This window comes from Rana temporaria, chromosome 11 (genome assembly GCF_905171775.1).
Source record: "Rana temporaria chromosome 11, aRanTem1.1, whole genome shotgun sequence".
Lineage (NCBI taxonomy): Eukaryota > Metazoa > Chordata > Amphibia > Anura > Ranidae > Rana > Rana temporaria.
Genome location: NC_053499.1, coordinates 113022815 through 113094903, shown reverse-complemented (window position 1 = coordinate 113094903; position 72089 = coordinate 113022815). Strand labels below are relative to the sequence as shown.

At 43.9% G+C, this 72089-nt stretch overlaps 1 protein-coding gene across 1 annotated transcript; it reads left to right on the top strand.

Annotated features, from left to right (window-relative positions):
* The first annotated feature begins 13483 nt into the window (after positions 1 to 13483).
* Positions 13484 to 31966, top strand: ZDHHC24 (zinc finger DHHC-type containing 24). The gene is made up of 5 exons (XM_040328841.1): positions 13484 to 13595; positions 13679 to 13920; positions 22130 to 22407; positions 24336 to 24692; positions 30401 to 31966. The coding sequence occupies exons 2-4, from the start codon at positions 13679 to 13681 to the stop codon at positions 24647 to 24649; spliced, it is 834 nt and encodes a 277-aa protein (XP_040184775.1). The 5' UTR covers positions 13484 to 13595; the 3' UTR covers positions 24650 to 24692; positions 30401 to 31966.
* Positions 31967 to 72089: the final 40123 nt, after the last annotated feature.

Genomic DNA, 72089 nt, shown 5'->3' with positions numbered 1-72089 from the left:
AATTTATTCACTATTGAGAAGAGGAGAATAAGGGGGGATATAATCAACATGTACAAATATATAAGGGGTCCATATAGTGAACTTGGTGTTGAGTTATTCACTTTACGGTCAACCCTTAGGACAAGGGGGCACTCTTTACATCTAGAGGAAAAGAGATTTCATCTCCAAATACGGAAAGGTTTCTTCACAGTAAGATCTGTGAAAATGTGGACCAGACTCCCTCCAGAGGTGGTTCTGGCCAACTCAGTAGATTGCTTTAGGAAAGGCCTGGATTCTTTCCTAAATGTACAGAATATAACTGAGTACAGTTGATCCAGGGTAAATCTGATTGCCTCTCGGGGGATCAGTAAGGAATTTTTTCCCCTGCTGTAGCAAATTGGATCATGCTCTGCTGTGTTTTTTTTTGCCTTCCTCTGGATCAACTGTGGGTATGGAGTTGGGTGTATGGGATTGTACTGTGTTTTTTATTTTGTTTGTTTATTTTTTTGTGGTTGAACTGGATGGACTTGTGTCTTTTTTCAACCTGACTAACTATGTAACTATGTATCGGCCTAAACTGAGGAAAAAAAATGTTTTATATGTTTTTTGGGGATATTTATTATAGCAAAAAGTAAAAAATATAGCATTTTTTTCAAAATTGTCGCTCTATTTTTGTTTATAGTGCAAAAAATAAAAATCGCAGAGGTGATCAAATACCACTAAAAGAAAGCTCAATTTGTGGGGAAAAAAGGACGTCAATTTTGTTTGGGAGCCACGTCGCACGACCGTGCAATTGTCAGTTAAAACGACGCAGTGCTGAATGGCAAAAAGTGGCCTGGTCTTTGGCCAGCAAAATGGTCCGGGGCTTAAGTGGTTAAAGACACTATAGAAAAAATGTACCCAAACTTAAAGTACATAAACCATAGTCATGAGGTTCACACTACAGTTTGTCTCCTAAAAGCTCATCTTGTTTCAGCTGTCAGTTTGTAGAAATTGTTGCTGCAACCTAAATACGTGTAATGTTCAGTAGTGTTGGTCATCTCCATCTAGCAGCGAAAGGCACAATACTTAGTTCAATGTTACCCACTAGAGCGCGTGAAAGAAAAACTTCCAGAAACCTACGAGGGGGACCCATTATTTCGACACTCTAGGGGCCTCTACAGCGTTTATTCCAGCACTGCTTGCTGCTCCTGTTTTTTTTAAACAGAATACAAGTGCAATTTGGAAGTCCTCCACATCAGATATTTCCTGCTTCATCTCTTGAATTTGTTAGTTCAAAGAACTGTAAAGTTGGCTACTGCAAATCATGTGAAAGAGGCATTTTAAGGAGTCAAACAGTTTTTGTAATAGAGCAAAGTCTATTGTGTGGTGCCACCTAGCTATTAAAGTAAGGTACCACAGTTGGTGTTTTACAACACAATGAAAACTATGCTGAGGAGCAGGATACCAATAAGTAACAGTCCATTTCTTGCATGCAATCTGTACATTTTTGCTGAAAATAAGGTCAGAAGCCCAATTACGCAAGCTTGAAAACACACTTGTTGCTTTGTTCAAGCTTCAAGCGGCAAAAAAGCATTAGAGAAATGCTTACTTACAAATATCTTTAATCATTTTATAACTATATGCTCTTGTTTTTTTTTTTTCTTAAAGCGGGGGTTCACCCTTAGAGGGCACTTTTTCCCCTTAGATTCCTGCTCGTTTTCTCTAGGGGAATCGGCTATTTGTTTTAAAATATGTGCAGTACTTACCCGTTTACGAGATGCATCCTCTCCGTCGCTTCCGGGTATGGGCTGCGGGAATGGGCGTTCCTTCTTGATTGACAGTCTTCCAAAAGGCTTCCGACGGTCGCATCCATCGCGTCACGATTTTCCGAAAGAAGCCGAACGTCGGTGCGCAGGCGCAGTATAGAGCCGCACCGACGTTCGGCTTCTTTCGGCTACGAGTGACGCGATGGATGCGACCGTCGGAAGCCTCTCGGAAGACTGTCAATCAAGAAGGAACGCCCGCTCCCGAAGACCCATACCCGGAAGCGACGGAAGAAGATGCATCTCGAAAACGGGTAAGTACTGCTCATATTTTAATACAAATAGCCGATTCCCCTAGACCGAACGAGCAGGAATCTAAGGGGAGAAAAAAAAAAAATTATAAATGGGTGAACTCCCGCTTTAAGGACCTTGCCTGTTTTTCAGACTCTGTGTTTACAAGTTTAAAACATTATTTTTTTGCTATAAAATTATTTAGAACCCCTAAACATTATATTTTTTTTTCTAACACCCTAGAGAATAAAATGGCGGTCATTGCAATACTTTTTGTAACATCGTATTTGTGCAGCGGTCTTACAAGCGCACTTTTTTTGGAAAAAAAAACACTTTTTTAATAAAAAAATAAGACACCAGTAATTTTTATTTTTTTATATTGTGAAAGATAAGGTTACGCCGAGTAAAATGATACCCAACATGTCACGCTTCAAAATTGTGCACGCTCGTGGAATGGCGTCAAACTTTTAGCCTTAAAAATCTCCATAGGCGACGTTTAAAAAATTCTATAGGTTGCATCTTTTGAGTTACAGAGGAGGTCTAGGGCTAGAATTATTGCTCTCGCTCTAACGATTGTGGTGATATCTCACTTGTGTGGTTTAACATATGCAGGCTCAACTGCGTTTGCTTCTGTGCGCGAGCTCATCGGGACGGGGTGCTTTAAAAAAAAAATGTTGTTTTCTTATTTATTTTAATTGATTTTATTAATTTTTACACGGTTTTAAAAAAAAAAATAGGTCACTTTTATTCCTAATACAGTACAAGGAATGTAAACATCCCTTGTAATAGAAAAAAGCATGACAGGTCCTCTTAAATATGAGATCTGGGGTCAAAAAGACCTCAGATCTCATATTTAGACTAAAATGCAATAAAAAAAAATAAAAAAAAAAATTGTCATTTGAAAAAATGACAACAGAAAAATGTGCCTTTAAGAAGCATGGGCGGAAGTGACGTTTTGATGTTGTGTCCGCCCTGCTATGCTATGCTTGCCCTCACTCGTATCCCAGCCAAGCTCCGGCAAGCGGCGGAGGGCGTGGGAGAGCCTGCGGATAACGGTGATCTTGCAGTGAATCTGCCGCAGAGACCACCGTTATCGTTTACAGGACCGATCACTGAAAAGATGGATATCTCGGTTGTGGCAGCAGCTGCTGCCGTTACAGAGATATCCATCTTTAAAGTGCCAACGTATATGTACATGAGCGGGTCCTTAAGTGGTTAAAATACTTGTTTTCAGCATTTTCCTTTACTGTTGCATTTCAGAGCTGCTGATCCCCTGCATCCTCTTTGAAACAAAATCTTGTCAACAGGTCTGCATTCCAGCAATGCCTGCAGAGCATTTCTCAGGGTGGGTTTCCTACAGTGACAACAGTGGCCCAAGTCCAGCATATTGTATGTTGAAATAGCTGCATATAATCTTCATTGGAGGCACCTATGACAGGGTGACCAGTTGCATAGCTCCCAACTGTCCCTGATTTGGAGCAAATTCCCTCTGTTCCTCTTCCCTCCTCATTTGTCCCTCGTTTTGGTCTGATCTATATAGATGTATAGAAAATTCACTTTTTATCTTTCAAAAAGTGTTCCCCAGGGCTGAACTTTTCATCCACATTCTAAATTGCTGCATTTGTAAATTTTAAAATCCAATATAAAGGAATAGTAGTGGTGAAAAAAAGCCCTTGTGGATTTAATTAACCTTTTTTTTGTTAATTCTCCTTTAAGGGGGTGTGGCAATGGGGCGTGTCCTATGCCTACATGCATTTGCTAGTAGGCGTCCCTCATTCCCATCTCAAAATGTTGGGAGGTATGCAGTTGTGTGCTTTCCAGTTTTAGTCAACCCAACTGTGTTGCTTCTTAAAGGAGTTGTAAAAGCAGGTTTTTTATCTATTCTTTATGCATTCTATGTATTAAAGCAGTTTCCCCCATTAGCACCCCCCCCCCCCCCCTACAAAAAACACTAAACGGTTATTACATTTGTGAAATTCATTACCAATGAAGAGAAAAGTCTAATTGGATTTTCAGGAAGTCAGCTCTGTAGTTCAAATAATCAGGGCCGGACTTACCATTGGCCTTGACTGGGCTCAAGCCCAGGGGCCCCACCCAATAGGGGGCCCCCTTTAAAAAAAAAAAAAAAAAAAAAAAAATTTTTTTTTTTTTTTTTTTTTTTTAGGGGTCCGGAAGGTCCCCAGGGGCCCGGAGGCCCCCAGGGCCCCGGACGGCAACCCCCCCCTTTTTTTATTTATTTTTTGTAAAAAAATGTTTTTTTTTATATATTTTTTATTTTTATATATATAATATATATATATATATATATATATATATATATATATATATTTTTTTTATTATTATTATTAAAGGGCCCAGGGGTCTCCAGGGCCCTGGACGGCAGCCCCCCCCTTTTTTTATTTATTTTTTTGTAAAAAAATGTTTTTTTTATATATTTTTTATTTATATATATATGTATATATATATATATATATATATATATATATATATATATATATATATATATATTTTTATTATTATTATTAAAGGGCCCAGGGGTCTCCAGGGCCCCCGGATGGCAACCCACCTTTTTTATTTTTTTTTTAAAAAAATTACATTTTTTTTTTATATATATATATATATTTTTTTATTAAAGGGCTCAGAGGTCCCCAGGGCCCCATGTGGCAACCATCTCTTTTTTTATTTTTTTTATAAATGTTTATTTTTTTATTTTTGTTTATTTTTTATTAAAAGGCCCAGAGGTCCCCAGGGCCCCCGGGTTTGGCAACCTCCCTTTTTTTATGTATTTTTTATAAATGTTTTTTTTTTTATTATTAAAGGGCCCAGAGGTTTATTTTTTATTTTTATTAAAAGGCCCAGAGGTCCCCAGGGCCCCGGATGCCTACATATATTTATATATATTTGTTTTCTTCTTTATTTCTTCTTTTTTTTGTAAAGGCCCCCCCGCTTCTCAATTTGTGGCAGCCCCCATGCTTCTCAATTTCAGGCGGCAGCACCCCCACCCCCCTAGGTTCTCTGCTTCAGGGGGGCCATGCCTTAAGCTGTGCAAGGGGCCCCAAAATTCCTGATGGCGGCCCTGCGCATACCTCCCAACACGCACAGATTCTGTGACTTTCCCGCACAGACAGCTTCTTCCCGCAGTCCCGCAAAAGGGTTAATTTTCCCGCACTGCAAGAGGAGGCAGCACGGAAGCAGGAGGAACCGGAGTGGTGTGTGGAGGACTGTGGCCGCTGAAGGGAAGAAAGCCGACAGCCGGGCTAATGACAGTCTGTGGCCCCGGCTGTTGGCACAGGTGAGAGGCACTCCCCCCCTCAACAACTGCAAAATCCCCCCCCCGCTCAACAACTTTAATGCGCTCCCCCCCGCTCAACAACTTCAATTCGCCCCCCCCCGCTCAACAACTTCGATCCCCCCCAATTCTCGGCTCCAGGGGGCCCCTTCAACACTCAAGCCCAGGGGCCCCCACCACCCTAAGTCCTGCCCTGCAAATAATGCATCATGTATTCTGCCAAGGAGGAGCTGTTAGAACAGTCAGTGATTACATCATTGTAGTGAAGTCATATGTAGTGGAGTCCGGTTAGATAATTGATATTTAGGTATTAGTATGATGACTATAAGTTATGTTGTTCTGCAGCAACCTCAAATTCTCCAGAGAGTGCATTTATTTGACTTCCGATACGAAATAAAGTCCAAATTCCACAGATGATACAAAGTCCCATTTGACTAGATCAGTTCTAGACCTGTGCCATATTCAGAGAATATACAGAGAATATTCTGAGTAAGAAGATTGACCTCCAGAATTATATTCCCAATCCACTGAATAGCTGAGCAATTTGATTGGCCGTCTTTGATCTACATCCTGTCTTTCAGAGTGACAGATAATGACCCCAGCCGGAGACGGCTTCAATCATCACATATTCCTAATTTTGCATTCTTGCATACTAACAAGCTTCCTCTGACATGTGTAATTAGATTACAGATACAAAGGTGGCCTGAGCACATCCGAGTCATTATCTGTCCCATTTGATATGCGTAGTAAATCTTGTTTGGCCCCTAACTCCTTTTGATATGTGTAATATGTGACCTGAGTACAGGTTTGATGTGTAAAATAGACTCATCGGCCCGGATTTACATACCTCGGCACATATTTATGCCGACGTAGCGTATCGAATATACACTATGCCGACGCAGCGCACAGAGGCAAGCACAGTATTCACAAAGCACTCACCCCCAAACGCTGGGTTTCCTCGGCATAAGCCAGCGTAGGTGGAAGTGGGCGTGAGCCATGCTAATGAGGCGTGACCCCATGTAAATGATGGACTGAGCGTCATAAAGATACGAATAACGTACGGCGCATCCCAGTGCGCATGCGCAGAATCATGTCGGAACTACTCCCAAATATACGACGGATCACTGCCTACGACGTGAACGTAACCTACACCCAGCCCTATTCACGTACTACATAAACGACGTTAAATACGACGGTTGTGTTCCCTGGTCCATACCTTTGCATGAGTTGCGCCTCCTATATGTGGAATAACTTTACGCCGGACGTACACCTTACGCAAACCGCGTATATTATGCGCCGGGCGCAACTACGTTCGTGAATCGGTGTATCTCCCTCATTTGCATATGTGCATAGAAAATCAATGGGAGCGCCCCTTGCGGCCAGCGTAAATATGCGCCCACGATACGCCGGCGTAGGAAAGTTACGTCGGTCGTATGCAGCCTATTTTCAGGCGTATCTCGGATTGTGGGCACGGCGCACAGATACGACGGCGCATAGATAGACTTACGCGGCGTATCTTGAGATACGTCGGCGTAAGTGCTTTGTGAATCCGGGCCATCCTGTCTCTTTGCCTATTGACAATCGACAAGCGTCTTTTTTTCAAAGTGTAACATGTAATTACAGGTTTGATGTGTAAAATAGACTTATCCTGGACCTTTGCATATTGACAATCGACAAGCCTCTTTTGATGTGTAACATGTAATTATTTTAACAGGTACCAAATGTCAACTGAAATCTGGCCTGGTCAATTTTGGACTTATACATAATAATACAATATATATATATAATATCCCACATAAATCGGCCAACATATTACAACAATCATATCCTCTTCTCTCTCTCTATAAGGTTCAGCCTCATCAGTGCTAAAATGTGTGGTCTCATCAGTGGCCATAAGTGCGATCTCATCATTGCCCAAATGTGCGATCTCATCAGAGCCCAAATGTGCGGTCTCATCAGAGCCCAAATGTGCGATCTCATCAGAGCCCAAATGTGCGATCTCATCAGAGCCCAAATGTGCGATCTCCTCAGAGCCCAAATGTGCGGTCTCATCAGAGCCCAAATATGCGATCTCATCAGAGCCCAAATGTGCGATCTCATCAGAGCCCAAATGTGCGATCTCATCAGAGCCCAAATGTGCGGTCTCATCAGAGCCCAAATGTGCGATCTCATCAGAGCCCAAATGTGCGATCTCATCAGAGCCCAAATGTGCGATCTCCTCAGAGCCCAAATGTGCGGTCTCATCAGAGCCCAAATATGCGATCTCATCAGAGCCCAAATGTGCGGTCTCATCAGAGCCCAAATGTGCAATCTCATCAGAGCCAAAATGTGCGATCTCATCAGAGCCCAAATGTGCGATCTCATCAGAGCCCAAATGTGCAATCTCATCAGAGCCCAAATGTGCGATCTCATCAGAGCCCAAATGTGCAATCTCATCAGAGACCAAATATTCGGTCTCACCAGTGCTCAAATGTGTGATCTCATCATTGCCCAAATGTGTGGTCTCATCAGAGCCCAAATATGCGGCCTCATTAGAGTCCAAATGTGCAGTCTCATCAGAGCCCAAATGTGCAATCTCATCAGAGCCTTAGGCCGGGTTCACACTGGTGCGACAAACCCCAATTACTGACCTGAGCCCCATCCCTCTCCAGCGATGTCCATGAATGTCCAAGCCATCCGTGACACTCCTCCTGATCCAGTGGCTGTCAATCAAAGTCAATCAGGGGAGAGAGGGGGTTGGGCTGGGTTGGGTCTCTGTGTCTGAATGGACACATGGAGCTGTGACTTGGCTTGGGTGCCCCCATAAGAAGTTGCTCGCTGTGGGGGCACTTGATAGGAGGGAGGGGCCAGGAGCAGCGATGAGGGGACCTGAGAAGAGGAGGATCTGGGCTGCTCTGTGCAAAACCAACTGCACAAAGGAAGTGAGTATAACATGATTATTTAACCACTTTAGCCCCGGGCCTGTTTTTCAGAGTCGGTGTTTACGAGACAAAACCATTATCTTTTGCTAGAAAATTACTTAAAACCCCCAAACATTATATATATATTTTTTTCTAACACCCTAGAGAATAAAATGGCAGTCATTGTAATACTTTTTGTCACACCGTATTTGCGCAGCGGTCTTACAAGCGCACTTTTTTGGGAAAAAAATCACTTTTTTAAATAAAAAAATAAGACAACAATAAATTTGGCCCAATTTTTTTATATATTGTGAAAGATAATGTTACGCCGAGTAAAATGATACCCAACATGTCACGCTTAAAAATTGCGCCCGCTCGTGGCATGGCGTCAAACTTTTACCCTTAAAAATCTTGATAGGCGACGTTTAAAAAATTCTACAGGTTGCATTTTTTGAGTTACAGAGTAGGCCTAATGCTAAAATTATTGCTCTCGCTCTAACGATCGCGGCGATACCTCACTTGTGTGGTTTGAATACCGTTTTCATATGCGGGCGCTACTCGCGTATACGTTCGCTTCTACGCGCGAGCTCGTCGGGACGGGGCGCTTTAAAATTTTTTTTTTGGGGTTTTCGCATTTATTTTTATTTATTTTACAATTTTTAACACTGAAAAAAAAAAATTATCACTTTTATTCCTATTACAAGGAATGTAAACATCCCTTGTAATAGAAAAAAGCATGACAGGTCCTCTTAAATATGAGATCTGGGGTCAAAAAGACCTCAGATCTCATATTTAGGCTTAAATGCAAAAAAAATGAAAAAATTTGGAAATGTCATTTTTTCAAATGACAAAAAAAAAAAATGTTTCTTTAACCACTTAAGCCCCGGACCAATATGCAGCCTAAAGACCCAAGGTGTTTTTACAGTTCGGGACTGCGTCGCTTTAACAGACAATTGCGCGGTCGTGCGACGTGGCTCCCAAACAAAATTGGCGTCCTTTTTTCCCCACAAATAGAGCTTTCTTTTGGTGGTATTTGATCACATCTGCGGTTTTTAGTTTTTGCGCTATAAACAAAAATAGAGCGACAATTTTGAAAAAAAAGCAATATTTTTTACTTTTTGCTGTAATAAATATCCCCCAAAAACATATATAAAAACATTTTTTTTCCTCAGTTTAGGCCGATACGTATTCTTCTACCTATTTTTAGTAAAAAAAATCGCAATAAGCGTTTATCGATTGGTTTGCGCAAAATTTATAGTGTTTACAAAATAGGGGATAGTTTTATTGCATTTTTTTTTTTTTTTTTTTTTTTTTACTACTAATGGCGGCGATCAGCAATTTTTTTCGTGACTGCGACATTATGGCGGACACTTCGGACAATTTTGACACATTTTTGGGACCATTGTCATTTTCACAGCAAAAAATGCATTTAAATTGCATTCTTTATTGTGAAAATGACAGTTGCAGTTTGGGAGTTAACCACAGGTGGCGCTGTAGGAGTTAGGGTGCACCTAGTATGTGTTTACAACTGTTTGGGGGTGTGGCTGTAGGAATGACGTCATCGATCGTGTCTTCCCTATAAAGGGAATGACGCGATCGATGCGCCGCCATAGTGAAGGACGGGGAAGCCGTGTTTACACACGGCTCTCCTCGTTCTTCAGCTCCGGGGAGCGATCGCGACGGAGCGGCTATAAACAAATAGCCGCGCCGTGGTCCCGGATCGCTCCCCGAGCGGACCCGACCTCCGCATGTAGCGGGGGGGGTCCCGATCGGACCCCCCACCCGCTAATAGGCGAGGACGTACCTATACGCCCATGTGCCTGTACGTGCCATATTGTGGACGTATATGTACATGCGGTGGTCGGGAACTGGTTAAGAGGCTGGGCGGGACTGACGTTTTGACGTCACTTCCGCCCAGCAGAGCTATGGGGACGGGCGAAGGAGATTTTTCCTTCAGTCTCGTCCCCGCTCAGCTAGCGAACGGTCGCGATCTCCTCCGCTGCTACCGACGGCTACGGTAAGCGGCGGAGGGCGCGGGAGAGCGGCGGGAGGGGGGGCCCTCTCCCGCCACCGATAACGGCGATCTTGCGGCGAATCCGCCGCGGAGACCGCCATTATCGTTTACACAGCCGCCCACAGAAGAGATGAATATCTCGATTGTGGCAGCAGCTGCTGCCGTTACCGAGATATTCATCTTTAAAGTATAACGACGGTGGGCGGTCGGCAAGTAGTTAAAAAAAATAAAAAAGAACAATACTTTACAATGACTTTAATAAGCAGATACATGCAGTGGGAATAGAAAAGAACCCCCACCCCCCATTTTGTTGCTTTGCAGCCTGAAATGAAGACAGAGACAGACACAGTTTTTGTTTTATCCAACTGTATTTACTAGTGCAATGTATAACATCCAAGATATAAAACCAACATGTCAGGAAAAAAAAAAAAAATAGAGTTGGAAAAAGGATCACCCCCTTATGTCAGTATATTGTTGGACCACATTTTGCTTTAACCACTTGCCCACAGGGCACTTTCACCCCCCTCCTGCCCAAGCCATTTTCAGCTTTCAGCGCTGTCAGACTTTGAATGACAATTGCACGGTCATGCAACGCTGTACCCAAATTAAATATTAATAATTTTATTCCTCAGAAATAGAGCTTTCTTTTGGTGGTATTTGATCACCTCTGCGGTTTTTATTTATTGTGCTATAAACAAAAGAAGAGAGACAAGTTTGAAAAAAACACAATCTTTTTTACTTTTTGCTATAATAAATGTCCAATTTTTTTTTTTTTTTAACGAATTTTTTTCCTCAGTTTAGGCCAATACGTATTCTTCTACATATTGATTGGTTTGTGCAAAAGTTATAGCGGCTACAAAAAAGGGAATAGATTTATAGCATTTCTATTATTTATTTAATTTTTACTAGTAATGGCGGCGATCTGCGAATTTTCATCGGGACTGCGATATTGCGGCGTACACATCGGACACTTTTGGGACCATTCACATTTATACAGTGATCCGTGCTATAAAAATGCATTGATTGCTGTATAAATATGACTGTCAGGGAAGGGGTTAACACTAGGGGGCGAATGGGGGGTTAATGTGTTCCCTAGGGAGCGATTCTTACTGTGGGAGGAGGGGACTGACTGGGGGAGGTGACCGATCAGTGTTCCTATGTACAAGGGACACACCTTCGGTCTCCTCTCCCTGACAGATCCACGGTCTTGCTCAGTTACTGGGCAATCGCAGGTGCCCGGCGGACATCGCGGCCGCCGGGCATGAGCATCGGGTTCCCAGTGCCGCGGCGGGCGCGCCCCCTAGTGGCTCGGGACATTATATGACGTCCTCCCAGAACGAGAGGGTCTTTGTCTCGCCGTCATATGACGGATGGCGGTAGACAAGTGGTTAAGGACCGAAAGGATTTGCCTCCTTAATGACCAGGCCATTTTTTGTGATACAGCACTGCGTTGCTTTATCTGACAATTGCGCGGTCGTCGATGCTGTACCCAAACAAAATTGACGTCCTTTTTTTTCCCACAAATAGAGCTTTTTGTTGGTGGTATTTGATCACCTCTGCGGTTTTTATTTTTTTGCACAATAAACAAAGAGCGACAATTTTTAAAAACAAAACAAAAACTTTTTGCTATAAAACATATCACATATAATGACGGCGGGCAGTGGCAGTTCGTCCATAGAGGGCGCTGGAACGCCGCCCCCTCAGGCTCCGCACCGCCACTGACTAGTAACATAGATTCATTGCATTGCATGAATCTATGTTATTGTCACTGCTGCCGCTGGTCTATTCAGATGGCCAGACATAGAGCGCCGCCCACCTGAATAACGGCAGCTGGTTGACTGTACGGAAGTGCCTATCAGAGCCAGCGGCTCTGATAGGCTTTCCGAGTACAGCCCTCAGGCTGTAGTCGGCTTCCGAATGCTTATCCTCGGGACGTACCGGCGGTGCGTTCCTTGGATTAGACTGACGGCCGTCTCAGCCAATCAGGTTCACCGGTTCTGGCTATCGGTAACCTGATTGGCTGAAGCGTCATCGAGGGCGGGAGAAGACATCGAGGGACGTGAATGGCTGACTCCAGTAAAGGTAAGTGCCGGGCGGGGGGGGAGGGGAATTTTACAGGGCACAGCAGCGACGAAGGGCACAGTGACATCAATGGGCACAGTGGCGACAATGGGGACAATTGGCACAGCGGCATGAAGGGGCACAGTGGCGACAATTTGGCACAGTGGGGAGAATTTTGCACAGTGGGGACAATGTGGCACAGTGGGGACAATTTGGCACAGTGACGACAATTAAAGGGCACAGTGACATCAATGGGCACAGTGGCAACAATTAAAGGGCACAGTGGTGACAATTAAAGGGCACATTGGTGACAATTGGCACAGGGGTGACAATTGATGGCACAGTGGCTGCGTTTGATGGCACGGCACAGTGGTGACAATTGATGGCACAGTGGCTGTGTTTGATGGCATGGCACAGTGGTGACAATTGATGGCACAGTGGCTGCGTTTGATGGCATGGCACAGGGGTGACAATTGATGGCACAGTGGCTGCGTTTGATGGCATGGCACAGTGGTGACAATTTATGGCACAGTGGCTGCGTTTGATGGCATGGCACAGTGGCTGCGTTTGATGGCATGGCATAGTGGCTGCGTTTGATGGCATGGCACAGTGATGACAATTGATAGCACAGTGGCTGCGTTTGATGGCATGGCACAGTGGTGCGAATTGATGGCACAGTGGCTGCGTTTGATGGCATGGCACAGTGGTGCGAATTGATGGCACAGTGGCTGCGTTTGATGGCATGGCACATAGACTGCATTTGATGGCATGGCACAGTGGTGATAATTGATGGCACAGTGAGGCTGCAATTGTTTTCTTTTTTGTTTGCGCCTGTTAGTCTGTTGGGGTGTGTCTCTACTAATGTTGCACATCTCGACCTTACAATATTTGCCCACTCTTCCATGCTTTGTTTTCTTCTGCCATAAACAGACATTCACCACAGCTGCTTTCTAATACAAGACTCCGCGTCTATGAACAATTACAGGGGTTGCAGCACCAGCAGGTTACCATGGCTAGGCATGTTACAAATCATGGAAACGCCCCAACTTGTACCGCCCATTCCCAGCATCCGCTCTCCCTGTGATTGGCTGAGGCGCACTGTTTCTGCACATGCAGGGCGGGCTAAAAGAGTTGACAACTAACGATTGGTTAGCTATACCGTGCATCGGCGAAAGAGTGGTGTTATTGTCCAATGGAGGGAGAGTAGGCGTGGTCACGTTTGTATTTCCTAATAATGACTTCCTGCTTTGTTAGGCTGCCTCCTGACAGACTTGTATCGTGCTTCCTTGCATACAATCACAGTGGGGTTTGTAAAGGTAACTGTGTACGCTCCGTCACATTGTACGGTGTCCTGAGAGGAGCGATTATTATTATTAATGATAATGACTGTGTTTTACAGATGAGCCGCTGGGACCCGGCCGTGGTGGTCCCTGTGTGTGGGACGGGGGTCCTCGTGACCTCTGTGGCGCTGGAAGTGTTGTATGTCCTCCTGTCCAATCCGAGCGCCGCTCAGCTCCCTCTGCTGCTCTTCGCCTCCTATCTCCTCTTCAATGTGCTGGGGAACATGCTGAAGTTTGTCCAGACCAATTCCACCATCGCAGGGGTCTTCCTAGAGCATGACAATGTGGGCCAAGGATGGCTGTGAGTATCACCTTTGCTGTCTCATATTTGCAGCATGCTAAATCCACTTCACACAGTCTCGTCTTCATTACTAACCTCTACCTCAGGGATCTCCAAAGGGCCAGTTCACTGTTCTTTAGACTTTGGGGGGAATGTCAGACTGTGGCCAGTGGGAGTAGAAAATGTCAGTGGGAAGAGGAGTGTCCCCATCGCTGGTGTCAGCGGGAGGCGTAGCATCCCCCCATCGCTGGTGTCAGCGAGAGGCGTAGCGTCCCCCCATCGCTGGTGTCAGCGAGAGGCGTAGCGTCCCCCCATCGCTGGTGTCGGCGGGAGGCGTAGCGTCCCCATCGCTGGTGTCAGCGGGAGGCGTAGCGTCCCCCCATCGCTGGTGTCGGCGGGAGGCGTAGCGTCCCCCCATCGCTGGTGTCAGCGGGAGGCTGGAGGTCAATTGATGTCCAGGAAGTGGTTGTGAAATCCTGACTGGACGTCTATTGACGTCCTGCAGGATTTCATGCCGGCACGCGCCCATCGGTGATGCGGGGTGTCAGTCTGACACCCTGCATCTCCAATCTTGGTAAAGAGCCTCCGGCGGAGGCTCGTTACCACGTGCTCAGCCGTGTCCAATCACGGCTGATCACGATGTAAACAGGAAGAGCCGTTGACCGGCTCTTCCTCACTCGCGTCTGACAGACACGAGTAGAGGAGAGCCGATCGGCAGATCTCTTGACAGGGGGTGTTGGCGCTGATTATCAGCGCAGCCCCCCCTCGGATCCCCACACCAGGGAGCAAAAATAGCAAAATAGATTTAAAAAAAAAATAGTTTTTTTTAATACAATCGATGCCAATCAGTGCCCACAAATGGGCACTGACTGGCAACATGGGCACTGACTAATGATGCCCAGCAATGCCATCAGTGCCACCCCTCAGTGTCACCCAGTGTCCATCAGTGCCACCCGGTGTCCATTAGTGCCCATCTATGCCCAGTGCCCACCTATGAGTGCCCATCAGTGCCGCCTATCGGTACCCATCAGTGCCACCTCATCGGTGCCCATAATTGAAGAAAACGTACTTATTTACAAAAAAAATTAACAGAAAAAAAATAATTTTTTTTCAAAAATTTCTGTCTTTTTAGTTGCTGTGCAAAAAAAAAAACCGCAGAGGTGATCAAATACCACCAAAAGAAAGCTCTATTTGTGGGAACAAAATGAAAACATTTTAATTTGTGTACAGTGTAGCATGACCGCGCAATTGTCATTCAAATTGCGACAGTGCTGAAAATTGGCTTGGGAAGGTGCGTAAGTGCCTGGTATGGAAGTTGTTAAAGCGGCGGTCCACCCGATTTTTTTTTTTTTTTTTTTTTTTTTTTTTAAAGCCAGCAGCTACAAATATTGCAGCTGCTGACTTTTAAAAAATGGACCCTTACCTGTCCAGCGCACCCGCAATGTCAGCAGACGAGGCTGAGCAATCACTCGGTCCTCGGCTGCTTCCGCCATCATCCTCGGTGAGGGAATCAGGAAGTGAAACCTTGCGGCTTCGCTGCCCGATTCCCTACTGCGCATGCGCGAGGATCGCGGCGCGCTGTCACTGGTCCCCGCTCTCTCCTGGGAACAGTGTTTCCCAGAAGACAGCGGGCGGGTTAACGACACGAGGCTGGACTCCCGCGGGAGTCAGAACCCGGAAGTGGTGCAAATACCTGTCTCAGACAGGTATCTGCACCCCCCTCCCCCTGAAAGGTGCCAAATGTGACACCGGAGGGGGGGAGGGTTCACTTTTTGTGTGAACCTCCGCTTTAATTGGACAAGCTGAAGTTAGAAGCTGATTGGCACCCATGAACAGCTGCTCCAAATTTGGCACTCTCCAGTTTTAGTAAATCAACACCGCTGTTCTTTTCCCAAGGGCTGTACTCTCTCTTCTATCGGCTTGGATTAGCTCAGCAGCTATGACGGGGAAGTGCACTATAGGGGTTGATTTTCTGAAACTGGAGTGTGCAAAATCTGGTGCATTGTGCATAGAAACCAATCACCTTCCAGGTTGTATTGTCAAGTTTAATTGAACAAGCTGAAGTTAGAATCTGGCTACCACGCACAGCATCACCAGTTTTAGTAAGGCTGGGTTCACACTGGTGCGACACAACACTAGTACTACTTTGGATCCGACTTTGCCCTGTGACTTGAAGTCAGAGACGCGTCCAACTTCAATGAACGGGGATCCGACTTGGATCTTGAGGGGGAACTCCATGCCAAATTCCAAATAAAAACCGGCATGGGTTCCCCCTTCAAGAGCATACCAGGCCCTTGGGTCTAGTATAGATTTTAAGGTGAACCCCCTACGCCGAAAAAAACGGTGTGGGGGACCCCCTAAAATCAATACCAGACCCTTATCCGAGCATGCAGCCTTGTCGGTCAGGAAAGGGGGTGGGGACGAGTGAGCGCCCCCTGCCCCCTCCTGAACCATACCAGGCCACATGCCCTCAACATGGGGGGGTGGGTGCTTCGGGCAGGGGGGCACCCTGCGGCCCCTCCACCCCAAAGCACGCTGCCCCCATGTTAATGAGGACAAGGGACTCTTCCCGACAACCCTGGCCGTTGGTTGTAGGGGTCTGCGGGCGGGGGGCTTATCGGAATCTGGGAGCCCCCTTTAATAAGGGGCCCCCAGGATCCCATCCCCCCATTCTATGTGAATGAGTATGGGGTACATCGTACCCCTACCCATTCACCTGGGGGGGGGGGGGAGTGTCAATAAAAAAAAACACACTAGACAGGTTTTTTTTTTTTTTTTTTTTGAAAATCTTTTTTATTTTATATGCAACTGCACATAGACATACAAAACGTACAACAGCACCGCCAACAGCAGGCGTAGAACCCAACAAGGACCCGCGCAGGGGTCAAAAGGTAGCAGTACAGATCCAAGGCATGTTAGCGAATTAGTGACCACCCCAACAAACCAACATCAATAAGGCGGTCCAGCTCATGCTCCAGGGGCAGGATGCTAGTGGACAGGCTCACCTCAGTCGTTATGCCACCAGGGGACGGCTCAGCAAGGCCTCAAGCATCGCTACCAGAAAGCATAGGAGTCACCTAATCTGCTGCCGCAGTGGAGGGCTCAGCCAACCATTTAGACCAGACTCTGTCATGTTTTTTCGGACAACCTCTGTGTGCATAGGTATCTCTGTATAACGGGATCACATTATTAACCAGTGTTTTCCATAGACCCAATGAGGGAGGGGCCCTACTTTTCCAGCACAGGACGATGGACTTCCTGGCATAGAACAGCAAGAGACCCAATAGGGTTCTCTCAGCCACCCTGGGCACCAGGTCCTCCACCAGTCCCAGCAGGCATATTTGTGGGGATGGAACAATAGAGATGCTTAGCAATTCATTCACCTCTAGAACGATTTGTGACCAAAAGGCTGTTATGACCGGGCAGGACCAGAAGATATGGATGTAGTCCCCTTGAGCATGGTCACAACGCCAGCACTCCGGGGAGAGGGAAGACCTCATCCGGTGCACCCGGGCGGGAGTGAGGTATGCTCTATGGACGATCTTATATTGAATGAGGCGATCTCTCAGGGAGACCAGTATTTTAAACGGGAAGTCCCATATATCCACCCAGTCCTCAGAGTCTAACTCCGGAACATCCTGGCTCCATTGCTGACGGAGCCTGGACAACTCAGGTGAAGAGACCCGGAGGAGATGAGCATATAACACAGAGGCGGGTTTGTTAGCACAGTCGAAGCGTAAAATCCGCTCCAAGTCAGACTGCACCAACTGCTTCCCGCCTGGTGGAAACTGGGCCTTGAAAGCATGGGACAACTGAAGATATCTGAATCCATGTGAGGGCGGAGCATTATTTTTTGCCATTATCTGATCAAACGAGAAAATCGAGAGGTCAGAGGTGATATCTGAGAGAATTTTAATATGGTACTTGGTCCATACCACCGGGTCTGGGATTTTTAAAAAATGGTTCAAAGTGGGGTTGTTCCAAAGTGGGGCGTTCGGGGATACTGCCGTCGAGGGATACGCCTCGCAGGCCAGGCCCTCCCTCCAGGCCCTAAGGGTGGTGCACATAGAGGGGGTCAGGTTGTACGGAGCCTTCGGACCCCGCAATAGGAGGTTTGATAAGGCCTCCGCAGACCCCAACACCGCCGCCTCAGTGGCCCAGGCCGGGTTGGATTTATCTGGGACAAGCCACCAGGATGCCGTGACTAATTGAGTCGCAAGAAAATATTTGTGGCAGTCCGGGAATGCTAGTCCCCCCTGCGAACAAGGTCGCATGAGAGTAGTTAACTTGAAGCGGGGAGGGCGTGGGCCCCATAAAAAGGAGGAGAAAAGTTGGTTTAGGTGAGAAAAAAACGACTTGGGGATCCATTGAGGGGAGTTACGAAACAGATACGTAAACTTGGGAAGGATTTTCATCTTGATCAGATTGATGCGCCCCAACAAGGATAGAGGAAGGTTCTCCCATGCTTTCAGCTTGATCCGGACTGAGTCGACTACGGGGGTCAAGTTCAGCGGAAGGAAATCAGCCACATTCCTCGAGACCCGTATCCCCAGGTATGTAAATTCGTCCACCCACTGTAGCTGAAGAGAAGCCGAGGCCCCTCCCCTAGCATTATCATCAACAGCCAGCAATTGTGACTTCGACCAATTGACTCTAAGTCCTGTCACCCCTGAAAAGCGTTCTAGGACCTGCAATGCCCCCTGTAAAGAAGGGCCGGCATCATTTAGAAAGAGGAGGAGGTCATCTGCGTACAGGGCCACCCTCTCCTCCAGCCAGGCCAGACGAAGCCCTTTAATGTGTCGCGAAACACGCAGTGCCTCAGCCACTGGTTCCATGGCAATGGCAAACAGGGCCGGAGAGAGAGGACAGCCCTGCCGAGTACCCCTAGCAAGCCTAAACACAGGAGATAGCCGACCCCCCAAACGAACGGCAGCTGTCGGCGAACGATAAATAGTCTGCAACCATTGTATAAACACTAGGGGGAAACCCATCCGCCGCAGAGTCTCCCACAGGAAAGGCCACTCTATGGAGTCGAATGCCTTCTCAATATCGAGAGAGGCAACTACTCTGGTACCCCGGTTGTCATGCTGTGCATGAAGATTAGTGAACAGTCTGCGCAAGTTGATATCTGTGGATTTGTGGGCCATGAAACCGGTCTGATCCGAGTCTATGAGGGAGGGAAGTAAAGTGCCAAGTCTAGCAGTGAGGAGCTTAGTTAGAATTTTAAGGTCGTTATTAAGAAGCGCTATGGGTCTATAGGAGGCACACATCTTTGGATCTTTACCCGACTTGGGAATGAGAATAACATGCGCGTGCGCCATGGAGGCCGGGAGAGAACCCTGCTCCAGGCAGTGAGAAAACAAGGCGGCCAGTCGGGGGGCCAACATGCCTGCATGCGCCACATAAAAATCAACCGGGAGACCATCAGGACCAGGAGCCTTGCCAGTGGACAGGGAATTAATCACAGCAAGAACCTCCTCGGCAGTTATTGGGGCAACTAGATGCGACCTCTCCGCGTCGGAGAGCCAACCAAGGGCTATGGGATCTAGGAGGAGTTTCATCTCCTCTGGGTCTAAACCCGTGGGCAAGGTGGTGTTGTATAAGGTTTGATAAAAGTCCCGGAATGCCAACAAAATGGCCTCAGGAGAAGAGATGGTCTCACCCGTGGGAGAGGTGAGCTCAGGAATCACTGTACTCGGGGTGTCATGGTGGGACATCATCGCCAGCAGTCTGCCATTCCTGTCCCCCTGTTCAAAAAATGTTTGCTTCGTACGAAACAATTCCAGTCTAGTGACCTCCGTTACATGAAGGTGAAGGCTGCGCTTAGATGCCTGCAGCGCATCGAAGTTTGAGGCGGAGGGATCCGATCCAAAGCGGGCGGAAGCCAACTCCACCCCATCCTCCAAGGCCACTGTGGCAGCAGTTTGCTGTACTCTCACCGCCTTGATGGCCGAGATGTAATGGCCCCTAGTAAATGCCTTGAAAGCATCCCAGACTATCTCAGGAGAGGATGACCCTTCATTAGAGTCCCAGTAAGCACGCAGGGCCGGAGGGGCCTGTTCTGCTATATCAGGTTGAGAAAGCCACTGCGCACCGAGCCGCCACATAGAGCTACTCCGGGAGGAGGAGGTGCGCAGGGTGATCTGCAGGGGGCTGTGGTCCGAGAGGCCGCTGGACAGATAAGAGGCGTCCAGAACGTCCGACAGGAGGGAGGGGTTAGCAAAAGCATAATCAATCCTGGAGGCGGTTTTGTAGGAGGTAGAAAAACATGAAAAGGTTTTAGTGGAGGGGAATTTCCACCTCCAGACCTCCGTCACACCCGCAGATTGTGCCCAGCTGGACAATTCCCCGGTGAAGGACTTGGGTGGCGCGGGTCTATCCAAATCAGGGGACAGGATGGCATTAAAGTCACCCAGCATTAAAATTTTTGCAGGACAATAGGGGGTGATCCTCTCCAGTATAGCATACAGAACCTCAGGCTTAAAGGGCGGTGGCACATATATACCAGCCATAACATATCTCTGCTGCCAGAGCGTGAGCACCAAAATCACAAATCTACCCAGCGGATCCGTGTGAACCGCGTCTATGACACATGGGAGAGACTTATTTATCAAGATGGAAACTCCCCTCGCATATGTGGAATAGGAGGCATGAAAGGCCTTCTGTACCCAGGGTCTTTTTAAAGCCATGATCTTGCTGCCCACCAGGTGTGTTTCCTGCAGGACCAGGACAGCTGGATTGTATTGTTTGATATATTGAAAAAGAAGCGCCCTCTTAAACTTAGAGTTGAGGCCACGCACGTTCCAGGAGACCACGGAAAATGATTCCTGATCACGTGACGCCATAGGGGCTTCGGCCAAAATAATTAGAGGAGAATAGTAGTCGTTGAGCAGGTGACACCCGGTGAGCAGCGGTGGAACATGAGCCATTGTACGTGCAACATAAAACACACAAAGTAACAAAACCATAACCTCCCGAGCACCAGGTGCTCATCCTACCGATCCCCCCTACCCCCCAGAACATCATGGAGGACAGGAAGCGGTCTTTACCCCAAAACAAAAAAACACAGAGCCTATATAGTTAACCCTAAAAATTAGGCCACAATACAGACTTCAGCAGTTCTAAACTATTCCACTGGTTCAACCCTACGAGAGGGTGTCTTCGACACTAGACAGGTTTTTAAAGTAATTTATTAGGCCGCTTCGGGGGTCTCCAGGGTGTCTTTTCCCGCTCTCTCCAGGGTGTCTTTTCCTGCTCTCTCCAGGGTGTCTTTTCCCGCTCTCTCCAGGGTGTCTTTTCCCGCTCTCTCCAGGGTGTCTTTTCCCGCTCTCTCCAGGGTGTCTTTTCCCGCTCTCTCCAGGGTGCCTTTTCCCGCTCTCTCCAGGGTGCCTTTTCCCGCTCTCTCCAGGGTGCCTTTTCCCGCTCTCTCCAGGGTGCCTTTTCCCGCTCTCTCCAGGGTGCCTTTTCCCGCTCTCTCCAGGGTGCCTTTTCCCGCTCTCTCCAGGGTGCCTTTTCCCGCTCTCTCCAGGGTGCCTTCTCCTGGGCTCCTCTGCTATCTTCTGCCTGCTCTGTTACTAGCGGTGGCCCGTTCTTCTCCGTTGTCTTCTTCCGATGTTGACACAACGCTCTCTCCCGCTGTAATGTTGTGTGCGCTATGCTAAACGACTTATATAGGCATGGGGTGTGGTCACCGGGTGATGTGACCCCGCCCTTTATGACATCACTGTGCCGTCATGGCACGCTCGCTCGTCCCCACCCCCTTTGCTGACCGGCCAGGCTGCATGCTTGGATAAGGGTCTGGTATGGATTTTGGGTGGACCCCCACGCTGTTTTTTCAGCGTAGGGTGTTCCCCTTAAAATCCATACCAAACCCAAGGGCCTGGTATGCTCTTCGAGGAAGAACCCATGCTGTTTTTTTTATTTAAAATTTGCCGTGGCTTTACCCCTCAAGATCATAAGAGCACAAGTCGCATGCCAAAGTCGGAGCATGCAAAACGATGTTACGACTTTGATCCTACTTCAGCCCATTGAATATAACTGAAGTCGGATCAAAGTCGGACCAAAGTAGTACAGGGAGCATTTTCAAAGTTGGACCTTTTTTTATTTTATTTTTTTCAGGTTTTAATAGAACCAACTACAAAAGAAGAAATTTATTTATTTATTTATTAAACTGTTGTTTGTGCACATATCAGTCATTTTTCTGACTTGTTTGTATCATTATTTATTTTAGATACTGCTATACCTGCCAGACACACATTCCCCCGAGATGTCATCACTGCTATACCTGCAATGTGTGTGTCCTTCGGCGTGATCACCATTGTACATTACTTGGAAAGTGTGTTGGCTTCTCCAGCTATAGATATTTCCTCTGTACTCTGTTCCATGGGTGGTTGGCACTACTTCTTGCCACCATACTTAATGCGGATATATTTATAGGTCTTCTTCATGAGGGATTAAGCATCCACAGCTTCCTTCTCCTTTTTATGCCTTGGATGATGTTGGTTTTGGGTAAATATGACCATTTTCTTTCTTTATAATCCATTATAGGGCCGAAACAACTAATCGATTAATCGACAACTAATCGATTACAATTTTCATAATCGATTAATCGGCCAGTAACATAATGGGGTTAAAAAAAATAAAATTAGCCATTTTATAGTACAAAAAAGCAAATCGCTACTGTAAATATTATTTTCACTGTCCCACGGTAAAAAAAATTAACCCCTTACAGTAGTGATTGTACTTTTTTTTTGTTTTTTTAACCCCATTATGTTACTAAACATCTCAGGCTGGGTTCACACCTCTGTTTTTTTGCAGAAACACACTACAGTTCATTTACATGTTTCCCTATGGGACACATTCACGATTTTTTTTTTTTGCAGCTGCTGCGTATTTGGAAAGGGCAAGGACTTTTTAACGCAAAACTGTGCTTTTTTTTGGGTTCAATGTACTTCAATAGAGAAGCTGCAGAAAAGCATGTAATTTGTTTTTGCGGCAATTTGTGTTTTGTAATCTGCCCAACAACAAATTGGCTGAAAAAAATCAAAAAATTCAATTTTTTTATTTTTTTTAAGGCTATTATCCGATTAATCGAAACAATAATCGGCCAACTAATCGATTATGAAAATAATCGTTAGTTGCAGCCCTAATCCATTATAACTGAAGAGTAAACATTTTGGCTAAAACCCATAGGCCTCATTCACACGGGAGGGGGGGAGGGAAAAAAAGGCAGCAGTTTTACTTCCTACCTAAAAGTTTACATACAGCCACTCAGGTCTTGCATATTGTCAGGGCTTTGCTTTTATAGCGGTGTTCAGTGGGCAGTACAGTCGCCAAAGGCAACTTCTATTTAGAATTGGGCTGTACTGCAGCTGAGAGCCATCTAGGTCATATTCAGAGGTAGCTATCAACCAGAGAGGGCATACTGACTCAGTACCATTGAACTACAGCTATATGAGCAGTATTCCATATGCTTACTCAAAAGAAAGGACATGGGTACTTTTAGCCTACCGAAAAATAAGATTTTTTTCTCAAACCTATTAAAGGCATGCCTGTAATGGTCTATCACCTAAAAGTGATTCTAAAAGTGCTAAAAAGCTATTTTTAGCACTGTCGCTAACGGTGCGGTATTAACCCCCGCTAGCGGCCGATAAAGGGTTAATACCACCCGCAATGCGCCTCTGAAGAGGCGCATTGCGGGTGGTATTGCCGCGGTTTTCAATGGGAAGGAGCGGTATACACGCCGCTCCTCTCACCGCTTTAAAGATGCTGCTGACAGGAGATTTTTTTGTCTCCCGCCAGCGCATCACCTCAGTGCACCTTTCACATTGAGGTAGCTGGGCAGGAGTTTTTCAGGCGGTATAGCAGCGCTATTTTTAGCGATGTACCGCCTGAAAAACTCCTCAATGTGAAAGGGGTCTAAGGTAAAAAATATATTTGCCACTTGCTGTGCACCAAGGTCTCAGTATCTGCTCTGGCTTGGAACTATGACCTGTCCCCACAATTCATTAAACTAATGCTGCCTGCACTACTGTACCTCTGTTGGCTGCTTACATTTTTAAATTTAATTACTGAATAGTAGGGAGGAGAGCACCGCTTGGATATAGGTAAAAAATGGAAGCTTGCATTTAGCATAAGTTTCCGGTGCACACTGAAAATCATTTTTTGTATACACATGTGATGACTGCACCTAGGAGACACCCTTGGCTCATTCTTAAATACATTTTGTAGCAAATCAGGGGTGGAATGTCTGCTACGGGATTGGGGAACTGGAGTGTTCTATCTTTTGTGGAATTGCCATTGCAGTTTTGTGATGTCTGTGTTACTGCATTGACTCAAGACTTAGAGATTTTCTTTTCAGGAGTTTATTGTCTATGATGTCCATAATATACTGGTGTTATGCAGTCGTATTTTCAAATGGCTCTTCTTTTCCGCAGGTCAAGTCAAAGCGTCCACCTTTATATTTGCCTTTGTGGCTGACACTTGTATTGTGGGATTCCTATTCTGCTTTGCATTCCTTACTTTTCACCTCATTCTTCTAAGCCGTGGAACTACTACGAAAGAGTGGTTTGGTGGTCACGCAACAGAATATGATAATGGCTGGAAGAAAAATGTTAAGAACTTCTTAGGAGAGCGATGGTACCTTGTATGGTTATCACCTTGGATACAATCAAGATTGCCTGGAGATGGTATCAATTTTGAACTTGGGCATCTCTCTACTACTGTACCAACCACGAAGTCCACCCAATAGCTTGTGTGAAGTATTTGTGAACCCCCAGCTCTGCCATCGTTGGGTATGTGATTAATTCAAGCCTTATAACCTTTTAAATCTCAATTTTCCACAGGGCATATTTATTATATGAAATGAGACCCCCTTTTTTTTTTTTCTTCAAAACCATAGATGAAGTGCAGAGTAGAAATTATTAAAGCTAAGTTCACCTTTAGTAAAAAAAATAATAATAAATGTACTGCAGGTAAAAATTTGCCCTTATTTACTTATTATTTTTTTACACCAGGACCTTGTAAAGCATGGGTGCTCAACCTGTGTCCCTCCAGCTGTTGCTGAACTACAAGTCCCATGAGGCATTGCAAGGCTGACAGTTATCCCAAAGACTCCCAAAGGCAGAGGCATGATGGGACTTGTAGTTCCGCAACAGCTGGAGGGCCACAGGTTTAGCACCATTGCTGTAAAGCATTGCACCCGCAATCAGTGGATCGTGGGTACAATGTCATGCTCCTTCAAACCTTGCCTAAAGCTCTCTAGTCCATTGAGAACTACAAGTAAGTCAGCTGCCATTGGCTTTTTTGATTTACAGATTCTCTCACAGCCATGCTGCTTTCAAAATGTACCAGCTGGTGTAGGGAAAGACTCCCAAGCCTGCTGTTAAATGGGAAAGGCAGGATTATGTGATTACCAACGTTACATGTTGCATCATAAATACGGGTGTTGGTAAAGATAAACCTATCCTTTTATTGACCATGCAGCCAAAAAGGTGATGGCATATGGCCACTATTATATCTCGGATAATTTTGCAGGGGCAGAGCAAAGACAAAGAAAAGCAAGCAGACAGTAACCTTACACTGTCTTTATAGTACCCTTCTGTACTATACTACACACGGTCCGTATTCATCCGATTCCCCATAGGGGAGAGCGGAGGAGAGACAGGGCGGTCTCTGCACTGTGTGCGGGGACTGCCCTGTCCGCCGACAGCTCAGCGGGGATTTACGGAGGAATCCCCGCTGAGCCAAACGGGCTAACGGAGCGGATCAATACGGATCCGCTCCGTGTGAAAGAGCCCTAAACCTTTTTCTGACATTTGTTGGTTTCAAGTTAAAATAAAAAAAAAATGTTGCTAGAAAATTACTTGGAACCCCCAAACATTATATATATTTTAGTAGAGACCCTAGAGAATAAAATGGTGGTTGTTGCAATATTTTATGTCGCACTGTATTTGCGCAGCGGTATTTCAAATGCAATTTTTTTTGAAAAAACTAACCGGTAAAGTTAGTCCAATTTATTTTTATTTTTTTTGGGATAATGTGAAAGATTTTATGGTGCGAGAATCGTGATCTTTTATTCAAAGCAAAAAAAAGCATGTTTCTCATTTTGGCCAGAATCGTGCAGCTCTAATTAGTACCTTTTAAAAATTGCGCTCATTATCAGTGCTGGAGATCAGCCAGCAGCAGGATTAACCAATGTGCTAATAACTACTGGCAGTTTTGTCCATGGGATATCCCAGTATGAATATATATTGTTGGTAATGGTATATACCCAAAATTACAGAAGCACTGGAGTTGTATTCTTAAACCTGTAGTCTTTACGCGCTTTGATGAGCAACGTCCACTTTATTGGGAAACGGACAAAATTTGGTTTGTGTGTATCTGTGGAAAGACCACGTTATAAACAAAATAACATATAGGGAAAGTTATGAAGTAACGCATGCACGTGTCGTCATCGGACACAACTGTTGCATCATTGTGACATAGCGCGCATGCACCAGGGCTGTTAACATGCCGCATCTCTGCAGCGTTTCACCTCCATGAGCATCATGGCAAGGGGTTTGACTGTGTATACAGCCGGGCCCTAATTACATAATGCATGGCGAAGGGCTGGTCCCTGGGCCAGCGCAACCTTTAACCACTTAAGGACCCCTTCACGCTGATATACGTCGGCAGAATGGCATGGCTGGGCACAAGCACGTACCTGTACGTGTCTCTTTAAGGCCCAGCCGTGGGGTTGCGAGCGCGCTGCCGGGGGCACGCTCGCAACCCGCTCCGAAGCTCGGGACCCGATCGCTGCCGGTGTCCCGCGATCAGTCACAGGAGCTGAAGAACGGGGAGAGGTGTGTGTAAACACACCTTCCCCGTTCTTCATTGTGGCAATGTCAGTGATAGTCTGTTCCCTGATATAGGGAAAGACGATCACTGATGTCACACATCCAGCCCCACGCCCCTACAGTTAGAAACACAGATGAGGTCACACTTAACCCCTTCAGCGCCCCCTAGTGGTTAACTCCTAAACTGCAAGTGTAATTTTCACAGTAATCAGTGCATTTTTATAGCACTTTTCACTGTGAAAATGACAATGGTCCCAACAATGTGTCAAAATTGTCCGATGTGTCCGCCATATTGTCGCAGTCACGAAAAAAATCGCTGATCGCCGCCATTAGTGGTAAAAAAAAAAATATTAATAAAAATGCCATAAAACTATCCCCTATTTTGTAAAGGCTATAAATTTGGCGCAAACCAATCGATAAACGCTTATTTGCTTTAACAAAAATAGGTCGAAGAATACGTATCGGCCTAAACTGAGGGAAAAAAAAAATTGTATATCTTTTTTGGGGGATATTTATTATAGCAAAAAGTAAAAAATATTGCATTTTTTTTTCAAAATTGTCGCTCTATTTTTGCTTATAGCGCAAAAAACTAAAACCGCAGAGGTGATCAAATACCACCAAAAGAAAGCTCTATTTTTGGGCAAAAAAAGGACGCCAATTTTGTTTGGGAGCCACGTCGCACGACCGCGCAATTGTCAGTTAAAGCGACGCAGTGCCAAATCGCAAAAAGGGGCCAGGTCCTTTACCTGCATAATGGTCCAGGTCTTAAAGGGTCACTAAAGGAAAACTTTTTTTGCTGAAATGACTGTTTACAGGGTATAGAGACATAATAGTTAACTGATTCCTTTTAAAAATGATTAAAAATAGATAAAAACCAATCATATAATGTGCCTGTAGGTTCACTTTCGTTTTTGCTGTTGTTTCCTGGTTCTCTGATGTACAGAGCCAGAGAGCCAATAGAGGGCAGTGAAGGTTTTGCAAAACGAAACTGGATTGGTGCTGAGGGGTTTTAATCACACCTCCCTTGATTAGTCACCACAGTGAGAAATCTCCCAGTACTGTGGTGATCAGGAAACAGACAACCAGGAAGTGTCCAGAACAGAGAGGAATTACAGCAACATCAAAGCAAAAACGAACAATGAGGACATGAAACCAGGACTGCAGTAGGGTAAAGGAAGCTATTTAGCTTAAAAAAAAATTCCTTTAGTGACCCTTTAAGTGGTTAAAAGGGCTTAGTCAACTTGATCTTTTTCTCTATTTCCTGCTATTCCAGTGGTCACACTGCTAGTGTGACCTCCACTGTGGCTCTCTCTGACTAAGGTATGGCAAAAGCTTCCTGTGTAGTTGTTTTATTTCATCGCTTCACATTTTTTTTATATTCTTGTATGCTTTTTATATGCAATATTTTAATATATACGCCCTAGCCGTCACTCATTTTCACTGGTCTGATTCTTAGAATTTTTTTTTTTTTTTATGTGAACTAGTCAGTCATCTTACTTTAAATGATGATTGTTACCATTTTATTACATCATTGCCTTCACCTTTTAGTCCATTATTCAACATCGCTTATCCCACTGACTTTTATCGGGTGTTACATAATTGATGGTGATTGATGGCGCTGTGCCTTTATGAATTTTTGTTGCTCCAACTGATGTGTGTTTTTTTTTTTTATTATTATTCTTTTTACATATGAGGGGACCTACACTATGTTGCGTGGTCCCAAAAAATGAATTACTTCATAACCTCCCATATATGTTTTGTTTATAACTTGGTCTTTCCGCAGATACGCACAAACCAAATTTTGTCTGTCTCTTTGAAGTGGGCGTTGCCTTACGAAACATGTAGACTACAGCCTTAAGAATATAAGAACTTCAGTGCTTCTGTGATATTGGGTATACATCATTACCAACAATATATGCACACTGGGATATGGTTTGGTGTGTGTGTGTGTTTTGTTTTTTATTTTTTTAACAATATTTATTATGTCAAAATTTTGTCTGCTTTTTATTATGAAATATGTTTTTTTTTTTGTTTTGTTTTTAACACATCGTTATTTATTTGACACTATTCTTTTAAAAATTCCATGGGCAAATGTATTATTTTTTTTGGTTCTACTAAATAATAGGGACAAGTGCTGCCTTGGTGTGAGCTTATGTGGCTTTTAACTACTGGCAGTTTCCCTTTTCAACATGATCACATAACCGAGCGCTGAACATTTTTCTTGCAATTTTTCTTGTAAAAATGTTCTCTTCACTTTTTAACTTGTCTGACTGCCCTCTGAATTCTACTTTTCATTTGTCCACCTGCGCTCTTCATAAAAACTGCGGTGTTGCTTTTTCTTTTTGCACGTTTTTTATTGGTCTTCCTTCCACTCTAAAATCACATCAAGGAAGCTCATGTACCAAATGATGGCACTAAACCAGGTTGCTCGGGACCCCGTGCCCGCGATGTCCGCCGGCGCCCGCGATTGCCCGCAATCACAGCAGGACCATGGATGGATGTGTGTGTGTGTGTGTGTGTGTGTGTGTGTGTGTGTGTGTGTGTGTGTGTGTGTGTGTGTGTGTAAACACGCAGATTCATGTCCTGTCAGCGACCGATGTGTGTTCCCAGTACAGAGGAACACACATTGGTCCCCTCCCACCCCACAGTTAGAACATACTTTAGGAAACATATTAACCCCTTCAGCGCCCCCTAGTGTTAGTCCCCTTCCCTGCCAGTCACATTTACACAGTAATCAGTGCAGTTTTATAGCACTAATCGCTGTATAAATGTGAATGGTGTCAAAAGTGTCCGATATGTCCGCCGTAATGTCCCGATCACAATAAAAATCGCAGATCGCTGCCATTACTAATAAAAAATAAAAATGCCATTATTCTATTCCCTATTTCCCTATTAGAGAAGCTCGGGTCGGCTCTATTTGGCGCTGGTGCGCAGGCGCCAAATAGAGCCGACCCGAGCTTCCTTCGGGAAGTCATGACGCGCTGTGTGCACTGTCGTTTAGCATGCCAATTGATTGGCATGTCAATAGCAACGCCCACTCCCGCGGGATTCCCTACCCGGAAGCCGCGGTGAATTCCGCGGCTAAACGATATCTACGGGGAAAAAATAAATAAAGGTCAGTGACATTTTATATGCAGCACGGTGCTGGATGCAGTGTTAAAAATTTTTTATAGGGTGAACCTCCACTTTTTTTCAAAATTGTCGCTCTTCTATTGTTTATAGCGCAATAAAAAACCAGAGGTGATCAAATGCCACCAAAAGAAAGCTCTATATATGGGAAAGAAAGGGTGTCAATTTTGTTTGGGAGCCACGTCGCACGACCGCACAATTGTCATTCAAAGTGCGACAGCGCTGAAAACTAAAAATTGGTCTGGGCAGGAAGGGGGTGAAAATGCCCGGTATGGAAGTGGTTAAACCACATTTTAATGCACAACAGTCGTGGCCAAATCGCATCACCTTTGGAGTGTCATTACGAATGAATGGCTCCGCGTTGCACATTTTACCACGATTTGGAATTGTGGGCAGAATCACAGCAATTCTGCCGGTGATTTCAAACCGCCAAGTGGGAACAGGGCATTAAAGAAAGTTGTTATTGATGTCAACTGTACCTAATGCAATACTTTTGTTGCACAATCTTACAAATATTTTATATATTCCTGCTTTAGGTAAAAGACCAAGTGTGCACCAGAAGAACTGCTGAACGTCATTTAATACCTGGATGTGTAGAGGAACATGTTTGTACTGTGATGCATGTACAGCTGGCTGTAAATGATTATTTGATGCCTTTTAGTAAGATGGTATTGTCAGAGCCTACATACCCTCTCTCGGAAAATAATGATGTTAATGCCAGATGACCTCTGTCATCTCAAAATTAACCTTTAAAATCTTCAAGGCCTTTTATAAAAAATGTGCTTACATCGGTTTCCAGGACCATACTTCCATTTGTTCAATCAGTCCCTAGACCTGAGATGATCTCACCCAATCTTATTGATTATATTGGGAATTACCATATTTCTATGGGTACTACAGGGGGCTGAGGCAAAGAGGCAGCTTCCTTTTAAAATTATTGGCCACAATTTTTTTTTTTTTTTTTCCCTCCATTATTTTTAAAGACTATTCATAGGTAGTCAGGTTGAAAAAAGACACAAGTCCATCGAGTTCAACCATAAGAACCATTCATGTAATATAAGGTTAATTACACATTATCACAATATTCTATGCCAGATTAGAATCAGGATAACGTCTATCATTTATTTTTATTTTTTGGAGAAGTGACACCAGTAGATGGGTGTTGCTTATGGTGCCAAAAGATATGTGCCTGAAGGCTCCAGTGGTGAAAATCCAGCCCTGACAAATATTTACTTATATTGTATGGCTATTTGAAAAAGGTTTGTATGGTTAGTTTCCAGCACAGACAGTACTGCACCAGTCCTTGAAAATTTAAAATGTTAGAGGAAAGACAAACTGAGTGGGTGTTGAGACCACATCAGTGATATAGGACTTTACGGTGTGTCGTGTCAGGGATAGGTGAGCTAATAATTCAATATAGAACGTTGTATAGAAAAGTAACAATTTATTATAAATATATAAAAATAAAACACAATGAATAAAATCACTTGTTGCCCTGTTACAGAAGAGATGCTAATAGTGATTAGATGAACTTGATGCTAGTCGCCGACATGTTTCGCAAGAAAATGCGTCTTCTGGGCGCCGTATTCATCTAAATTACATCCTCATCTATTAATATGTAAGAAAAACTAATTAGTTACATATATTTTCCGGGCATAGAACATAAAAAGTTACATAATTTATACTTATATTAATACATCATAAATGTATAGATAAATGCTCACCAGCGACTGTAGACTAGCAGACTTTGTCAGCAAGAACACATGAGGCCTAAATTAGGGGAGATGGAAAAAACCATAGGGCAGAGGCTCGCCCGAGCGGCAACTAAGGCCCCCTGCGGGAGTCAGACCTGCAGAGTTTAGAGTGAAGCTGTTTCCCCTGGTGGTATTCAGATAGCGATAGGTGGTATAGTGAAATCTATAATAATAATGATGAGAGATGGTAAGAATTGTATATGCATATATATAAATGCTAATATATATATATATATATATATATATATAATATATATTATAGGCTTGCTGGTGTTAATCAGCAAAGTACCTAGAGAGGATATCCAATAAATGTACAATTATTTTCTCATTGTCGACTTACAACTAGGGTTGTCCCGATACCACTTTTTTAGGACCGAGTACAAGTACCGATACTTTTTTTCATGTAGTCGCCGATACCGAATACCGATACTTTTTTTAAATGTCATGTGACAGTTTTCAAACCACAATACAGACTAAGGATATTTTCTTTAGAATTATGAAGAACTCTAACTCAAGACATTATAAAAGAATAAAAATGAGTAAAAATGAATAAAAATGTTTTATTTGCTTGTCACGCAGTAGTAAAAAACTCAAAGAATTTTCATAGAACATGTTGATAAATACAAAAAAAGTATTCTATTTAGGTATCGGGAGCATTTGCGCGAGTACGAGTACTCCCACAAATACTCGGTATCGGTCCCGATACCGATACTAGTATCGGTATCTGGACAACCCTACTTACAACAAAGGAAAAAATACACATATCCTCTAGGGCAAGTAGTGGAAGCGGGACCATGGGGCAACAAATCCCCTAAGGAACCAAGAAAACATGTGAGTTTTAATGGTGATAGTAATCCCAAGTCCTGTATACACATGTTCTAATTGAAGTATATGGAAAATAAAGGCAGGATTGATATATGAATGTGTGGAACTAGATAGGGCATCAGTGTTAAGTCACAGAGCAATATAAGTTAAGTTAACCAGACACTCCTTCACTATATAATGAATATGTAGGCTTTCATGGGATAATTAGTCCAAAGTATTGATTCTCCCCTATGAGACTTGTATGTCAAACAGCGGGGAGAGGAGGAGGGGAAAACGAGGTTTAGTGGGCTCTATCAACACTGATGGGTACCCATCACAGAAGCGCTACGCATATACATAAAAGAGGACATAAATGTCCTGTGTGTCCATACCTTATAATTTGATCGCTCCACACATGCTCTACGCTGGGTGCTCGTATGCCTCCGACTATCCGGCGTGTGTGTACTGTCTCCACACGCCGGTGGTTAAATATCCAGGGCGACCCGGAAGTGAAGAGTCAATTTGACCCCTGACATCACTTCCTTTGGATCCAAACTGGCCGCGCATGCGCAGATGGGCCAGTAACGGCCATACCGCGCATGCGCAGCAGTCTGTATGGATGGGAAAGTGTTCCCATCCTCAGCAGCAGGATCAACAGCTTCACTAACTGGGCCATTGACGCTCAGGCAGCGCCACCCAGTGGTCCCCAATGCCTATTGTCATAAGAATATGACTACTGTCTGCTGGCAAAGAATAACAGTCAACGCCTTGTATCAATCATGAGGGAAAAAAATGTATCCTAGCATATAACAATTTGCAATATCAGCAAGGAAAGCTGTACAGTATGTAGATTAATTGGATATACAATCCAATATCTTATCCTCCAATAAGGAGAATTAAAGACTGAGACAAAAGTTAACATGTTGACCATTTGTCTATTTAACAACAATTTGATATGTAGTTCTTATAAAGATCCACTAGATGGCATGCATAGGCCTAATACATTACCCATTACATATATACAGAGAATTCAGTGATCCACCCTGGAGAGAGTAAGACTGTTTACTCATAAGAATGGTTTAAAAGACAGAGCTGAATTCAAGCCTGGCGCATATGTAGCCCTTTGATTGAAAATCCAGCGGGTTTCCTGTTGTAATATTTTTTTTATCAAAGTTTCCTCCTCCTTTCTGATGGGGTGATCACTTCTAATACGAAAAATGAGATGACCGCAGGGTCAAAGCTATGTTGCAGACCTACATGATTGCAAATTGGTGTGTACAGTAAGCCTGCTTCCAAATAGTAGAGGTGGTCTTGGATTCGCTTAGCGAATGGTCTCTTATGCCTCGTTTCCACTGCACGGATCGGTTCGGGTCAGAAAGAATGGAGCGGTTAGAATGGGACCGGTCTATTCTGCAGAGCATTTCCACTGCAAATCGGACCATCCGGGACCATGCAAGGTTTAGAAAAAAAGCCTAGCACGTCCACCAATCAGTGAGATGTATTTGTAGGTCCGCCCTAATGGAACCGTTCCATTCTCTATGGCCCCACATCTGAAGCAGGACCCAGAATGGTCCGGTACGGTTCGCTTTTATGGCACGCTTTCATAATGGAAACACCCAAAAAAGCGTACCGTACCGAACCGTACCGAACCGATCCGCTCAGTGGAAACGAGGCATTAGTTTTCCCTATGTAGAATGCGCCACAAGTGCAGGTTGCTAAATACACAACCCCCACCGTGGCGCAGTCCGCATAGGCTTTTGATTTATGGTAGCCTCCCCTTGGCAGGGGGCAACCCGTTCCTTCCCCTACCCAGGGGCATTGATTACATTGACCGCATCTGAAGGTACCTTTCTCTTCTGTTGCATTTGCAACTGATGAGTTTAGGATTAAATGACTGTGTACTACATTGTCTTTAATGGATCTCGGTCGTCTGTATACAATTTCTGGTTTTGTCGCTACATATTTAGAGACGACTGGATCCTCCGCTAGGAAGTGCCAATTATTTGCTATAATGCTGCGAAAAACATCTTGATTATCACTGAAAGTGGTAATATATTTTGTTGTGTGGTTCGTTTCTTTCCTTTTGGGTTCAAAGATCAGGGTTTCTCTGGATTTCAGTTTTGCCCGCTGGTAGGCTTGTTTCAGTACCTTTTTACTATACCCTCTTAATGATAGTCTAGTACAGGGATATGCAATTAGCGGACCTCCAGATGTTGCAAAACTACAATTCCCATCATGCCTCTGCCTTTGGGTGTCATGCTTGTGGCTGTCAGTCTTGCTATGCCTCATGGGACTTGTAGTTCTGCAACAGCTGGAGGTCCGCTAATTGCATATCCCTGGTCTAGTATATAGGGCTTTGGATTCAATCCTCAGATATTGTCCAAAGGAGATACTTCTTACCAAGGGGCGGGGATGGGCACTTGAATAATGTAATATAGTGTTTCCTGCCATTTCCTTCCGGTATAAATTGCTATGTATAAGGCCATTCGGATCAATGATCAATTTTAAATCCAAAAACGGAATACTGATTGTATCCGATTGGATCGTGAATTTTAAATTAAAGGTATTACGGGAGATATATGTCATGAAATCTGCTAGCTGATCTGCTGATCCAGCCTTGACGCCCAGGACATCGTCGATGTACCTCCGCCACAATAAAATGTGGCGGAGGTACATCGCAGCGCCGTCATCTGCAAACAGCTCCCTTTCCCACCCCCCCAGGTACAGGTTGGCATACGATGGGGCACACAAAGTCCCCATCGCAACCCCCTGTACCTGGAGGTAAGTGGAGCCGTTGAAAAGAAAAGCATTAGTAGTAAGGATGTGTTCCAACAATGACGTAACAAATCTACACAGCTTCCAATTGTGTCTGTCCTGTTCTTTCAGGAAGCTTGTAATGGTTTCAACACCCTTGAAATGAGGAACGCTAGAGCAGTGTTTCTCAACTCCAGTCCTCGGGGCGCACCAACAGGTCATGTTTTCAGGCTTTCCATTATTGTGCACAGGTGATTTTATCAGTTTCACGGCCTTAGTAATTACCACAGCAGTTTGATCTGAGGGAAATCCTGAAAACATGACCTGTTGGTGCGCCCCGAGGACTGGAGTTGAGAAACACTGCGCTAGAGTACAAAGCCTCTATATCAATGGCCGCTAACATTGTCCCAGCCAGGACAGTCATGCCTTCAATTATCTAAGGAGGTCCAGTGTGTCTTTCAAGTAGGAAGGTAAGCCCATAACATGTGGGCGGAGCTGGCAGTCTATGTATTTACTTGACTATGTATTTACCTGACACGACGCACCATAAAGTCCTATATCACTGATGTGGTCTCAACACCCACTCAGTTTGTCTTTGCTCTAATATTATATTTTATGGCTGTTGGATGCTCAAATTTATCATATGCTATTTCATGTCTAAAAGCGCATTTTTACAGGTCTTGGTATTTAGCGTCTGTATAAACACTAGACAGATGGTTGTGTGGGGAGCAAGATAGATTTTTGCTTGCCCAATTTTCCTTCCTGCCTATTATCTGCACAGGTAGGTTAAAGGTGGTAGGGGGTTTGACTTACCCCCTACTTGTACACATAGGGAAGCTAAATAACAATTTAGTCTAAAATATTCAAATATGCATCTTTCATTGTATGGTAACGTAAAACCTAATATTACAGTTGGCTTTGCTAATGGGAAACAAAATTGATAGCTCCTATGACCAATCTATATTCCAGCTGCAACCTGTATGCAAAACCATAGTTTTTACACTACGTGTATGGGCAAAGCAGATACAAATGCCCTAAATTTATACAATTGGTATCTGATGGTATAACTGATTAGGCAATATACAAAATCCAGTCATCAGGTGACTAAAGTATGCTTACAATGGTAATCGCACAACCATCACCCCCAATTGCAGGCTGCCCTCAGATTTGTTATACACTGCACTATCGTTACTTTTCAAAACCACAATTCGACAAATAACTCTTGACAACAAAACCACAAGCAGTTTCAAACACTGTAGAAAAAAAGTCCACATACAGTTCTGTTTTCAACTTGGCTAAAAAAATACTCTTGTCGCTTTATTCATTTGGCCATACAATCAAATCTGTTAAAATGGAACTATCCTTACCTTGGCTGATGCGATGTCCTGGAGCTCCCTGCGAGACAGTCCTATGACTAGAATGATTCCGGCTCCTGTTGACTGAATGGAGCGGTGGGGAAGAGAAAGGCAAGCATTTGCTTCCAGGGAGAATGGCCTTAACTTGAGCTTGGTGTGTTGCTCGGCTTGGGCAAATGTACAGGTTCACTTTATAGAATCATTTTTTTTTTAAGCGTTGTGGATATACCAAATCTATCCAATCGGAGAACCCCATTCACTCTTTGAGGGACTGCAAAGTAATCTCCAAATAGCTCCCATGCCAAGCTTCTCTTGTGTTCACAGTGCAGGGCTGCCGTTCAGCATGGGACCTGGAAGATGGTGGAGATCACTGGAGTAGCAGTGTCTGCTACAGTGATTTCCAGCTTCTAGAGCAGGGATATGCAATTAGTGGACCTCCAGCTGTTGCAGAACTACAAATCCCATGAGGCATAGCAAGACTCTGACAGCCACAAGCATGACACCCAGAGGCATGATGGGAATTGGAGTTTTGCAACAGCTGGAGGTCCGCTAATTGCATATCCCTGTTCTAGAGCATGGGTTTTCAACCTATGGCCCTCCAGTTGTTCAGGAACTACAATTCCCATAATGCCTAATCATGTATGTGAATGTCAAGAGTTTTACAATGCCTCATGGCATGTGTAGTTCCGCAACAGCTGGAGGGCCGTAGTTTGAGGATCCCTGTTCTAGAGGGATCCCACAGGTATGACATATACATACGTACACTTTTTTTTTTTATATAAAATTTAATTTTGGATGGGTATTTTGAACATGTTCACTGGCAAGCACATATTAATTCCATACCCCACTGACCAATTTTTATTATCACTAAATCAATCAATATATTACAAAATAGATCTCTACATAGAAAGTTTACATCTCTTTACATCAGTGGTCATCAACCCTGTCCTCAGGGCCCCCTAACAGGCCTGGTTTTATGTATTACCTTGGGGAGATGCAGACTAGAATACTGCAATCACTGAGCAGCAAATGATATCACCTGTCATGTATTTCAGTTATCTTACAAACCTGGCCTGTTAATGGGCCCTGAGGACAGGGTTGATGACCACTGCTTTACGTAACAGCTGACTTTTGATCCCAAAGAGACAGTGGGCCGAGTATATCTCTATGCGAGTGAAACAGCTTCCCTTTACTTGCAGTACTGCTGTCAGATGGGCACACCTGTCAATCCCCCATCAGTCATATAGTCAAATACAGTATATTACACTTGTAGGTTAAATACATGGATATGATTCCCATTAGTAGGGCATCATGATATGTTGTCTAAGCTGCATGTATGGGGAATCTTAACCAGGAGCTGTAAAATTTGGGGGAAAGATGACTTGTGCAATATAGTATTTTTATATACGACTAGGAGTCCTATGCGGGGTCTGCCACTCGCCACTCAGTATAGAGTGCTTGTCAGTAACTGTGCAAACTGATACTCCAAATGTCATAATTTTATAAAAGAACAAAGTAAAAAAAATTTTTCCATTGATAACATCGCAAAATAAATTTGATATATTTTTATATGGCTGTGTATTGGTGCCTCAAAAGTCGGACATCTTGGTTCTTGTGGAAATTTACTGTATTTTTAAAACCGTTGTTGCACATCAGAAATGGATCTCATAATATTGCAGGTGACTTAATACTTGTATATGCACACAAATACTGGATTTGAATATTTTAACGCACGTTGGCTAATAATAATTGTATATTGCATCTGTTAAAAATGGTTGATGTTCAGCATCTGAACACTATCCCTGGAATTCAAAAAGACTGGTGCAGACAGATTTTGTGGAAGTGTGTCTCGTATATCATAAAAGTGGCACAGCGTGAGCCTAATTCATGTACCTTTTTAGGCTCGATTCACACCTATGCATGTTGCTTTTTTGCGGTGCTTGTTGCGTTTTTGACATGCGGTTTTACCGCGATTTGTGTTTTGCGTTTTAATTTTTTTTTCTTACAGTTCCTTTTAATAACCAGCTATAAACAGGAAAAAAAACGCAAATCACTGTAAAAACGCGGTACTTGCGTTTTGGATGCGGGTCCATTGAATTCTATTACATGCAAAACGCTGCTTTTTGCAGGAAAAAAAGTCCCTGACCCTTTCCAAAAACGCAGAGGCACAAAAAAGCATTGATGTGAACATGTTCCATAGGAAACCATGTTAAAAAATTTCCCTGCATTTCTGTAAAATGCATCAAAAAAAGCATTAGTGTGAATGGAGCCTAAGAACCTGTACTTTATTTTGGGGCGCGGTTCACTTCTAGAGCACAAAAGACACTTTTTCACAAAACCTGTCTGTATCAGGGTCTTTATATGCCAAAAGAGAGTTGGTCTTAATTAGCTTCAGTTTTGTAAGATACAAACTGTATTTTATTTTGAATTTGGCACAGGCATTGCACCACAGTGTACATGGCACATTTTGTAATTGCCTGAATTTAGCACACAGTTGCTGTCGGAACCAAAAGTCTCACAGCTGCTTCATGAATTTGGCTCAACACAGAAACGAGTGGTTATCGCCAGAAAAGTAGTATCCACTAATATTGAATTCCCTCCTATATGAAGTAAACTAGACACAGTACAGATCACTGAGCTTCCTATAGGCAGAGTGAGTCTGGCTACTATGGGACGGTATGCATCCTTTATATGCTTAGCGTGTACACAATTATAGCCACATATGTAGGTACAGTATATACACCTATTTTCATGTTTGTAGATGCAGATATGTTTAGGATATACAGTATATACCCCCTTTATACACCAATGTATGAAAATCCACAGTTACTGTTGCTTAATACTTTAGATGTGCTAAAATCAACCGTTAAAGAATTTTACCCAAACATTTCATATTCACTTCCCTTCCCTTCCCCAGACTGACCATGCTCCTCTCCAAATCTGCCCCCTGTGCTCCTTCACTCCAATACTGGAGGTGTGTTACTGGTGAGATCACCAGGTGAAAACCAAGGGAAAAACACGTAAAAGGAGATATAATGCAGCTACCACATCTAATGATTGGTAAGCTGCAATATATTACAGTTTTTATTTTGGGTTAAATACAGCTTTAAGAAGTGTGCAATATGCAAAATTCACCACTTGGTGGCACTGAATAATAAAACTGCATATATACAAAATGCTCAATAGTTAAAAAAAAAAAAATATATATATATATATATATATATATATATATATATATATTTTGTAATAATTACATCAGTAATGAACAGATAATGGAAATCACTATACAAATTAAGTATTTAAAAGAAACGGAGAATGATAAAAACCCTTTCTGAGTTCATTATCCATCTAAATCTTTGTTTAAACTAAAGGGTTTAAAAATATTAAGGAAAAATGTATACAGTATGTTAAAATCCCATGCAATGTTTTGAATCTTTTTACCACTAGATGATAATGTAGAAGAGAGAGAGAGTCTCGTACCAAGGACATGTAAACAGAATGAACCTCATCCTCTACTCAAGACGCATAGATGTTGTGTATGCACACACGCCTGTAAAACAATATAACACGCATTTGGACCAACTGACTAATAATAAAATGTGTACAGGATACCGGGAGTGTATCCTGGAGGGCAGGCATATTTCCCCACTATTTGGATTGTGGTCTCTTATAGGGAGAGCTCAAGGGATATTGTTAGTACTCCAGGAGTTTTTACTTATGTAGGGTAAGGAATTCTGGGGTAGTCCGGTCAGAGAGGAGTGGACTGATTTCAGTACTCTCTGGTTTGGTAAGTCTTCAATAGAGACCAATAATTTTGAAGGGTCGAAGAGTTTTGGGAGGAACGAACCTTCAAACCTTGATTACAGTGGTTCTAAAGGGTTTAAGCCACATTGCAAGGGAGTCTTAAGAAGCTGCAGGTTTCTATAAGGCGGTGTGGTTCACAGCTGTGAACTCTCCAGAGACGGACTCTAGTCTTGTACTCTGAAACAAGTGGGAACCCTAAATCCCAGTGTGGGACCAAGAGACTGTCAGTGAGCCATGCTGTATGGGTTTCTTTATACTAGGACTGTGAACTGTTTGCTGTATTTTTGCTGAAAAAAAACTATTTGTGTTTACCTGTTTTGAGAGATCAATAAAGACTATTTACTGTCACAAGTTGCTTGCTGGTGATCCCGGACTTTCCATATGACATGTTATTATAAAATAAAGATTGATTACGGTGTCAAAAGTGAAAATCCTACAGGTTCTCACAGACACATAAACCACAAGGCAAATGATAAAAAAAATTTGTATTACATATGCTTTTTTTTTTCATAGCCACCCTGGCGATACGGTTATGTAAAATTTTTGCAACTCAAAATTGTTTTGCATAGAAATTTGGCGTTTTATAATGTAGGCCTGTAATTCTTAGTAATAACGCACTTAAATCTGGCCAAACAAAAGTCTAGTAGACATCCCAGGTATGGTAAAGTTTGAAACACAAAATCATAATTTTTGTTTTTTCCAGTAACAGTTTTATTTATACATTTTTGACAGATATACATGCAAGACATTACACATTTACTGAAGGGAAAAGATTGCAATGCTCGCGTATAACAAAATCTGGTACACCATCTTTCCTAACATGAATTGTATTACAGAGAAGCGACAGTGGGGTCCCAGCTTGTACTATTATGCCGCGTACAGACGGTCGTTTTTTGTGATGAAAAAAAACGACGTTTTAAATCATGAAATAAAACGATGTTTTTGAAACTTCATTTTTCAAAAACGACGTTGCCTACACACCATAATTTTTTCACAATGCTCTAGCAAAGCGAGGTTACATTCACCACTTTTTTTCCATTGAAGCTCGCTTCAAAACTAGCTTCTGGGAATGCGCGGGTTTAAAAACGTCGTTTTTTGCTACACACGGTCAATTTCTGTGAAACAAAAAACGACGTTTTGAAAAACGACACAAAAAATTCAAGCATGTTCGAATTTTTTTTTGGTCGTTTTTTTTAACACATAAAACAACGTTTTGCCCACACACGATCATTTTAAATCACAAAAAACGACCGTCTGTATGCGGCATTAGAACTTAGTAATTGCATAGAATGGACTGATCGCTAAATGTAGTAACTTACAATTATAACATTAGGAGTCACAAGGGGACTCATAAAATAAAGGAAGGGAGACAGAAAAAGGGGGGGGGAAGAGGAGAATAGAAAAAGAGTGAGAAGTCATCAGAATGGCTCAATTACCGGATCAGTGTGGGTCCTCCTGGTGGTGCCACAGTTCCTAGACCTTGTCATGGGCCTCCAATCTGTCTTGTATTCTGGCAGTCATTTTCTCCATGAATTCCACATCCTTGATCCTGGCATACAGGGCCTGGGGGGGGGGGGGGGGAGCGCGACGCTCCCTTAAGGAGTCAGCAAGGAAATGGTTAAAGAACTTGAAAGTGAAACGCACTAGAAGTGGACAGAATGTTATGTTAGTATTATTAATGAGGTTTGTTGGATGTGAAACAAGAACATTGTGAAGAGGAGAGAAGGTAGTGAAAAAAGTTATCCGAAGTAACTAAAAGTTTGTGAATTAGAAGACTGCCAGATTGCTGCCAATTGAGTGGCATATGTTTTATAAAAAGGACTGCAAAGTAATTCTATGTGATAAAAGCTTATTGCAAGTGTCAGAATCTTGGTTTTGTGCTGCTAGAACATTGTATGAAGAAGCGAAGACAGATGGAGATTGTTTTGTATATGTTTACCACAGATTTGATTTGCCGAACCCCCCGCCCTATGGAATTTGGAACAAAGGAGGGGAGGGACAACCCTGCCCTCTACCTAACGCCCACTTTCTCACTACTCCATCTCAAGTACAACCCACTATGAGAACTTCCTGTGGCAGCCATCTTAGTGCACTTCCTCCAGGCAGCCATCTTAGTGCACCCAAATCCTCACTTCCTGCCCAGCCCAGTGCACTTTCTCCAGGCGGCCAGCTTGGTACATCCGGAAGGCCCAACCAAGGCCTATACCCAGTTCTCCCTGTTTTAAACCAGTATGGTTCCTTCCACACTCCTGTCTTCCCCAACACGAAAGTGCCACCTTCACAGGCCGTATACATTAATGATGAAGAAGCGACCGAGTGGGATTCCATTCGGTGAGTGGGGACACAGGAGGGGGGTGTGGCACACCTTGAAGTTTGGAGCACCATTGTACTTTTAACGATTGGAGCACAAAAGCACTTTATATGGGACATTTTATATATTTTCACATCACTATTTGATTAATCATTTCACATCCTTTTGATTTATAACTATTTATGATGTATGTATTTTTATGAGCGCTGTAGGTGTCTTATATTCATTTTTCAATCAAGTGAACAGCACTTTCTGTACAGGAGCTGCAATTACCAATATTATCATTATGTTTTTTTACTGATTTGTTTCACTGATTACTTTCAGCACAAGTATATTTTTTTTTACACAAGTACAAGCATTGATGGAATAAAAGGGAAATCACTGGTTCACTAACAGACAAATAGTAAAATACCAGGCCACACTGTGTGAAAATCCCTGAATCCATTTAGAGACTGTTAACACCCTAAACCCAGCCACTCTGCTTCCCACCTCACCAGGACCCCTAGCATATCACCACCTCCAGGTAATGGATGAAGTCTTTGCAAGCCAACCAGACTTGAAAAACAGTCCCTTGGGAAAGCCAGATGTTGACTACTTTACTGACGGCAGCAGCTTTGTTAAAGATGGGATCCGCTAGGCTGGCTATGCAGTGGTTACACAGGAGACAGTGATAGAGGCAGGAGACTTATCACAGGGAACCTCTGCACAGAAAGCAGAACTAATTGCATTGACCAGAGCCTTGCAACTGGCTGCCGGACTAAAACTGAAAAAAAGTGATCAAATGCCTGATACAGGAAATGATCCCCAGATATGGAATCCCCTCCACCATAGGCTCAGACAACGGCACTGCCTTTGTTCACAAGTGCCTCCAGCAATTAGCAACAGCACTCAAGATTACTTGGAAACTAAACACTGCATATAGGCCCCAAAGCTCTGAAAAAGTGGAACAAATGAACTGCACTCTTAAGCTGCAACTTGCCAAACTCTGTCAGGACACCCAAATTAAGTGGACCTTGATGCTGCCCATTGCTTTGCTGAGAATTCGGAGTACTCCAACTAAGAGGACAAATTTGTCCCCTTTTAAAGTACTATATGGTAGGCCCCCACCCATCATAAAAGGTATCAAGGGAGATTTACAACAGAACTGTTACAGAGACATAGGGAAATGGGTTCAGGAGACACTCCCTATAAGGCTGTCCAAGCCAGTCCACCCCTTTGCACCAGGAGAGGCAGTGTGAGTAAAATAGTGGAACCTAACCCCTTTAGGGCCCAGATGGATAGGTCCTTACACTGTTCTGCTATCTACTTCCACAGCCAATAAGGTGACACCCTGCATACACCACTCCAGGGCAATGCGAGCTGCTGACCACACAGACTCCTGGCAAAGTACAGCAGACCCTCAAGACCCCTTAAAGTTAAAACAGACCAGAGAAATTAGAAGGAAGAACTCCAGCCATGCCCCTGGCACATCCCTGGAAACTGTCGGGTCTGAGCATGGCAGAAGATAGTTGGACTGTAGCCCTGCTCCCAGCACATTCCTGGAAGCTGCTGGGTCAACACACAGCAGAAGAAAAATGTCACATCTGAGATCTGCTAGCTCTGCAACAGTCCCATCCGGAAGCTGACTGGACACACAGCCAAAGCTTGAGGATATGATGTTTACTAAAAAATGTTTTAATTGCACTAGAGCTCCGCTCTGTGGGGAAAGAAAACCACAAATAATTGATTTTAATAGAGCTGCAAACGAACAGAAAACGACGGGTCGAGTTCCCAGGAGGTGAGGAGAACCATTTTATTGAAATATGGTGCTGGGGGGTGCCAGAAATAAGGGTAAATCCAACCCTAATAGCACAGCCCAGCAGATGAAGGGCTCTGTAAAAAAGGCGGCATTCTCCTCAGCTACCTCAGAGTCTAATACTGAGGGGAAAGGCAAGCAACGCTTGTTAAAGGGAATGAAATCCGCAGCTTCTCTGAGGAACATGGACACGGACAGTGAGGAGGAGGACTTGTCTAATACCCCACAAATAGCTACATTAAGTAAGACAGTCCCCTCAGAGCTCCTAAGTCAATTCGAGAAAATGCTGAATAAAGCGCTAAAGCGCACCTCAGAGCAAATCACCACTAGTCTAACTAAGGAAATAAGAGACTTGGGCTGCCGCACAGAGACTTTAGAGGCAAAAATGGACGAAATTGAAATTTATACTCAAGATTGCCAATCAGAACTAGATGCGCTTAAAGAGGAGAACTTGGTACTTCATAGCAAACTAGAAGATTTTGAGAACCGCGCCAGGAGATCGAATTTGAGATTCAGTGGAATTCCTGAGACGGTCCTGGACCTTTCAGGTACCATTCTAGCATTGTGTCAGGAGCTAGTGCCGGGACTGCCTGTAGAACGCCTGGAATTTGATAGAATACATAGGGCATTAGCCCCAAAAAAATCTGAGGGACCCCCCAGGGATATCATTGCAAAATTCCACTACTACAGAACAAAAGAGCAGGTTCTGGAAGCAGCCAGAGAGAAGAGCAGTTTAACATTCCAGGGAAACAATTTCCAGATATTCGCCGATCTATCGCAACTGACAATTACCAAACGGCGTGCAATGAAACCCCTTTTAGTGGAATTACAACAGCGAAACATAAAGTACCAATGGGGATTTCCCTTCTCCCTCAGATTTACATTCCAGGGCTCAAAGATAGTGTGCAGATCACCTGATCAATTACACCAAGCTTTAATTGATCTGAAGCTCATTGATCGCAGTATTACACACAACTCCTCCCGCAGAAGATCAGCATCAACATCTTCCCGCAATGGCATCATTCAACCTGAAAAGAACAATGGAACTCATCACACAAACAAACGAGGAAGATTTGTGTCTCAACCCCAAGACCAAGAGGATACCATGGACTGACCACCTTCCAGAGGACCTCATGAATTTCTTCTTCCCCTGGTCACAAGAACACTTCACAAGAAAAGATGTACAGATTGCATGGATTTAGAACTTGATGTTTTTTATTTTTATTTTTATTTTTTTTATTTTTTTTACTCTTATTTTTAATTTCTACTTTTTAATTTTTCTCTTTTGACCCAATTTTATTCTCATTTTCACCGCTTATTGCGATTCTTATTTTTCATTTTTTACCTCGCACTCCTACCTTTATCACATTCTTTCTTACTTTCCATTTTTTTTCCACTTCCCCCCCCCACTTTTTATTTCCTCACCTCCTCCTCACCTCAGGGTGGGGAGGAGGGGGGGGAGGAAACGACAAGGCCTGCCTCTTCATTCGCAGGGTCCCTCAGACTTATGACATCCCACACCATTTAATTACACCCCGGGTACCTAAGAGACACCTCTAAAACCCATTCTCTTATCCTCCTCTAGTTATAATATCCAAAGTTGCTTCACCACATTACACCACCTTGTGCACTAGTAGCCCAGTCAGCGTCCAGGCGCAAGGCGAGTTTTGGTGTGTAGAATCTGCATTGTTTTAATGGTCAATAGGTAGATACCCAATCTGACATATATCTGATCAATAGAAGCCTAATCTTACCCAAACTATTGGACCTACTTGAGGATTTTTTTCCTAAAATTCCAATGGAACACATGATCCAATTAAAACATCTTTGGTATAGGCTAATGAATTCTACCATCTCTTTATTTAATTAATTAAGGATAGTTAACCCCCTCTCATATCTCTCGCCTAAACAACAGAAGGCGAGTAGTTAGTGTTATCCTGTTCGAAATGTTATTAACAGCTTAGTTGAGAAAAAACACCTCAGACGGTGTTTACTTGAACATATTTACAGCGGTTTTCCACCGCACGGAACCAACCTGTGCTCCACCATGATCTCCTCAGTTCCCCGCAAGATTAAGCGGGGGATTGATGGGATCCCCTTTTCCCCTGGCGGGGGTAGTCCATCCCCGCCACGGGTAAACCTAACAAACTTTATTGGTTTATTGTTGACTGTTTATTTACACATTTTTTCTGTGTTTCCCTTCCTTTTCAAGGTTGAATACCCCAGAGTCCCTTTTTCCTTTTCTTTCCCCAAGTCTGCAGGGATTGGGCTGGCCAGATGTCCTCCGGTTTATTACGGTAAGATGGACAGAGAAGTAAAGCTACCATGGCACCATTGAATATATTGTCGTTAAATGTACAGGGATTGAATGTGCCACAGAAAAGAACCAAGGCCTTCAGAACATTTCAGGCCAAAAAAGCCCATATTGTTTGCCTACAGGAAACTCACTTTACTACGAACACGACTCCTAGATTTTTTAACCCCTCCTATCCACAAGTCTATTCAGCCTCTGCTTCAGTCAAAAAAAGGGGAACCCTTATCGCTTTTCATCGCACCACACCATTCACTCTAAAAACGGAAATCAAAGATCCAGAGGGCAGATACATACTATTAACAGGCCAAGTGTTAGATACGGAGATCACGATAGTATCTTATTATGCTCCTAATCTAAACCCGTTACCCTTCTTATCGCATCTTTTCCAAATAATTAATTCACATAAAATAGGGACTCTCCTCATCTGCGGAGACTCCAACCAAGTCCTTCTTCCATTCTTAGATAAAACCCCCTATGTCACACCTAAACACCAAGCTAAATGGACCCTTCCCAACTTATTAGCCAAATACAATTTAGTAGACACGTGGAGAGAACACAATCCCACAAAACGTAACTACACATACTTTTCAAACCCACACCAATCCTTCAGCCGAATTGATCATATTTTTGTGACAATCGGTATGGTCCCTGAAATACTATATTCAAATATAATACCCATCCCTTGGTCAGATCACAATGCGGTGTACACCACAATGGCATCAACCATTCCGAAAAACCATGATCCCACTTGGTATCTTCCTGAAATTATACTCAAACACCCTGCCCATTGCCAATTGATTGAACAAGCTCTAAAAGACTATCTAGAACTCAATGCAAGCCCTGAAATATCCCCACTTACATTATGGGAAGCACATAAGCCAGTCCTCAGAGGAGCATTCCAGCGGCAAATAGGGATCTTAAAAAAGGAGCGAGCACTGATGGCAAGAAAATTGGAAACAGAATTCAACTTAGCATTTCTGGCCCTACAAAACTGCCAAACTCAAACTAATAGAACTCGGCTGGACAAAGCACGTCTGGAATACGACTTGTTCTTAACCGATTCGGCGAATAGAACACTTAATAGATCTAGACATGCTTTCTACAAGCAAGCTAATAAACCAGGGACATATTTAGCTAGAGCGCTAAACACACTCAATAAGACTTTTAAACCCATAAAGTTAAAATTTGCCAACAGGGTTCTCTCCAGCAACCCACTTAAAATAGTTCAAAAGTTTAGCTCACATCTAAAACAACTCTACTCAGAAACTACTGTATTTGACGAATCTAAAGCTGACTCCTTTTTTGCACAAATTAATCTTCCACAAATAAGTCAATCACAGAAAGAACAGTTGGAAGAACCAATTACGCAAGAGGATGTAGCTTTAGCCATTCGGGAACTCAAAATTAACAAAAGACCGGGACCTGACGGGTTCTCGGCAAACTACCTCAAAACTTTTACTGAGTTACTTTCACCCAGACTGGCAGAGGCATTTAACAACTTACTAGAGCAAAAAACCTTCAGACCTGAAACGTTGCTAGCAACGGTTTGTATGATTCCCAAACCACATTCGGATGACACACTTTGTAGCAATTATCGTCCCATATCTATGCTTAACATAGATATAAAACTATTAGGTAAAATACTAGCTACCCGCCTTAACAATTTTATCGGTACTCTAATCAATCGAGATCAAATAGGTTTCATGCCATCCAGACAAGCGGGCGATAATATACGCAGGGCATGCCTCTTGGCCAACATAGCAAAGAAAAGGGGTATACCGGCGTGTTTTCTCTCTCTGGACATCAAACAAGCTTTTGATTCTGTTTCCTGGGCGTATTTAAAATATACTCTACAGAAATGGGGCTTTGGCCCTAATTTCACTAATTGGATTATGGAACTTTATAATAACCCTAAAGCTTATGTTAAATACGCAGGATATAAGTCTGACACACGTTATCCCCGTTATTATTTGCCCTCCTTATTGAACCGCTTGCTCAGAAAATCAGATCAGACCCCACTATCCTAGGTATAGAATTAGGAGGTCATAAACATAAATTATGCCTATTTGCGGATGACATTCTTTTATTTCTTTCTTCCCCGCAAGTAACTGGCCCTAATCTCATCCCAATACTTGATAGATTCGCGACGTTCTCAGGTCTAGCCATTAATCCCAAGAAATGTGTAGCACTAAACATATCCCTCTCAAGACTAGAATTAAGTGCAGCCACAGTAGGTCTTCCATTTACATGGTCGAATAAGAGCATCCCGTACTTAGGAACACACGTAACGGCTGATACATCTGATTTATTCTCTTATAATTATCCCCCTCTTCTTAAACAGATAACAAACTTACTCAAATCCTGGTCCCAGCTCCCATTATCCTGGTTAGGTAGGATCAACGCAGTTAAGATGACAATATTACCAAAATTGTTGTATCTTTTTAGAGTGCTCCCGAGTCCAATACCGGCTTACTTTCTGAGGATAATACAAAACAGAATGACAACCTTTATATGGGGCACATCTAGGCCCAGAATAAAGGCGAAAATCTTGCATCTCCCCAAAACTCAAGGAGGGTTAGGATATCCGAATTTTACAAACTACTATAGGGCAGCGCAAATTTCAACCTTGGCCAAATATCATGCAAAAAAGGAAACACCTCTCTGGGTAGCGATTGAGGCAACCGAGTGTGATCCCATCCCTCCAGCTAACTTACTATGGATTCTTCCCAAGCTACGCGGGAAAATCTGCAATCCAATTATTAAACATTCTCTCTCACTATGGGATAGCTATAAATCCAAGTATTCACTGGTGTCCCCTCTCAACCCACTGCTTTCATTTTATAAAAACCCAACATTTTATCCGGCATGGATCTTCCCTAAAACATTCAAGGAATGGGTAAGGAAAGACTGTATATATGTCTATAAATTTTTGGATTCATCGGGTATCATGCCCTTCCCGACAGTATGTAAAAAATACGGTATACCTCAATCAGAATTGTTTCGATACCTCCAAATAAAAAATTTCGTGGAAACACATCTGACCTCTTCGGCTCTGAAAAACCAGATGTCACCTTTTGAAAGTATATGTAAAGATAATCCACATGTAAGAGGTACAATTTCGGTTCTGTACTTGCAGTCACTATCCCACAATAAAACAACAAAGCTTCCTTATGTTCAGAAATGGGAGAGTGACCTGGGTATAGAACTTAGTACCTCGGATTGGAATCAAATATGGCGAAACACTAAATCGGCTTCCTCGAATATAATAGCATTGGAAGCGGGCTATAAGGTATTAATGAGATGGTACCTGGTGCCAAGCAGAATAGCTAAATATGCACCAAACTGCACCGGACATTGCTATAGGGGTTGCATCACCGAAGGTACATATTTTCATACTTGGTGGACGTGTCCAATAGTACAGAAATTCTGGGATAAGATTTTCAAGATGGTAAATGCGGTGACTAAATTGAGAATACTTCCAGACCCTAAATTGGCACTACTGAATTTAAAGCCCATCAATCTAACACACACGCACTTCAAGCTACTAACACAACTCTTTACGGCAGCCAAACAAACCATAGCAAAAGCTTGGAAAACTCAAATTTTATCAACGACGGAAACAAAAAATAGAATGAATATTGCTATGACGCACGCCAAAATGGAAGCGTTAGAAACGGACACGATCGCCAACTTTGAAAAAATATGGAACCCTTGGATACAATATGCTATACCAGAAAATTTTAATAAAGGTGTAATGATGCCATGGTAGCTTTCCTATACAAAAATAACCGTTGTACATTTCATGCTTTGACGACGGATCCTAGCCCATCCCTGCAGACTTCCTTACCTGACCCCCCCCCCCCCCCCATTTTCCTTCCTTTTCTTCCCTTCTTCCTTTTCCTGATCTGATACTGCATAAGGTAGTACCCTTGTGTATCTACCGTTAACTTTGAAAAGGTAGCACATTTTAGAAATTTAAAGTTGATAGGTAGTAAGGTTACATTAAATAAGGACGTATTATCTTTGATATATTATCCACTAGCCACTAGGACAAGTTGTAAGGATTACATATTTGGCTATGTTAACTACTTAAACTCTTCCTGCGATAGTACACAGAACATGGCTAAAATATTCCCGTTTATTGTTGTTTAAGAAAGATGATACTGTTAGTCAATCTTATGTTATAATAACCACCTGATTACTGTAACGAATGTATGCTTCATGTACAATTTATTCTTGCATTTAATAAAGATATTCTTGACAAGGAAAAAATGTTTTAATAGGGTTACTGGTAGCCATAGTAATGATACTGGCTAGACCCAAAATGGGGGAGGGCAAATCATGTGACCCATGTATCAAAACCACTAGAGTAGGGCCCGTAACCTCCAGAATGTTACTATAGCATTCTTATTACCAATGCAAAGACATAGTAACTGGCATTTGTGTACAATTAGACGCTTGGTGATGCTTTATCTCACTCAAATTTTCGCTGCGATAGCATCAAAGAGGGGAATGTGGTAATGAGCTAAAATGGCTGAATTTAGAACAAAATGGCTGCTTCTTATAAAATGTTCTTACTTGTAAAAAGGTCCAAAGTAAGATTCTATACATGTAAGTGTGGCTAGCAGATACAGTAGTTAAAGCGGTGTTCCGCCAGAAAAAAGAATAGTAAAAGTCAGCAGCTACAAATGGTGAAGCTGCTGACTTTTAATATATGGACACTTACCTGTCCAGGGCGCCCGCAATGTCGGTAGCCGAAGCCGATCTGTCCATCGGCTCTCAGGTGCCGCCGTTGCCATCTTCGGCTTCACTTCCTAGTTCCCTACTGTGCATGCGCGAATCGCGCTGCAAGTCCCCATTGGTCCCTGCTGTCTGCTGGGACCTGTGTGTCTCCCAGAAGACAGCAGGGGGGGAACACAGAGTAGGCGCCGGACGTGGCGTAGGTCACCGCGATCACTGCAGTGATCTATGCCAGGAAGTGGGAGCAAATACCTGAGGATACACAGCAACCCGATTAGTGGCTGATAAATTAAGCAGATACCGTAGCTGAAAGACTGCGAATGATACTCACTAACAAGCTTTTTAGAGGCTTTTGCTGCGTTCACACGGTCGGAATTTCCGACAACAAATGTTCGATGTGAGCTTGTTGTTGGAAAATCTGACCGTGTGTATGCTCCATCAGACATTTGCTGTCGGGATTTCCGACAACAAATGTTTGAGAGCTGGTTCTCAATTTTTCCGACAACAAAAGTTCTTGTCGGAAATTCCTATAGCCTGTATGCAATTCCAACGCACAAAAATCCTACACATGCTCGGAATCATTGAACTTAATTTTTCTCGGCTTGTCGTAGTGTTGTACGTGACCGCGTTCTTGAAGATCGGAATTTCCGTCAACATTTCTGTGACCGTGTGTATGCAAGACAAGTTTAAGTCAACATTCCGTCTGAAAAAAATTCAACAGTTTTGTTGTCGAAATGTCTGATCGTGTGTATGTGGCATTACCCAATGCTTTATGAATATCTATGTAATTGTTGAAATATATCTATGCTGTAACTGCTCATGAGAGCACACTTTGCCTCTTGGTGCTAGCCAAGTTTTTTTTTTTTTGCTGGAAAAAGTTTGTTTTTCTTATGCCTCGTACACACGACCGGGATTCCCGACGGGAAAAGATCCGTCAGAAATCCCGGGGGGAAAACCGAGAACCTGCTCGGTAACTTTTCCCCTGTACACACGAGAGGTTTTCCCGTTGGGAAAACTCAGATGAGAGCTTTGGTCGGGAATCCTGACCGTGTGTATGCTCCATCGCAGTTTTTCCCATAGGAAAACTGCCAAAAACTGCCGGGAAAAAGTCTGTGCAGGTTCTCTTTTTTTGTCCGTCAGTTTTTGGGCAGTTTTCCCGTCGGAAAAACTGTGAGGAGCATACACACGGCCAGGATTCCCGGCCAAAAGCTCTTCTTGCAGTTTTCCCGTTGGGAAACCCAGCCGTGTGTACCAGGCTTCAGAGTCTGTTATTAAGAGTTACCACTGATTTCCCAAAGTGGTTTTCCTGCTGGCTTGGCTGTCCCTTTTTGCACATCCACAGTGGGGCCCAGCTCATGTATTTGTACACAGGCCCACTAGATTCGAAAAAAACCTTGCTCGCTATACTGTATCTATGGAGAAGTAGCATTGTGATTCTAAGACAGATTCTTAAACAAACCTCCATTTTTATAACCTAAAGGGGAGTTGTTTTGTAGTCTACAGATATATTGGTAACAGACCAAAAGGGAACAAATAGGAATAGTTAATTGTTGGAATTTGCATACACCCAAACCTTAGCATGGTCAGCTAACCCAGATCTGTCCAGATTCCATTGTATATTTTGTGATTAACCGATTGCTTCCTTAGCTATACAGAGAAGGGGGCTTCACATCCACCATGCGCACCAGGACTCGGAATCATTCAAGCTGGCGAAAAACGTTTGGATATCAACAATTTCAATGAATGACAAAGGATTTTGAAAATCCCTACATTATCAAACCAAACTGTACACTGAATTTGGAAATATCAACCATGAGACACAGATTTGGTGGACCTGAACATATAAGCTTGGAAAATAGCAAACACAAAGCAAAGCTTATTGACATCAGTTGTACAATATTTGCTAAGGGATAACGTTACTTGCCCAGTCTCCTAGAAGTGTGTTTAGAGGGAGAGGCTTGGCTTCCATTATGTTATGTATGAGGTGTGGCAATACTTAGGGGCACAGTTGTAGTACACAATAGCTAATCTGTACCTAGCATCGCCGGCTACAGCATGATTCTCTTTCTATTATTGAGTGCGTTACTGTCATGCTATAATTGTGAAATTATTGAAAATAGTAATGCTCCCAGTCTCGGTAGCTGGAGAACCTTACCACTGGATGCAGAGAAAGTAACTAACCTGACAACTTTTATAGAGGACGCTTGGTATGAAGACAGTTACAGTCTGTATTGGTATAAGGTTAAAACGCTACATGCCTCTATGCAGGTAAAAAGCTTCATTTTATGTTTCTTGCAAATTCTGTTGTTTTCTAATTATATTGCATATCTTAAGCTTTTTCTGCTGATAAACAGTTGTGTTCAACCTTTACTTAAAATAGGCTTATTCTTCATGGTCAAGAGATATCCAAAATACAGAACTCTATATGAAACAGTCAGGATTTATTGTTGATTGATTGTCTTACTGATTGTTGTGTTTTACTGTATTATTCTTTCTGGTTTATTGCTGAGAGCCCAGAATACATGACTGAGGAATACAAAGAAATTGGGGGAATCTATGGGATTTCAAGTTTAGAATGTTGACCTTTTTACCAAGCCACTAATTATAAATGAAATTTTGGTGATAATATTAACACTCATAGATAACAATCTAAATTAGTTAAGGCGGTATGAAACCCAAAAACTAAAATCTAATTTATTACACCTTATTAACCACTTGCTTACTGGGCACATATACCCCCTTCCTGACCAGAGGACTTTTTGTGATTCGGCACTGCGTCGCTTTAACTGACAATTGCGCGGTCGTGCGACGTGGCTCCCAAACAAAATTGACGTCCTTTTTTTCCCGCAAATAGAGCTTTCTTTTGGTGGTATTTGATCACCTCTGCGGTTTTTATTTTTTGCGCTATATACAAAAATAGAGCGACAGTTTTGAAAAAAAATAATAATATTTTTTACTTGTTGCTAAAATAAATAGCTCAATTTTTTTTTAATTATTTTTTTTTTTTTTCAGTCTAGGCTGATACGTATTCTACATATTTTTGGTAAAAAATAAAAAATAAATCGCAATAAGCGACTGGTTTGCGCAAAAGTTATAGCGCCTACAAAATAGGGGACAGAATTTTTTTTTTTTTTTTACTAGTAATGGTGGCGATCTGCGATTTTTATCGGTACTGCGACATTATGGTGGACACATCGGACACTTTTGACACATTTTTGGCACCATTCACATTTATACTGCGATCAGTGCTATAAATATGCACTAATTACAGTATAAATGTGACTGGCATTGAAGGGGTTAACACTAGGGGGTGAGGGAGGGGTTAAATGTGTATCCTGGGTGTTTTACTAACTGTGTGTGGAGGGGAATGACTGGGGGAGGTGACCGATCTGTGTCCCTATATACAAGAGACACAGATCGGTCTCCTCTCTCCCTGACAGGACGTGGATCTGTGTGTTTACACACACAGATCCACGTCCTTGTCTCTGTAACCACCGATCGCGGGAGCCTGGCGGACATCGCGGCCGCCAGGCATGCGCATCGGCATCCCAGTGATGCTGCGGGCGCGCGCGCGCCGCCGGCGCTCTCGTGCGCCCCCCAGTGGCCAGAAGGAGCGGAGGCCGTAAAAACACAGCGGCTCAGAGAATTAGAACCACACTGCGGCCGTATAAAGTCGTACGGCCGTCGGGAAGTGGTTAATGCCGCGTACACACAAACATTTTTCATGTCATGGAAAAAAAACGAAGTTTTTCTCTACGTGATTTCTCTCAAGCCTGCCTTGCATACACACAATCGTGATAAAAAATGCTGGATCAAAGCGTGTGACCTACAACACGTACAACGGCACTGTAAAGGGGAAGTTTCATTTGAATGGCGCCACCCTTTGGGCTGATTATGCAAATTTCCCTTCTCATAACTTGCTTCTGAGCATGCACGTTTTTTCCCCCGTCGTTAAAGCCTACACATGATCGTTTTTCACGACGAGAAAAACGACGACATGAAATACGTAGAGAAAAAAAAGAGAAGGTTCTAAATTTTTAATGGCCATTTTTCTCGTCGAGAAAAATGCTCTGGAGCCTACACTCAATCGTTTTTAACGACCAATTTAAAAAAATTGCATTTTTCTCGCCATTAAACCGGTCGTGTTTACGCGGCATAAGATGTAATCATTGCATTAGCTTTCTGCAGTAAGTCTGTTAGACAAGTTTCTTTAACAGACCAAGCTGTCCAGCCAAAGTGGCAGAGACAAACCATTTAACGATTCTGTAACTGCTTTAATACTGGACACTTTTAGCCAGTGGCCATGAGTCCATAAGGGGGGCACGGGCGCCGCCCCTCTCTCCTGCCACCCCTCTATCAACAATAGATAGATTCATGCAGTGCATGAATCTATCTACGTTCGCCACTGCTGCCCCCTATTCAGGCGCCCAGCTCCTTTTCGGGCGCCGGGAGCCTGAATTACAGTGGCAGGGTATTTTTTTGAAGCACCTGATTAGCTCTGGGCTCTAATAGGCGTCAAAAAAGGTGAAGCGCGAGCGTTTGAATGACAATTGCGCAGTCATGCAATACTGTACCCATATGATATTTTTATCATTTTTTTCACACAATAGAGCTTTCTTTTGGTGGTATTTAATCACCACTGTGTTTTTTTTTTTTTTGCTAAATAAATAAATAAATAAAATCGCTGAAAATGTTTGGGGGGAAAAACATTGTTTTTCTTTATTTATTTGCAAAATTTTATAACTGAAGCAATCTTTCTTCATAAATGTAGCAAAAAAATAAAAATAAAAATGGGACTTTTAAGGTGTTCTCTCACCCTCAGGAAAAATTACTCTTATGCCGCATTCACGCGATCAGATTTTTCGTCGTAAAAACCTTGAATGTTTTTTCCGACGGAATTCCGCTCAAGCTTGGCTTGCATACACACGGCCACACAAAAGTTCTCTGAACTTTCGACCGTCAAAAACGCAGTGACGTACAACACTACGACGAGCTGAGAAAATTAAGTTCAATGCTTCCGAGCATGCGTCGAATTGTTTCCGAGCATGCGTCAGAATTTTGCACGTCGGAATTGCTACAGACAGCAAAAGTCCGATGGAGCCTACACACGGTCGGAATTTTCGTCCAAAAGCTCACATAGGACTTTTGCTGTCGGAATTTCGGGGCAATACACAGCTTTACATAAAACCCATCAAATTTTATTACAAAATATTAAAACCATGAAATACACAGAAAAAATCAATGAAAAGATATCTCATAGAACATTCAGCACTGTGAGCTGCAAAACACCTTCCTAAATCAAAAAAATCCTTAAGACATAGCTGATCACAGATTCATATCACGGTAAATCACAGGTAAATGCCCTTTACCATGTGATCAGCTGTGTCCAATCACATGTAAAGAGACTTGTCAGTTATCGCCATTCCTTTCCTCACACGCTGTCACAGCATAAGAAGGGGGAGAGATGGTAACCGGCCAGTGTCACAAAGGACATCAGTGTCCGATTATCAGTGCATCCCAATCAGTGTAAATCAGTGCCCATTAGTGAAAGCCTCATCAGTGCACACCAGCAAAGGAGGAAAATTACTTATTTGCAAAAAAATTACAGAAACTAAGAAAAACGATTTTTTTCCAACATTTTCTGTCTTTTTACATTTGTTTAGCAAAAAATGTAAAACACATTGGTGATTAAATACCACCAACAGAAAGCTCTATCTGTCTCAAAAAAATTATACAAATGTATTTGGGTACAGTTGGGTAGATTCAGGTAGGGGCGCGCAAAACTAGTTTGGCGTAGCCTAGCATGTTTACACTACGCCGCCTTAAGTAAGAGAGGCAAGTACATGATTCACAAAGTACTTGCCTCCTTACTTAGGGCGGCGTAGTGTAAATGTGGCGGGCGAAGGGCGCCTAATTCAAATGGGTTGGGGGGGGCGTGTTTAATGGTAATGAGGCTTGACCTCACGTTTTTGACATTTTTTTGTCACTGCGCATGCGCCAGACGACTACATTTCCCAGTGTGCATTGCGGTTACGTACGCCGCACGGGCCTATTGATTGCGATGTGGACGTAAACCACGTAAATCCCGATTTGCAGACGACTTACGCAAACAACGTTAAAATTTCGGATCTCACGGCGGGAACGGCGGCCATACTTTAACATTGTTATTCCACCTAATAGGTGAAATAACTTTAGGGCTCCTAAGGCCTTACGGAAACGGCGTAAAACGACTGCGGCGGCCGGGCGTACGTTTGTGAATCGGCGTACAAACTCATTTACATAATCTACGCCGACCGCAATGGAAACGCCACCTAGCGGCCATCCGAAAAATTGCCATCTAAGATAGGACGGCGCAAGCCGCCCTATCTTAGATATGTTTAAGCGTATCTCTGTTTGAGCATACGCTTAAACATACGTCGGCGTAGATTCTGAGTTAGGCCGGCTTATCTACTGATAAGTCGGCCTAACTCTTACTGAATCTACCTAAGTGTTTTCATGACAATTGTCATTCAAAGTGGGACAGCACTCCAACTGAAAATTGGCCTGGGCAGGAGGGAGGTGAAAGTGTGCAGTATGGAAGTGGTTACAGTAGAACTATAGGTGAAACTTATTTTTTTTTTCATTTTGGATCGGAGGATTATAACCCCTGTCAGTTTTTTTTTTGCCATCTGTGTTACATTGGGGAGCTTTACATTCACTTCTTGTTCCATAGCCAGAACAGGAGGTCAGAGGAAATTCCTGCAAATAAGGGGAATCCCCTCGGGACCCTCAACTTACCAGAACTAGATTCTTCATTGGAAGATTTCCCCCCTGTTACTTTTCTGGGGAAAGCCAGATATTTGGGATTTTCCATTACTTTTGCTTTCAATGATATTGGTAAGCAGGACAGAGAGAGTGTGAACCTCCCTAAGCCCCCGTTCACATTGGGGCGATTTGACATTTCTTTCAAATTGCCCCCAAACTTGCAATGAAATGCAGGTTTTAAATTTCAAACCCGCCTCCAATGTGAACGTACCCTAAATGGGGCAGAAGAAGCAATAAAAACCTTGGGGCAGATCCACAAAAGAATTACGCGGCGTATCTATTGATACGCCGCGTAATTTTAAATTTCCCGCGTCGTATCTTTGTTTTGTATCTACAAAACAAGATACGACTGCATCTCAGATCGATCCAACAGGCATACGTCTTAGTACGCTGTCGGATCGTAGATGCATTTTTTCTGCCGGCCGCTAGGTGTCGTTTCTGTCGAATTCCGCGTTGAGTATGCAAATTAGCTAGTTACGGCGATCCACGAACGTACGTCCGGCCGGCGCATTTTTTTATGTCGTTTGCGTTCGGCTCTTTCCGGCGTATAGTTACCCCTGCTATTATGAGGCGTATGGCCGTCGTTCCCGCGTAGAATTTTGAATTTTTTACGTCGTTTGCGTAAGTCGTTTGCGTAAGTCGTTTGCAAATAGGGATTTGCGTAGAATGACGTCACCGTCGGAAGCATTGGCTTGTTCCGCTTTATTTTCGAGCATGAGCACTGGGATACCCCCACGGACGGCGCATGCGCCGTTCCAAAAAAATGACGTTTACGTCGGGTCACGACGTATTTACATAAAACACGCCCCCATCACATCCATTTGAATTCCGCGCCCTTAGATACACTACGCTGCCGTAACTTACGGCGCAAATTCTTTGAGGATTGGAAAAAAAAAATAAGTTACGGCGGCGTAGTGTATCTTAGATACGCTACGCCCGGCGGATTAATGCGCCGATGTACGTGGATCTGCCCCCAAGTGTTCTAATCCCTCTCCACTCAATCCAAAAAAAAAAATGTTGCCTTACAATTTAAGGTTAGGTTTACACATACGTGGGTCTGGGAACAGGTGCTAATTGTGCACATTCTCCAATACGGCTTTCTTAATGGCACCCCCATGCATCAGAAAACGGGGAGTAATTTTGGGTGTGCAAAGTCGCATAGTGCTGCAGAATCATGCAATTCTGCTGTAAACAAAGCATATCTCAGTTCCGAGAGCCAGTGGTAGAGCAAGCAAGCGGTTGCAGAGCAGAGCTGCATAAGTCGGTGCTTCCTGTATAGCGCTGGCTCCTGTCATAGGCAGACCAATACCAAATGCATTCTGCCTGGGACAGCAACAGCTGATGATACCTGAATGGAAGACTATCATTAAAGGTAAGCTTATTACTAAAATCACAGTGTATATATGGGCATATCTGTTCTGCAGTGATTATTGGGCTGCTTTCAAACTGATACACAGGTGCAGAGCAGTGCACCTGCGGGTTGCCTTCATTGAATCATAGACTTCTGTTATTACCTGCGGATTTGGTGCGCTTTCAGAAAGTGCACCACACTTGCAGGATATAATAGACATCTATGGCAAAGTGAAGCTAACCCGCAGGAAAGCCACAGGTGCACTGTGCTGCATCCAGGGTGCGGGTAAACCACAGCACATCGGCGTGAAAGCAGCCTTAGGCCCCTTTCACACGATCGGTCCGACCCATTCGGACCCTCCATTCACCTCTATGAAGATGTAGATGTAAACGTACTTGTGTCTGATTAAACCCGCCTACCTCCAATCCAATCTGCTAAAGAAACACAAGGGGAGCCATCCCCTTCCAGCTGGGAGGATCGGTGGCCCCATAGAGTAGAGTGGGCTGTGTCTGCTCTGCATAGGCAGAGTGGACACAGACCTGTTATCCGCCCACTCCACTCATTGTGGCCCCCGACTGGTTACCAAGTGTAGCTGCTGACTTTTAATAAGGACACTTACCTGTCCTACTCGCCCGCGCTGATGCCCCCCCCCCCCCCCGATGCCGATCCCTCGATCGTGCAGGTCCCGCGCCGCCATTCACACTAAGGAAAACAGGCAGTGAAGCCTTATGGCTTCACTGTCCGTTTCCTACTGCGCATGCGCGAGTCTCACGCCGACTTGTGAATGGGCAGCTGCTCTCTGGGAACACACACAGTTCCCAGAAAGCAGTGCGCCCCATTCACTAGAAAAAAATGAAGAAGAAGATAGACCATGGCTACGGAAGAGGCAGATTACCGACTTCCGCATAGCAACAGGTATTTCGGGTGAGTATAAAAAAAATATTTTTTTTAATTTTTGGGGGATTTTTGGGCAAATTTTTTTTTCCTTGGTGGAACTCCACTTTAAGTGGCCCTTGCTCTTCAAAAGGTTGGGCACCCCTGCTCTAGATATTAGGGGGACTGCTGCACACAAAAGGTTTTTATCTTGATGCATAGAATGCATTAAGATAAAAAAAAAAACGTTTGCCTTTACAACCACTTTAAATAAAGTGTAATGCCGCGTACACACAATCGTTTTTCGGCATGAAAAAAAAACTTTGTTTTTCAGCATGTCCAAAAAACGAAGTTTTTCCAACTTCATCATTAAAAACTATGTTGCCCACACACCATAGTTTTTGAAAAATGATGAACAAAGCGCGGTGACGTACAACACGTACGACGGCACTCCAAAGGGGAAGTTCTATTCACCTTTGGGCTGCTTTTAGCTGATTCCTTGTTAGTAAAAGACGATTCGCACTTTTTAGTCTGTTACAGCGTGATGAATGTGCTTACTCCATTATGAATGGTAGTTTTACCAGAACGAGCGCTCCTGTCTCATTACCTGCTTCTGGGCATGCGCGGGTTTAAAACGTCGTTTTTGCCCACACACAATAATTTTTAACAACACGAAAAACAACATTTTAAAAAACGACGTGAAAAAATGCAGCATGTTCGATTTTTTTTTTTTGTCGTTTTTCAGAAGCCGAAAAACGATGTGAAGCCCACACACGATGATTTTAAATGACGTTTTTAAAAACTTTGTTTTTTTCCAATGCCGAAAAACGATCGTGTGTACGCGGCATTAATCTCTGATGTTACTGTAGTGACATAACTGCAGAGTGCCATTATTCCTGACACAAGGCTTTTTAGGTGCAAATGAATGACCTATAAAAGTATAAATTGTTTGTGTAAATGTCCATGGGTTTAATGACCCATTACATTTTTTAATAAAAAAGCAAATCCATGAGGCAATGGAGTCGCAGGAGCAGGTGATAAAATGAACACATCAGGATGAACCTTCTTGTTGGCAGTAGAAGCAGGGCCGGCACAAGGGGTGGGCAGGAGGGGAGGCCGCCCTGGGCACTGTGGTTTCATGTGAGAAAAGGGGGGGGGGGCACTGCATGAAGATTGGGGGGGTAATTTGTGTTGGCAGGGAGAATTTGGGAGGCAGTAGGGGATAAGACTTGTTATGATGGGTGGGGGTGCTAGTAGGCATGATTGGGGGTATTTTTGCTAGAAGGGGGTATTGGGGGAGGGATTTGTACTGAGGGGGAAATTAGAGGGGTAGAGGATTTGTGCTAGTGGGCATTTGTGCTAGGGGGATTTGGGGGATAGGAGAAGGGATTTCAACAGGGAGGCAGATGTGTACTGGGAGGAGGGAGATTTATGCTTAGGGAGTAAGCATGCAAATTAGCGCTCAATTTTTTTTGGGGGGGGGGGGATTTTTGCTGGCACATAATGCATCTTGGTGGGCTCTAGATGACCTTGTCCCGGCACTGAGTAGAAGCGATCTCCAGGGAACATGAAAAACAGAAAGTACAGAGGCGCCTCTGAGTGTAGACTGTAAGCTAATTTATTGTTATAAGGACATTAAAATAAACTCACATTTGGGCAGGGGTCAAGTCCTGGGGAAAAAAGTGTGGGAACTCCCACCCAAGATCCACTCCCCCAAAAAAAAAATAATATGATACGCTCATATGCATAATTACTAAACCGCATGCTTTTTTCCGATCCACTGTACCTTAGTAATCCTTTATGTTACTGGCCGCTTCCTGTATATGGAGTAATCGGGTAGTGTGCGGGTATTCCGTCACTTCCTCAATGCCGCAATGTCTCCTGGGAGCTTTTGTCATTGTTCCCAGGAGACATTGCGGAGGTCGTTAAGCAAGTTCTTTCTAAATCCCGCGATAACTCGTGGCAGACCTCCGCAATGTCTCCTGGGAACAATGACAAAAGCTCCCAGGAGACATTGCGGCATCGAGGAAGTGACGGAATACCCGCACACTACCCGATGAATCAATATACAGGAAGCGGGCAGTAACAAAAAGGATTACTAAGGTTCGCCTGCCCCTGACAGTGACTCGAGCTGGGCATCGCCGCTTAGTGAAGGATTGGCTCGGGCGGCTCGGCTGCTCTAGTCCTGCAAAGGGAACTGCGTTCCTGCTGTGAAAAAAGTGCAGGGACTCCATTCCCACGCGTTCCCGCAGGACTTGAGCCCTGCATTTGGGGATATGTAATCAGGCAAATGTTTGGTGTGGAGGAAGATAGTCGCTCGGGTCGTGGATGGTTTGTCGCCATTGCTGGATCCTAAGCTGACTAGATGGTAGAGGAGGACCAGGAGCTAGGGCTAGAATCCTGGTGAAGCGCATCGTTGGGCGTGATGACAACACCGGGCGTGTTCACAAAACGCATTTCAGAGCATACAAACTGAGGAGTGGGGAATCAGGCACGCTCCTTTGTCAGGCTATTGTGAAAGGGCTGGATAGGCATTTATATAGAGTGTGGCCAACACAGTAGTAATTAGTGCCACCACTTGTTTGAAGGTATATTACATTTAAAACCCATTTAAAGGGAAAGCACCGACAAAAATGCAATGGTGAATAATACACGTAATATGTGGGTAATACAATGGTGTTTAGCTGATAAATAAAAAACAGTGGCCCGGATTCACAAAGTACTTACGCCGACGTATCTCGAGGTACGCCGCGTAAGTCTAACAATGCGCCATCGTATCTGTACGCCGTGCCCACAATCTGAGATACGCCTAAAAATAGGCTTCCTACGACCGACGTAACTTGCCTACGTTGTCGTATCGTAGGCGCATATTTACGCTGGGCGCATTTTCCGCTCCCATTGGTTTTCTATGCACATATGCAAATGAGGGAGACACGCCGATTCACGAACGTAGTTGCACCCGGCGCATAATATACGCAGTTTGCGTTAGTCGTACGTCCGGTGTAAAGTTATTCCCCATATAGGAGGCGCAACTCATGCAAAGGTATGGACCAGGGAACAGAACCGTCGTATTTTACGTTGTTTACGTAGTACGTGAATATGGCTAGGCGTAGGTTACGTTCACGTCGTAGGCAGTGATTCGACATATCTTCGGCTGATGTTTCGACGTGATTCTGAGCATGCGCACTGGGATGCGGCCACGCATCCCAGTGCTTCTATGGCGCTTGGCCCATCATTTGCATGGGGTCACGCCTCATTAGCATGGCTCACGCCCACTTCCACCTATGCTGGCTTACGCCGAAGAAACCCAGCGTAGATTTGAGAGCGAGTGGGAGCACTGGCTTCCTGAATACTGTGCTTGCCTCTCTGCACTGCGTCGGCATAGCGTATATTCGATACGCTACACCGACATAAATATGCGCCAATGTATGTGAATCCGGGCCAGTATTCCTAAATATATTTATACACTAAAAACCACGCATGCTGGGAAATCAAGTCGACACATGCTCGGAAGCATTGAACTTAATTTTTCTCGGCTCGTCGTAGTGCTGTATGTCACCGCATTCTTGACTGTCGGAATTTGGTGTGACCGTGACCGTGTGTATGCAAGACAGCTTGAGTGGAATTCCGTCGGAAAAACCATCCGAGTTTATACAGACGAAAAAAACGGTCATGTGTACAGGGCATTCGAAAATTCACCAGTTACAGATCATGAGGTACAGGGGACAGATCATGAGGAATTATCTGTCAGGTAACCCAGTCACAGAGAGAGTGCCGGGCCCCGAAGGGGCCTCCAACACTGTCAGTCACAACTCTCTGCTCTGCCCCCTCCTCGCTCATTGGGGCGCTGAGCTGTAGAGGGGTCAGGGGAGGCCAGCTCAGCCTCTCAGCAGCTCACTGGGTGTCAGTCCAGGCACCTGGCAGATCCCGACTCCATGGTTGTGATAATGAGGTGCCTGGACTGACAGCAGTGACGTCAGCAGAAAGCGGGAAATGGGTCACAGGTGTGCAGAACAAACTGCACTCCTGTGATGCACAGGAGAAGTACAGCCAAACGAGCTTTGGCTGGACTTCATTTTTAATAGGCAAGATTGCACCTGCCCTGAAGAAAGTATAGGCCATTAACTAAAGGCAAAACTTTATTTTTTTTTTTTTTTTTCATTTTGGATAGAACAAGGTAGGGTTAAAACCCATGTCAGGTTTTTTGTTTGCCATTGGTGTCCCACTAAGGACACAGACTTCACTTCCTGCCCCATACCCAAAACAGGAAGTGAAAGAAAATCCCTCCAAAGTGATGAATCCCTGGTTGTCCCCAGGCTCACCAGAATTAGTATCCCATTGGAAGATTTCCCTTATATTACTTCTCTGGAGACAACCCAAAATTTAGGATTTAATTTTACTTACACATTCAGAAATACCTGTAAACATGACAAATAGAGTGGTCAAATCTCTTTACGGTGGGCACAGACAGCTATAGAAATCTGACAGGTGTCCTAAACTTCCACCACCCTATGCAAAACTTAAAAAAAAGTTTTGCCGTTAGTTAGATAGTAACCCTTTCTCTGCCAGAGTGGTGTTTTTTTTTCAAATGTTTAAAATTTATTTTAGGTCTGAAGATTAGTTAAAACCCCCAAATATTTAATATTTTCTGAAAGCAGACACCCTAGAGCAGTGGTCTCCAAACTGTGGCCCGGGGGCCGGATGTGGCCCTCGGCTTGCGTTTATCCGGCCCTTGGGGCCACTGCCGGGACAAGGTCATCTAGTGCCCAGGGCGAACATGCCAAACTGCACCCCCCAAGATGTATGAGCATTGTGTGTGAGCTAAATAAATTCCCCCTCCTCTAAGTATAAATCTGCCCCCCTGCTAAAATCCCTCCTCCTAGCACAAGTCCTCTACCCCCAAAATCCTCCCCCTCAGCCCAAATCTTCTCCCCCCCATCACCCCTCCAAACACAAACCCCCCTAAATCACTCTTAGCCCCCCCCACACACACACACATTTTCCCAACTAGAATAAGACTCCCTGCTACTCTGCCAAATTCCCCCTTCCAACACAAATCCCCTAACCCCCAATCTCCTTGTGGTGCCCCCCTCCTCACATGATACCACAGTGCCCAGGGCAGTCGACCCTCCTGCCCACCCCTTGTCTCAGCCCTGCTTGGGGCACTATTTTATTCACTAATGCCAATGAAGGGCACAATTTCTTCCAATGACACCAACAATGGACCACAATTCCTTCCAACGACTCCAACAATGAGGCACAGTTCCTACCAATGACATAAATGATTGGGCACAATACTTCCCAATGACATCAACAGTGTGGCCCATTGACACCAATGATGGGGTACAATTCCTCCAATGACGAGGGATTGTGCTCCCACTGACACTGGGACATTTTGTACTCCTGATGGTTACAGTCCGGCCCTCTTAAAGTCTGAAGCACAGTAAACTGGCCCTTTGCTTACAAAGTTTGGAGACCCCTGCCCTAGAGAATAAAATAGTGGTATTTCCAATATTTTATGTCAGAGGGGAAAAAAAGGCTTTTAGTTATGCTTAAAGCTTGCCTTTATTGTGTTGATTTATATTAGTATATTATCATGAAAAATTGATTATCTCTTATCAGTCAACACCATCAAGTCGGTTCACACTAGGGCGACACGACTTCCAGCGCGACTTTCAGAGGTGACTCCGACACGACTTGAGCATGAACCACAGGGCGATCTGGGGCGATTTACAACACGACTTGAAGTCGTCTCCAGGACAGGAGACTTTCCAGTGGCCAATCAAACAACAATCAGCTCTAGGGGAGGGAGGGGGAGGGAGGGGGAGGGAGAGGTTTGCCTGAGAAATGTATGTTATCTTCCTAGAAAGTCGCTTCAGTTAAGACAGTGATCCGACTTGGATCAGACTTGGAGGCGACATCCATTGAAATCAATGGGTACAAATCGCCTACAAGTCGGATTGAAGTAGTACAGGAACTTCTTTTGAAGTCGGAGCGACTCGAGTCATGTGTATTAACACCGCTCCCATTCACTTGCATTGTTTTTCTCGACAGCGCGACTTGGGACGACTTGAGGGGACCTCAAGTCGGATCCCAAGTCGCCCCAGTGTGAACCGGCTCTGAACAGTATGTTTTGGTTTAAGGATATCTCTACTGAGGAAGTGTGGAGGCTGCAAAAGTTGACCACCCCCTTATGAAAATATCAGATCAGTGGCCGTTATGCTGTCCAAAGGGTTTTTTGTCTCACTTACCTTGGACAAGTATGCAGATCCGAATCTCTGACTTTACTCTGACTGTTGTGATTTGCATGCTTTTTCTGGACCAACACTTGACAACCAGGCAACCAGAACTTTTATAAGAAAGACAGTAATCGCAGTCTCACTATTCTTCATAATAAATGAATAATATATTTCCAACAGTCTATATTTTATCTATCAATGAGTGTTATTCTTACATTTTTTCAGCCTTTGTTTACCAGGATTATACATAGATGTTAGTGGTTTCCAGAATAGTCAGATTGTGTGCTTTATTGAAGAAAAAAAAATGGGATTTAATTAGAAACTATTTATGAAAAAAAAAATAGGAAATGGTTAATAAATAAGTAAAGTGCCTCCTTCACATTTTCCAGCTGCAGTGTATATTTACCAAATGATTAAATGAGACTTCAGCTAAGTAAACAGAAGGACTTATTTTATCCATATTTAAATAATGTTCTTCCCCGTCACCTTTTGGAAAATATTCTAGACTTTTTATGGCATTGTTTCAGTAGACAAACATATTATCCTACTTTGTCAGGTCTTATTTAAAGGCCAAGTCATTTTTTTAAAGGTTCCACTTTTGTGTGTATAACGTGCCCACTGCCCACACACATTTTCCTATCACAGTGAGGCTTCATTCGCACTTTCTGGAGTTTCTGGAACGCGCAACAAAGCGCACAGAAAACACACCTTTTGCCATGCATTTAAAAAATGTTGTGCTTGTGGTTCTATTAATGGTTAGTGGCACTGTTAGCAGGCACGCATTTTACTGCATGGCAAACATGCTACAAATGCGCCAAAACACACTGTGAAAAACGCAGCAAACTCCATGCCAGAAAACATTCTGGAATTTCTTTAAAGGGGATGTAAAGGTTTGTTTTTTATTTTCTAAATAGGTTCCTTTAAGCTAGTGCATTGTTGGTTCACTTACCTTTTCTTTCGATTTCCCTTCTAAATGTTTTTTTTCTTTGTCTGAATTTCTCACTTCCTGTTTCTTCTCAGTAAACTTGCCACCATCATCCGAGCGGTGGTTAGTCAGCCAGAACAGCTGAACAACTTACTGAGGAGGAACAGGAAGTGAGAAATTCAGACAAAGAAAACAAAGAAAAAAAAAACATTTAGAAGGGAAATGGAAGGAAAAGGTAAGTGAACCAACAATGCACTAGCTTAAAGTGGTTGTAAACCCACTTTTTTCACTTTTACCTACAGGTAAGCCTATAATAAGGCTTACCTGTAGGTATCAAGAATATCTCCTAAACCTGTACCGTTTAGGAGATATTCCCCTCGCAATGCGCCGTTGATTGCAGCGGCGCATGCGCAGGGGGGAATCCACGGCGAAAGGACCGCCAGCCGCCAGACCTTGCCGAATTTAAATCTCCCGCACGCACGCACGGGAGTGACGTCTTCGCCGCTCCAGCCAATCACAGCGCTGGAGTGGCGATACCCGAAAGACACGCCGGAGCAAGATGACATCTCGCGGTGCATACTAGCTGATTATGCCTTTTGCCTTGCAGGCTTGAAAAAAAAAAAAAATGTTTATGCGGTTTACAACCGCTTTAAAGGAACCTATTTAGAAAATAAAAAATGAACCTTTACAACCCCTTTAATATATTTCTCCTGTATAAGGCAGCCCTATGTGCAACACTCAGAAAACAAAACACACAAGAGAGTTCCTTTACGCCAGTGGTCTCCAAACTGTGGCCCGGGAGCCAGATGTGGCCCTTTACTCGCCTTTATCCTGCCCCGGGGCACTATTCCTCCCACTGACATTAATGCTAGGACACTATTCCTCCAGCTGATACCAACAATGGTGTGCTATTCCTACCATTGAAACCAATTATGGGGTATTGCTTATTCCTACTGCTGGCAGGGCAATATTTACTCCCACCACCACAGTCGCCCCCCCCCCCCCTAAGCCTGAAGGACAGTAAACTGGCCCTTTGTTTAGAAGGTTTGGAGAACCTTGCTCTACACGAGAATGTAAATGCGGCCTATGGGACCTATTTATAATTTTTTGGTTTCTGAATGTCTAAGCATTCACGCAAGCTAAATGATTAATACCCGTAATGTTTGTAACAGTCTCATTGTTGTCTTTCGCTGGGTAAATGTAACATTCCCTAATATTCAGTCATAATAGAAAAACAGCTTAAGAACATTCAACCACGAGAGCTTCACATTCACCAACAGAGAAAATAACCTACACTGTAGGCTTCAGCTAATCAGGTGACGGGTATCAAAACTAGTGGTGCAACGGATCACCGTTGATCCGAGCGGGTCATCCCCTTTGGATCAGCACACACTGTGATCCGCGGATTGCCGCCGCGGCCATAACATTAGGAAAGGCCTAGCTCCGGAGCCGTGGCTATAACATTAGGAAAGGCCGCGGCTTCGGCCTAGCTCCGGAACCGCGGCTATAACATTAGGAAAGGCCGCGGCTTCGGCCTAGCTCCGGAGCCGCGGCCATAACATTAGGAAAGGCCGCGGCTTTGGCCTAGCTCCGGAGCCACAGCCATCTTGGTACACCCGACGGCGGCCCTCCTCTCTGTTTACACCCACAGAGGAGGAGGAGCCCGCACTTGTGGGACACACCGCTGGGATTCATACTACTGGGGGGGTGTCTGTACTACCTGGGGGGGGGTGTCTGTCTGTACTACCTGGGGGTAGGGTTGCCACCTCATCCCTTTAAAACCGAACACATATTAATTACACAGGTTCTGTGGCTGATTAAGGTGGTAATTAGACTGATTTGGTGCCTTACCTGCATTAAATTAGCCTCAGAACCTGTGTAATTCATATGTGTTCGGTTTTAAAGGGATGAGGTGGCAACCCTACCTGGGGGGGGAGGTGTCTGTACTACCTGGGGGGGGGTGTCTGAATTTTTTTTTGCCGATCCGAAAAATGATCCGATCCGTGACTGATCCGAGGAACGATCTGAACCGTGAGTTTTTTGATCCGTTGCACCCCTAATCAAAACCCATTTCCAGATTGGCCAGGAGGAGGATCAGTGTTACAATAGAGCATGTTCATTCGCTGTCTTAACACACCTGGGTTGGTTCTGAGCACATGGGATAGCAAGCAGGAACATTTAACCATACATGAATAAATAAATAAATAAATACATAATAAAATAATTTAAATAAATAACAGACACCTTACTTGGGATATTACGGCCGCGGCTGCTTTATTACTGGTTTAAACAATCCATTTTAATTAATCATTGAAATTTATTCAAGAAATAACTTAAAAAAACAACCTAGCCACTACGGCTCAGGCTGCACATACCATTAAAATTAAAATATCCACACATAAATATATATAAATATTATAACAGAAACTTGTCCCCCCTTGCAATATATATTAACATAAAACCTTATGTATATAATTGCAAAAGTGACACATCACCACATAACAGCAGCTCGCGACAAGATTCGAATAAAAAGGGGGGGGGGGAGGGGAACACCACTGCTCCTGTCTACTGAGGCGAATTGATTAACCCTAATCTAAGCTGACTTATATAGCCCTAAAACTGACCTGCTGTAACTGGATAAAACCAGCTGTTCAGCAGACTTCAAAAAAGACCGGGAAACTCTACAGCAGGGGTCCTCAAACTACGGCCCACAGTCCGGAGGACTTTTAACCGGCCCACCCCACTCTGACAAGCAACGCCGGTTACACAGCAGGTTGTAACACAGCGATCCTGCTGTGTCACAGAGATCACAGTGTTAACAGTTCTGGCGCGCTATGATAAATGTCCTGCCCTCTTCCTCCTAGACTAGCTTGTATGATAGAGCCAGTCTTCTGTCTATCACACAAGCTGGTCTAGGAGGAGGAGGGCGGGACATTTATCATAGCGCGCCAGAACTGTTACCAACACTGTGAGCTTCATTAAACAGCGGGACCGTGACACAGCGGGATCGTGACACAGCGGGACCGTGACAGCAGTTTGGCACAGTCAGGCTGTGAGGGGCTTACAATGGTGAGGTGAGGGAGGAAAGGGGGGCTTGCGATGGTGAGGGGGGCTGATGATGATGATGATGATGATGATGGTGGGGGGGCTGATGATGATGAAATGATGATGAAATGATGATGTAATGATGATGATGGTGGGGGGGGGCTGATGATGATGTAATGATGATGATGATGGTGGGGGGGCTTGCAATGAGGGGCTGTTGATGTAATGATGAAGGTGGGGGGGCTTGCAATGAGGTGCTTGCAATGGTGAGGGGGGGGTTGCAATGAGGGGCTGATGATGGTGAGGGGGGTTGCAATGAGAGACTGATGATGATGATGATGATGTAATGATGATGGGGGGCTTGCGATGATCTTGATCGGCTTGCAATGAATGATTTTGAGGGGGGTGGGCTTGCAATGAGGGACTTACAATGATGATGGTGAGGGGGGCTTGCAATGAGAGGATGATGATGATGATGATGATGTAATGATGATGGTGAGGTGGGGGGCTTGCAATGATCATGATCGGTTTGCAATTAATGATTGTGAGGGGGGCTTGCAATGAGGGGCTTATAATGATGAAGGGGGAGGGTTGTAATGATCGTGAGGGGCTTTCAATGGTAAGGGGGGGGCTTGAAATGGCTTAAATTTGAAATGGTGGTGAGGGGGGGCTTGCAATGATGGTCTGAAATGACGGTGAGGGGGGCTTGCAATGATGGTCTGAAATGACGGTGAGGGTGGGCTTGCAATGATGGTCTGAAATGATGGTGAGGGGGGCTTGCAATGATGGTCTGAAATGACGGTGAGGGTGGGCTTGCAATGATGGTCTGAAATGATGGTGAGGGGGGCTTGCAATGATGGTCTGAAATGACGGGGAGGGGGGCTTGCAATGATGGTCTGAAATGACGGGGAGGGGGGCTTGCAATGATGGTCTGAAATGATGGTGAGGGGGGCTTGCAATGATGGTCTGAAATGATGGTGAGGGGGGCTTGCAATGATGGTCTGAAATGACGGTGAGGGTGGGCTTGCAATGATGGTCTGAAATGATGGTGAGGGGGGCTTGCAATGATGGTCTGAAATGACGGTGAGGGTGGGCTTGCAATGATGGTCTGAAATGACGGTGAGGGGGGCTTGCAATGATGGTCTGAAATGACGGTGAGGGTGGGCTTGCAATGATGGTCTGAAATGATGGTGAGGGGGGCTTGCAATGATGGTCTGAAATGATGGTGAGGGGGGCTTGCAATGATGGTCTGAAATGATGGTGAGGGGGGCTTGCAATGATGGTCTGAAATGATGGTGAGGGGGGCTTGCAATGATGGTCTGAAATGACGGGGAGGGGGACTTGCAATGATGGTCTG

Bases quoted from the DNA above. Each gene is read 5' to 3' on its own strand.
- ZDHHC24 (XM_040328841.1), top strand. From the start codon at position 13,679: ATGAGCCGCTGGGACCCGGCCGTGGTGGTCCCTGTGTGTGGGACGGGG. The intron at 13,921-22,129 runs GTGAGTATCACC...TATTTATTTTAG, and splicing joins AATGTGGGCCAAGGATGGCT to ATACTGCTATACCTGCCAGA. The intron at 22,408-24,335 runs GTAAATATGACC...TCTTTTCCGCAG, and splicing joins TTGGATGATGTTGGTTTTGG to GTCAAGTCAAAGCGTCCACC.